The sequence below is a fragment of the Schistocerca serialis genome, unplaced genomic scaffold, assembly GCF_023864345.2.
Source record: "Schistocerca serialis cubense isolate TAMUIC-IGC-003099 unplaced genomic scaffold, iqSchSeri2.2 HiC_scaffold_1417, whole genome shotgun sequence".
In the NCBI taxonomy this organism is placed as follows: domain Eukaryota; kingdom Metazoa; phylum Arthropoda; class Insecta; order Orthoptera; family Acrididae; genus Schistocerca; species Schistocerca serialis.
Genome location: NW_026047644.1, coordinates 35,545,352 through 35,617,440, shown reverse-complemented (window position 1 = coordinate 35,617,440; position 72,089 = coordinate 35,545,352).

Genomic DNA, 72,089 nt, shown 5'->3' with positions numbered 1-72,089 from the left:
GTCAGTCCTCTTGTAATTAAGTCGGCATTGTGCCTTATGTATTAAATTCGTATGCAAACTCTGTGTTTCATCGTCAATAAGAAGGTCCAAGGGAAACAGTAATCCTGAAGTGAAGCATCGGAATCTAAAACTGGACTCACTGGAGAAGTTCAAATCATAGAAAGTTAGAGTGTCAGTCCTCTTGTACTTAAGTCGGCATTGTGCCATTTGAATTTAATCCTGATGCAATTTCTGTGTATCATCGTCAATAAGAAGGTCCAAGGGATACAGTAAACCTGAAGTGAAGCATCAGAATCTTAACTGGACTCACACGAGAGGTTCAAAACAAAGAAAGTGAGAGTGTCAGTCCTCTTTTGCTTAAGTCGGCATTGTTCGTTTTGAATTTAATTCCGATGCAATTTCTGTGTTTCATCGTCAATAAGAAGGTCCAAGGGATACAGTAAACCTGAAGTGAAGCATCGGAATCTAAATCTGACCTCACAGGAGAGGTTCGAATCATAGAAAGTGAGAGTGTCAGTCCTCTTGTACTTAAGTCGGCATTGTGCCATTTGTATTAAATTCGAATGCAATTTGTGTGTTTCGTCGACGATAAGAAGGTCCAAGGGATACAGTAAACCTGAAGTGAAGCATCGGAATCTAAAACTGGACTCACAGGAGAGGTTCAAATCATAAAAAGTTAGAGTGTCAGTCCTCTTGTACGTAAGTCGGCATTGTGCCTTTTGAATTTAATTCCGATGCTATTTCTGTGTTTCATTGTCAATAAGAGGGTTCATGGGATACAGTAAACCTGAAGTGAAGCATCGGAATCTAAATCTGGACTCACAGGAGAGATTCAAATCATAGAAAGTGAGAGTGACAGTTCTCTTTTACTTAAGTCGGCATTGTGCGTTTTAAATTTAATTCCCATGCAATATCTTTGTTTCATCGTCAATAAGATGGTCCAAGGGATAAAGTAAACATGAAGTGAAGCATCGGAACCTAGAACGGGACTCACAGGAGATGTTCAAATCATAGAAAGTGAGAGTGTCAGTCCTCTTGTACTTAAGCCGCCATTGTGATTTTTGTATTAAATTCGGACGCAATTTCTGTGTTTCATCGTCAATAAGAAGGTCCAAGGGATACAGTAAACCTGAAGTGAAGCATCGGAATCTATAACTGGACTCACAGGAGAGGTTCAAATCATGGAAAGTGAGAGTGTCAGTCCTCTTGTACTTAAGTCGGCATTGTACATTTTGTATTAATTTCGGATGCAACTTCTGTGTTTCATCGTCAATAAGAAGGTCCAAGGAATACAGTAAACCTGAAGTGAAGCATCGGAATCTAAAACTGGACTCACAGGAGAGGTTCAAATCATAGAAAGTTAGAGTGTCAGTCCTCTTGTAATTAAGTCGGCATTGTGCCTTTTGTATTAAATTCGGATGCAATTTCTGTGTTTCATCGTCAATAAGAAGGTCCAACAGATACTGTAAACCTGAGGTGAAGCATCGGAATCTATAACAGGACTCACAGGAGACGTTCAAATCATAGAAAGTGAGAGTGTCAGTCCTCTGGTACTTAAGTCGGAATTGTGCCTTTTGAATTTCATACCGATCCAATTTCTGTGTTTCATCGTTAATAAGAAGGTGCAAGGTATACAGTAAACCTGAAGTGAAGCATCGGAATCTAAATCTGTCTTCACAGGAGAAGTTCGAATCATGGAAAGTGAGAGTGTCAGTGCCCTTGTACTTAAGTCGGCATTGTGCCATTTGTATTAAATTCAGATGCAATTTCTGTGTTTCATCGTCAATAAGAAGGACCAAGGGATACAGTAAACCTGAGGGGAAGCGTCGGAATCTAAAACTGGACTCACAGGATAGGTTCCAATCATAGAAAGTGAGAGTGTCAGTCCCCTTGTACTTAAGTCACCATTGTGCCTTTTGTATTAAATTCGGATGCAATTTCTGTGTTTCATCGTCAATAAGAAGGTCCAAGGGATACAGTAAACCTGTAGTGAAGCATCGCAATCTAAAACTGGACTCACAGGAGAGGTTCAAATCATAGAAAGTTAGAGTGTCAGTCCTCTTGTAATTAAGTCGGCATTGTGCGTCTTGTATTAAATTCGGATGCAAACTCTGTGTTTCATCGTCAATAAGAACGTCCAAGGGAAACAGTAAACCTGAAGTGAAGCTTCGGAATCTAAAACTGGACTCACTGCAGAAGTTCAAATCATAGAAAGTTAGAGTGTCAGTCCTCTTTTCTTAAGCCGGCATTGTGCCTTTTGAATTTAATTCTGATGCAATTTCTGTGTTTCATCGTCAATAAGAAGGTCCAAGGGATACAGTAAACCTGAAGTGAAGCATCGGAATCTAAACTGGACTCACAGGAGAGGTTCAAAACAAAGAAAGTGAGAGTGTCAGTCCTCTTTTGCTTAAGTCGGCATTGTGCGTTTTGAATTTAATTCCGATGCAATTTCTGTGTTTCATCGTCAATAAGAAGGTCCAAGGGATACAGTAAACCTGAAGTGAAGCATCGGAACCTAAATCTGACCTCACAGGAGAGGTTCGAATCATAGAAAGTGAGAGTGTCAGTCCTCTTGTACTTAAGTCGGCATTGTGCCATTTGTATTAAATTCGAATGCAATTTCTGTGTTTCGTCGACGATAGGAAGGTCCAAGGGATACAGTAAACCTGAAGTGAAGCATCGGAATCTAAAACTGGACTCACAGGAGAGGTTCAAATCATAAAAAGTTAGAGTGTCAGTCCTCTTGTACGTAAGTCGGCATTGTGCCTTTTGAATTTAATTCCGATGCTATTTCTGCGTTTCATTGTCAATAAGAAGGTCCATGGGATACAGTAAACCTGAAGTGAAGCATCGGAATCTAAATCTGGACTCACAGGAGAGATTCAAATCATAGAAAGTGAGAGTGTCAGTTCTCTTTTACTTAAGTCGGCATTGTGCGTTTAAAATTTAATTCCGATGCAATATCTGTGTTTCATCGTCAATAAGAAGGTCCTAGGGATGAAGTAAACCTGAAGTGAAGCATCGGATTCTATAACTGGACTCACAGGAGAAGTTGAAATCATAGAAAGTGAGAGTGTCAGTCCTCTTGTACTTAAGCCGCCTTTGTGATTTTTGTATTAAATTCGGACGCAATTTCTGTGTTTCATCGTCAATAAGATGATTTAAGGGATACAGTAAACCTGAAGTGAAGCATCGGAATCTAAAACTGGACTCACAGGATAGGTGCAAATCATAGAAAGTTAGTGTCTGTCCTCTTGTACTTAAGTCGGCATTGTACCTTTTGTATTAAATTCGGATGCAAACTCTGTGTTTCATCGTCAATTAGAAGGTCCAAGGGATACAGTAAACCTGAAGTGAAGCATCGGAATGTAAAACTGGACTCACAGGAGAGGTTCAAATCATAGAAAGTGAGAGTGTCAGTCCTCTTGTACTTAAGTCGGCATTGTGCCTTTTGACTTTAATTCCGGTTCAATTTCTGTATTTCATCGTCAATAAGAAGCTGCAAAGTATACAGTAAACCTGAAGTGAAGTATCGAAATCTAAAACTGGACTCACAGGAGAGGTTCATATCATAGAAAGTGAGAGTGTTAGTCCTCTTCTACTTAGGTCGGCACTGTGCCTTTTGAATTTAATTCCGATGCAATTTCTGTGTTTCACCGTCAATAAGAACGTCCAAGGGATACAGTAAACCTGAAGTGAAGCATCGGAATCTAAAACTGGACTCACAGGAGAGGTCCGAATCATAGAAAGTGAGAGTGTCAGTCCTCTTGTACTTAAGTCGGCATTTTGCCATTTGTATTAAATTCGGATGCAAATTCTGTGTTTCATCGTCAATAAGAAGGTCCAAGGGATTCAGTAAACCTGAGGTGAAGCATCGGAATCTAAAACTGGACTCACAGGAGAGGTTCAAATAATAGAAAGTGAGAGTGGCAGTCCTCTTGTACTTAAGTCACCATTGTGACTTTTGTATAAATTTCGGATGCAATTTCTGTGTTTCATCGTCAATAAGAAGGTCCAACGGATACAGTAAACCTGAAGGGAAGCATCGGAATCTAAAACTGGACTCACAGGAGAGGTACAAATCATAGAAAGTTAGAGTGTCAGTCATCTTGTACTTAAGTCGGCACTGTGCCTTTTGAATTTAATTCCGGTGCTATTTCTGTGGTTCATTGTCAATAAGAAGGTCCAAGGGATACAGTAAACCTGAAGTGAAGCATCGGAATCTAAAACTGGACTCACAGGATAGGTGCAAATCATAGAAAGTTAGGGTGTCTGTCCTCTTTTACTTAAGTCGGTATTGTACCTTTTGTATTAAATTCGGATGCAAACTCTGTGTTTCATCGTCAATTAGAAGGTCCAAGGGATACAGTAAACCTGAAGTGAAGCATCGGAATGTAAAACTGGACTCACAGGAGATGTTCAAATCATAGAAAGTGAGAGTGTCAGTCCTCTTGTACTTAAGTCGGCATTGTGCCTTTTGAATTTAATTCCGATTCAATTTCTGTGTTTCATCGTCAATAAGAAGCTGCAAGGTATACAGTAAACCTGAAGTGAAGTTTCGGAATCTAAAACTGGACTCACAGGAGAGGTTCAAATCATAGAAAGTGAGAGTGTTAGTCCTCTTCTACTTAGGTCGGCACTGTGCCTTTTGAATTTAATTCCGATGCAATTTCTGTGTTTCATCGTCAATAAGAACGTCCAAGGGATACAGTAAACCAGAAGTGAAGCATCGGAATCTAAAACTGGACTCACAGGAGAGGTTCGAATCATAGAAAGTGAGAGTGTCAGTCCTCTTGTACTTAAGTCGGCATTGTGCCATTTGTATTAAATTCGGATGCAATTTCTGTGTTTCAACGTCAATAAGAAGGTCCAAGGGATACAGTAAACCTGAAGTGAAGCATCGGAATGTAAAACTGGACTCACAGGAGAGGTTAAAATCATAGAAAGTGAGAGTGTCAGTCCTCTTGTACTTAAGTCGGCATTGTGCCTTTTGAATTTAATTCCGATTCAATTTCTGTGTTTCATCGTCAATAAGAAGCTGCAAGGTATACAGTAAAAATCAAGTGAAGCATCGGAATCTAAAACTGGACTCACAGGAGAGGTTCAAATCATAGAAAGTGAGAGTGTGAGTCCTCTTCTACTTAGGTCGGCACTGTGCATTTGAATTTAATTGAGATGTAATTTCTGTGTTTCATCGTCAATAAGAACGTCCAAGGGATACAGTAAACCTGAAGTGAAGCATCGGAATCTAAAACTGGACTCACAGGAGAGGTTCAAATCATAGAAAGTGAGAGTGTCAGTCCTCTTGTACTTAAGTCGGCATTGTGCCTTTTGAATTTAATTCCGATTCAATTTCTTTGTATAATCGTCAATAAGAAGCTGCAAGGTATACAGTAAACCTGAAGTGAAGTATCGGAATCTAAATCTGGACTCACAGGAGAGATTCAAATCATAGAAAGTGAGAGTGTCAGTTCTCTTTTACTTAAGTCGGCATTGTGCGTTTAAAATTTAATTCCGATGCAATATCTGTGTTTCATCGTCAATAAGAAGGTCCAAGGGATGAAGTAAACCTGAAGTGAAGCATCGGAATCTATAACTGGACTCACAGGAGATGTTGAAATCATAGAAAGTGAGAGTGTCAGTCCTCTTGTACTTAAGCCGCCATTGTGATTTTTGTATTAAATTCGGACGCAATTTCTGTGTTTCATCGTCAATAAGATGGTTTAAGGGATACAGTAAACCTGAAGTGAAGCATCGGAATCTAAAACTGGACTCACAGGATAGGTGCAAATCATAGAAAGTTAGAGTGTCTGTCCTCTTGTACTTAAGTCGGCATTGTACCTTTTGTATTAAATTCGGATGCAAACTCTGTGTTTCATCGTCAATTAGAAGGTCCAAGGGATACAGTAAACCTGAAGTGAAGCATCGGAATGTAAAACTGGACTCACAGGAGAGGTTCAAATCATAGAAAGTGAGAGTGTCAGTCCTCTTGTACTTAAGTCGGCATTGTGCCTTTTGAATTTAATTCCGATTCAATTTCTGTGTTTCATCGTCAATAAGAGGCTGCAAGGTATACAGTAAACCTGACGTGAAGTATCGTAATCTAAAACTGGACTCACAGGAGAGGTTCATATCATAGAAAGTGAGAGTGTTAGTCCTCTTCTACTTAGGTCGGCACTGTGCCTTTTGAATTTAATTCCGATGCAATTTCTGTGTTTCACCGTCAATAAGAACGTCCAAGGGATACAGTAAACCTGAAGTGAAGCATCGGAATCTAAAACTGGACTCACAGGAGAGGTTCGAATCATAGAAAGTGAGAGTGGCAGTCCTCTTGTACTTAAGTCGGCATTGTGCTATTTGTATTAAATTCGGATGCAATTTCTGTGTTTCATCGTCAATAAGAAGGTCCAAGGGATTCATTAAACCTGAGGTGAAGCATCGGAATCTAAAACTGGACTCACAGGAGAGGTTCAAATAATAGAAAGTGAGAGTGTCGGTCCTCTTGTACTTAAGTCACCATTGTGACATTTGTATAAATTTCGGATGCAATTTCTGTGTTTCATCGTCAATAAGAAGGTCCAACGGTTACAGTAAACCTGAAGGGAAGCATCGGAATCTAAAACTGGACTCACAGGAGAGGTACAAATCATAGAAAGTTAGAGTGTCAGTCATCTTGTACTTAAGTCGGCACTGTGCCTTTTGAATTTAATTCCGGTGCCATTTCTGTGGTTCATTGTCAATAAGAAGGTCCAAGGGATACAGTAAACCTGAAGTGAAGCATCGGAATCTAAAACTGGACTCACAGGATAGGTGCAAATCATAGAAAGTTAGAGTGTCTGTCCTCGTGTACTTAAGTCGGTATTGTACCTTTTGTATTAAATTCGGATGCAAACTCTGTGTTTCATCGTCAATTAGAAGGTCCAAGGGATACAGTAAACCTGAAGTGAAGCATCGGAATCTAAATCTGGACTCACAGGAGAGATTCAAATCATAGAGAGTGAGAGTGTCAGTTCTCTTTTACTTAAGTCGGCATTGTGCGTTTAAAATTTAATTCCGATGCAATATCTGTGTTTCATCGTCAATAAGAAGGTCCTAGGGATGAAGTAAACCTGAAGTGAAGCATCGGATTCTATAACTGGACTCACAGGAGAAGTTGAAATCATAGAAAGTGAGAGTGTCAGTCCTCTTGTACTTAAGCCGCCTTTGTGATTTTTGTATTAAATTCGGACGCAATTTCTGTGTTTCATCGTCAATAAGATGATTTAAGGGATACAGTAAACCTGAAGTGAAGCATCGGAATCTAAAACTGGACTCACAGGATAGGTGCAAATCATAGAAAGTTAGTGTCTGTCCTCTTGTACTTAAGTCGGCATTGTACCTTTTGTATTAAATTCGGATGCAAACTCTGTGTTTCATCGTCAATTAGAAGGTCCAAGGGATACAGTAAACCTGAAGTGAAGCATCGGAATGTAAAACTGGACTCACATTAGAGGTTCAAATCATAGAAAGTGAGAGTGTCAGTCCTCTTGTACTTAAGTCGGCATTGTGCCTTTTGACTTTAATTCCGGTTCAATTTCTGTATTTCATCGTCAATAAGAAGCTGCAAGGTATACAGTAAACCTGAAGTGAAGTATCGAAATCTAAAACTGGACTCACAGGAGAGGTTCATATCATAGAAAGTGAGAGTGTTAGTCATCTTCTACTTAGGTCGGCACTGTGCCTTTTGAATTTAATTCCGATGCAATTTCTGTGTTTCACCGTCAATAAGAACGTCCAAGGGATACAGTAAACCTGAAGTGAAGCATCGGAATCTAAAACTGGACTCACAGGAGAGGTCCGAATCATAGAAAGTGAGAGTGTCAGTCCTCTTGTACTTAAGTCGGCATTTTGCCATTTGTATTAAATTCGGATGCAAATTCTGTGTTTCATCGTCAATAAGAAGGTCCAAGGGATTCAGTAAACCTGAGGTGAAGCATCGGAATCTAAAACTGGACTCACAGGAGAGGTTCAAATAATAGAAAGTGAGAGTGTCAGTCCTCTTGTACTTAAGTCACCATTGTGACTTTTGTATAAATTTCGGATGCAATTTCTGTGTTTCATCGTCAATAAGAAGGTCCAACGGATACAGTAAACCTGAAGGGAAGCATCGGAATCTAAAACTGGACTCACAGGAGAGGTACAAATCATAGAAAGTTAGAGTGTCAGTCATCTTGTACTTAAGTCGGCACTGTGCCTTTTGAATTTAATTCCGGTGCTATTTCTGTGGTTCATTGTCAATAAGAAGGTCCAAGGGATACAGTAAACCTGAAGTGAAGCATCGGAATCTAAAGCTGGACTCACAGGATAGGTGCAAATCATAGAAAGTTAGAGTGTCTGTCCTCTTTTACTTAAGTCGGTATTGTACCTTTTGTATTAAATTCGGATGCAAACTCTGTGTTTCATCGTCAATTAGAAGGTCCAAGGGATACAGTAAACCTGAAGTGAAGCATCGGAATGTAAAACTGGACTCACAGGAGATGTTCAAATCATAGAAAGTGAGAGTGTCAGTCCTCTTGTACTTAAGTCGGCATTGTGCCTTTTGAATTTAATTCCGATTCAATTTCTGTGTTTCATCGTCAATAAGAAGCTGCAAGGTATACAGTAAACCTGAAGTGAAGTTTCGGAATCTAAAACTGGACTCACAGGAGAGGTTCAAATCATAGAAAGTGAGAGTGTTAGTCCTCTTCTACTTAGGTCGGCACTGTGCCTTTTGAATTTAATTCCGATGCAATTTCTGTGTTTCATCGTCAATAAGAACGTCCAAGGGATACAGTAAACCAGAAGTGAAGCATCGGAATCTAAAACTGGACTCACAGGAGAGGTTCGAATCATAGAAAGTGAGAGTGTCAGTCCTCTTGTACTTAAGTCGGCATTGTGCCATTTGTATTAAATTCGGATGCAATTTCTGTGTTTCAACGTCAATAAGAAGGTCCAAGGGATATAGTAAACCTGAAGTGAAGCATCGGAATGTAAAACTGGACTCACAGGAGAGGTTAAAATCATAGAAAGTGAGAGTGTCAGTCCTCTTGTACTTAAGTCGGCATTGTGCCTTTTGAATTTAATTCCGATTCAATTTCTGTGTTTCATCGTCAATAAGAAGCTGCAAGGTATACAGTAAAAATCAAGTGAAGCATCGGAATCTAAAACTGGACTCACAGGAGAGGTTCAAATCATAGAAAGTGAGAGTGTGAGTCCTCTTCTACTTAGGTCGGCACTGTGCATTTGAATTTAATTGAGATGTAATTTCTGTGTTTCATCGTCAATAAGAACGTCCAAGGGATACAGTAAACCTGAAGTGAAGCATCGGAATCTAAAACTGGACTCACAGGAGAGGTTCAAATCATAGAAAGTGAGAGTGTCAGTCCTCTTGTACTTAAGTCGGCATTGTGCCTTTTGAATTTAATTCCGATTCAATTTCTTTGTTTAATCGTCAATAAGAAGCTGCAAGGTATACAGTAAACCTGAAGTGAAGTATCGGAATCTAAATCTGGACTCACAGGAGAGATTCAAATCATAGAAAGTGAGAGTGTCAGTTCTCTTTTACTTAAGTCGGCATTGTGCGTTTAAAATTTAATTCCGATGCAATATCTGTGTTTCATCGTCAATAAGAAGGTCCAAGGGATGAAGTAAACCTGAAGTGAAGCATCGGAATCTATAACTGGACTCACAGGAGATGTTGAAATCATAGAAAGTGAGAGTGTCAGTCCTCTTGTACTTAAGCCGCCATTGTGATTTTTGTATTAAATTCGGACGCAATTTCTGTGTTTCATCGTCAATAAGATGGTTTAAGGGATACAGTAAACCTGAAGTGAAGCATCGGAATCTAAAACTGGACTCACTGGATAGGTGCAAATCATAGAAAGTTAGAGTGTCTGTCCTCTTGTACTTAAGTCGGCATTGTACCTTTTGTATTAAATTCGGATGCAAACTCTGTGTTTCATCGTCAATTAGAAGGTCCAAGGGATACAGTAAACCTGAAGTGAAGCATCGGAATGTAAAACTGGACTCACAGGAGAGGTTCAAATCATAGAAAGTGAGAGTGTCAGTCCTCTTGTACTTAAGTCGGCATTGTGCCTTTTGAATTTAATTCCGATTCAATTTCTGTGTTTCATCGTCAATAAGAGGCTGCAAGGTATACAGTAAACCTGACGTGAAGTATCGTAATCTAAAACTGGACTCACAGGAGAGGTTCATATCATAGAAAGTGAGAGTGTTAGTCCTCTTCTACTTAGGTCGGCACTGTGCCTTTTGAATTTAATTCCGATGCAATTTCTGTGTTTCACCGTCAATAAGAACGTCCAAGGGATACAGTAAACCTGAAGTGAAGCATCGGAATCTAAAACTGGACTCACAGGAGAGGTTCGAATCATAGAAAGTGAGAGTGGCAGTCCTCTTGTACTTAAGTCGGCATTGTGCTATTTGTATTAAATTCGGATGCAATTTCTGTGTTTCATCGTCAATAAGAAGGTCCAAGGGATTCATTAAACCTGAGGTGAAGCATCGGAATCTAAAACTGGACTCACAGGAGAGGTTCAAATAATAGAAAGTGAGAGTGTCGGTCCTCTTGTACTTAAGTCACCATTGTGACATTTGTATAAATTTCGGATGCAATTTCTGTGTTTCATCGTCAATAAGAAGGTCCAACGGTTACAGTAAACCTGAAGGGAAGCATCGGAATCTAAAACTGGACTCACAGGAGAGGTACAAATCATAGAAAGTTAGAGTGTCAGTCATCTTGTACTTAAGTCGGCACTGTGCCTTTTGAATTTAATTCCGGTGCCATTTCTGTGGTTCATTGTCAATAAGAAGGTCCAAGGGATACAGTAAACCTGAAGTGAAGCATCGGAATCTAAAACTGGACTCACAGGATAGGTGCAAATCATAGAAAGTTAGAGTGTCTGTCCTCGTGTACTTAAGTCGGTATTGTACCTTTTGTATTAAATTCGGATGCAAACTCTGTGTTTCATCGTCAATTAGAAGGTCCAAGGGATACAGTAAACCTGAAGTGAAGCATCGGAATGTAAAACTGGACTCACAGGAGAGGTTCAAATCATAGAAAGTGAGTCAGTCCTCTTGTACTTAAGTCGGCATTGTGCCTTTTGAATTTAATTCCGTTTCAATTTCTGTGTTTCATCGTCAATAAGAAGCTGCAAGGTATACAGTAAACCTGAAGTGAAGCATCGGAATCTAAAACTGGACTCACAGGAGATGTTCAAATCATAGAAAGTGAGATTGTCGGTCCTCTTGTACTAAAGTCGCTATTGTGATTTTTGTATTAAATTCGGATGCAATTTCTGTGTTTCATCGTCAATAAGAAGGTCCAAGGGATACAGTAAACCAGAAGTGAAGCATCGGAATCTAAAACTGGACTCACAGGAGAGGTGCAAATCATAGAAAGTTAGAGTGTCAGTCCTCTTGTACTTAAGTCGGCATTGTACCTTTTGTGTTAAATTCGGATGCAATTTCTGTGTTTCAACGTCAATAAGAAGGTCCAAGGGATACAGTAAACCTGAAGTGAAGCATCGGAATGTAAAACTGGACTCACAGGAGAGGTTTAAAACATAGAAAGCGAGAGTGTCAGTCCTCTTGTACTTAAGTCGGCATTGTGCCTTTTGAATTTAATTCCGATTCAATTTCTGTGTTTCATCGTCAATAAGAAGCTGCAAGGTATACAGTAAAAATCAAGTGAAGCATCGGAATCTAAAACTTGACTCACAGGAGAGGTTCAAATCATAGAAAGTTAGAGTGTGAGTCCTCTTCTACTTAGGTCGGCACTGTGCCTTTAAATTTAATTGAGATGCAATTTCTGTGTTTCATCGTCAATAAGAACGTCCAAGGGATACAGTAAACCTGAAGTGAAGCATCGGAATCTAAAACTGGACTCACAGGTGAGGTTCGAATCATAGAACGTGAGAGTGTCAGTCCTCATGTACTTAAGTCGGCATTGTGCCATTTGTATTAAATTCGGATGCAATGTCTGTGTTTCATCGTCAATAAGAAGGTCCAAGGGATACAATAAACCTGAGGTGAAGCATCGGAATCAAAAACTGGACTCACAGGAGAGGTTCAAATCATAGAAAGTTAGAGTGTCAGTCCTCTTGTACATAAGTCGGTATTATACCTTTTGTATTAAATCCGGATGCAAACTCTGTGTTTCATCGTCAATAAGAAGGTCCAAGGGATACAGTAAACCTGAAGTGAAGCATCGGAATCTAAAACTGGACTCACAGGAGAGGTTCAAATCATAAAAAGTTAGAGTGTCAGTCCTCTTTACTTAAGTCAGCATTGTGCGTTTTAAATTTAATTCCCATGCAATTTCTGTGTTTCATCGTCAATAAGATGGTCCAAGGGATAAAGTAAACATGAAGTGAAGCATCGGAATCTAGAACTGGACTCACAGGAGAGGTTCAAATCATAGAAAGTGAGAGTGTCAGTCCTCTTGTACTTAAGCCGCCATTGTGATTTTTGTATGAAATTCGGACGCAATTTCTGTGTTTCATCGTCAATAAGAAGGTCCAAGGGATACAGTAAACCTGAAGTGAAGCATCGGAATCTATAACTGGACTCACAGGAGAGGTTCAAATTATGGAAAGTGAGAGTGTCAGTCATCTTGTACTTAAGTCGGCATTGTACATTTTGTATTAATTTCGGATGAAACTTCTGTGTTTCATCGTCAATAAGAAGGTCCAAGGAATACAGTAAACCTGAAGTGAAGCATCGAAATCTAAAACTGGACTCACAGGAGAGGTTCAAATCATAGAAAGTTAGAGTGTCAGTCCTCTTGTAATTAAGTCGGCATTGTGCCTTTTGTATTAAATTCGGATGCAATTTCTGTGTTTCATCGTCAATAAGAAGGTCCAACAGATACAGTAAACCTGAGGTGAAGCATCGGAATCTAAAACTGGACTCACAGGAGAGGTTCAAATCATAGAAAGTGAGAGTGTCAGTCCTCTTGTACTTAAGTCGGAATTGTGCCTTTTGAATTTAATACCGATGCAATTTCTGTGTTTCATCGTCAATAAGAAGGTGCAAGGTATACAGTAACCCTGAAGTGAAGCATCGGAATCTAAATCTGTCTTCACAGGAGAAGTTCGAATCATGGAAAGTGAGAGTGTCAGTGCCCTTGTACTTAAGTCGGCATTGTGCCATTTGTATTAAATTCAGATGCAATTTCTGTGTTTCATCGTCAATAAGAAGGTCCAAGGGATACAGTAAACCTGAAGTGAAGCATCGGAATCTAAAACTGGACTCACAGGAGAGTTTCAAATCATAGAAAGTTAGAGTGTCAGTCCTCTTGTAATTAAGTCGGCATTGTGCCTCTTGTATTAAATTCGGATGCAAACTCTGTGTTTCATCGTCAATAAGAACGTCCAAGGGAAACAGTAAACCTGAAGTGAAGCTTCGGAACCTAAAACTGGACTCACTGCAGAAGTTCAAATCATAGAAAGTTAGAGTGTCAGTCCTCTTTTCTTAAGCCGGCATTGTGCCTTTTGAATTTAATTCTGATGCAATTTCTGTGTTTCATCGTCAATAAGAAGGTCCAATTGATACAGTAAACCTGAAGTGAAGCATCGGAATCTAATCTGGACTCACAGGAGAGGTTCAAAACAAAGAAAGTGAGAGTGTCAGTCCTCTTTTGCTTAAGTCGGCATTGTGCGTTTTGAATTTAATTCCGATGCAATTTCTGTGTTTCATCGTCAATAAGAAGGTCCAAGGGATACAGTAAACCTGAAGTGAAGCATCGGAATCTAAAACTGGGCTCACAGGATAGGTTCAAATCATAGAAAGTGAGAGTGTCAGTCCCCTTGTACTTAAGTCGCCATTGTGCCTTTTGTATTAAATTCGGATGCAATTTCTGTGTTTCATCGTCAATAAGAAGGTCCAAGGGATACAGTAAACCTGAAGTGAAGCATCGAAATCTAAAACTGGACTCACAGGAGAGGTTCAAATCATTGAAAGTTAGAGTGTCAGTCCTCTTGTAATTAAGTCGGCATTGTGCCTTATGTATTAAATTCGTATGCAAACTCTGTGTTTCATCGTCAATAAGAAGGTCCAAGGGAAACAGTAATCCTGAAGTGAAGCATCGGAATCTAAAACTGGACTCACTGGAGAAGTTCAAATCATAGAAAGTTAGAGTGTCAGTCCTCTTGTACTTAAGTCGGCATTGTGCCATTTGAATTTAATCCTGATGCAATTTCTGTGTATCATCGTCAATAAGAAGGTCCAAGGGATACAGTAAACCTGAAGTGAAGCATCAGAATCTTAACTGGACTCACACGAGAGGTTCAAAACAAAGAAAGTGAGAGTGTCAGTCCTCTTTTGCTTAAGTCGGCATTGTTCGTTTTGAATTTAATTCCGATGCAATTTCTGTGTTTCATCGTCAATAAGAAGGTCCAAGGGATACAGTAAACCTGAAGTGAAGCATCGGAATCTAAATCTGACCTCACAGGAGAGGTTCGAATCATAGAAAGTGAGAGTGTCAGTCCTCTTGTACTTAAGTCGGCATTGTGCCATTTGTATTAAATTCGAATGCAATTTCTGTGTTTCGTCGACGATAAGAAGGTCCAAGGGATACAGTAAACCTGAAGTGAAGCATCGGAATCTAAAACTGGACTCACAGGAGAGGTTCAAATCATAAAAAGTTAGAGTGTCAGTCCTCTTGTACGTAAGTCGGCATTGTGCCTTTTGAATTTAATTCCGATGCTATTTCTGTGTTTCATTGTCAATAAGAGGGTTCATGGGATACAGTAAACCTGAAGTGAAGCATCGGAATCTAAATCTGGACTCACAGGAGAGATTCAAATCATAGAAAGTGAGAGTGACAGTTCTCTTTTACTTAAGTCGGCATTGTGCGTTTTAAATTTAATTCCCATGCAATATCTTTGTTTCATCGTCAATAAGATGGTCCAAGGGATAAAGTAAACATGAAGTGAAGCATCGGAATCTAGAACGGGACTCACAGGAGATGTTCAAATCATAGAAAGTGAGAGTGTCAGTCCTCTTGTACTTAAGCCGCCATTGTGATTTTTGTATTAAATTCGGACGCAATTTCTGTGTTTCATCGTCAATAAGAAGGTCCAAGGGATACAGTAAACCTGAAGTGAAGCATCGGAATCTATAACTGGACTCACAGGAGAGGTTCAAATCATGGAAAGTGAGAGTGTCAGTCCTCTTGTACTTAAGTCGGCATTGTACATTTTGTATTAATTTCGGATGCAACTTCTGTGTTTCATCGTCACTAAGAAGGTCCAAGGAATACAGTAAACCTGAAGTGAAGCATCGGAATCTAAAACTGGACTCACAGGAGAGGTTCAAATCATAGAAAGTTAGAGTGTCAGTCCTCTTGTAATTAAGTCGGCATTGTGCCTTTTGTATTAAATTCGGATGCAATTTCTGTGTTTCATCGTCAATAAGAAGGTCCAACAGATACTGTAAACCTGAGGTGAAGCATCGGAATCTATAACAGGACTCACAGGAGAGGTTCAAATCATAGAAAGTGAGAGTGTCAGTCCTCTTGTACTTAAGTCGGAATTGTGCCTTTTGAATTTAATACCGATGCAATTTCTGTGTTTCATCGTCAATAAGAAGGTGCAAGGTATACAGTAACCCTGAAGTGAAGCATCGGAATCTAAATCTGTCTTCACAGGAGAAGTTCGAATCATGGAAAGTGAGAGTGTCAGTGCCCTTGTACTTAAGTCGGCATTGTGCCATTTGTATTAAATTCAGATGCAATTTCTGTGTTTCATCGTCAATAAGAAGGTCCAAGGGATACAGTAAACCTGAAGTGAAGCATCGGAATCTAAAACTGGACTCACAGGAGAGTTTCAAATCATAGAAAGTTAGAGTGTCAGTCCTCTTGTAATTAAGTCGGCATTGTGCCTCTTGTATTAAATTCGGATGCAAACTCTGTGTTTCATCGTCAATAAGAACGTCCAAGGGAAACAGTAAACCTGAAGTGAAGCTTCGGAACCTAAAACTGGACTCACTGCAGAAGTTCAAATCATAGAAAGTTAGAGTGTCAGTCCTCTTTTCTTAAGCCGGCATTGTGCCTTTTGAATTTAATTCTGATGCAATTTCTGTGTTTCATCGTCAATAAGAAGGTCCAATTGATACAGTAAACCTGAAGTGAAGCATCGGAATCTAAACTGGACTCACAGGAGAGGTTCAAAACAAAGAAAGTGAGAGTGTCAGTCCTCTTTTGCTTAAGTCGGCATTGTGCGTTTTGAATTTAATTCCGATGCAATTTCTGTGTTTCATCGTCAATAAGAAGGTCCAAGGGATACAGTAAACCTGAAGTGAAGCATCGGAATCTAAAACTGGGCTCACAGGATAGGTTCAAATCATAGAAAGTGAGAGTGTCAGTCCCCTTGTACTTAAGTCGCCATTGTGCCTTTTGTATTAAATTCGGATGCAATTTCTGTGTTTCATCGTCAATAAGAAGGTCCAAGGGATACAGTAAACCTGAAGTGAAGCATCGAAATCTAAAACTGGACTCACAGGAGAGGTTCAAATCATTGAAAGTTAGAGTGTCAGTCCTCTTGTAATTAAGTCGGCATTGTGCCTTATGTATTAAATTCGTATGCAAACTCTGTGTTTCATCGTCAATAAGAAGGTCCAAGGGAAACAGTAATCCTGAAGTGAAGCATCGGAATCTAAAACTGGACTCACTGGAGAAGTTCAAATCATAGAAAGTTAGAGTGTCAGTCCTCTTGTACTTAAGTCGGCATTGTGCCATTTGAATTTAATCCTGATGCAATTTCTGTGTATCATCGTCAATAAGAAGGTCCAAGGGATACAGTAAACCTGAAGTGAAGCATCAGAATCTTAACTGGACTCACACGAGAGGTTCAAAACAAAGAAAGTGAGAGTGTCAGTCCTCTTTTGCTTAAGTCGGCATTGTTCGTTTTGAATTTAATTCCGATGCAATTTCTGTGTTTCATCGTCAATAAGAAGGTCCAAGGGATACAGTAAACCTGAAGTGAAGCATCGGAATCTAAATCTGACCTCACAGGAGAGGTTCGAATCATAGAAAGTGAGAGTGTCAGTCCTCTTGTACTTAAGTCGGCATTGTGCCATTTGTATTAAATTCGAATGCAATTTCTGTGTTTCGTCGACGATAAGAAGGTCCAAGGGATACAGTAAACCTGAAGTGAAGCATCGGAATCTAAAACTGGACTCACAGGAGAGGTTCAAATCATAAAAAGTTAGAGTGTCAGTCCTCTTGTACGTAAGTCGGCATTGTGCCTTTTGAATTTAATTCCGATGCTATTTCTGTGTTTCATTGTCAATAAGAGGGTTCATGGGATACAGTAAACCTGAAGTGAAGCATCGGAATCTAAATCTGGACTCACAGGAGAGATTCAAATCATAGAAAGTGAGAGTGACAGTTCTCTTTTACTTAAGTCGGCATTGTGCGTTTTAAATTTAATTCCCATGCAATATCTTTGTTTCATCGTCAATAAGATGGTCCAAGGGATAAAGTAAACATGAAGTGAAGCATCGGAATCTAGAACGGGACTCACAGGAGATGTTCAAATCATAGAAAGTGAGAGTGTCAGTCCTCTTGTACTTAAGCCGCCATTGTGATTTTTGTATTAAATTCGGACGCAATTTCTGTGTTTCATCGTCAATAAGAAGGTCCAAGGGATACAGTAAACCTGAAGTGAAGCATCGGAATCTATAACTGGACTCACAGGAGAGGTTCAAATCATGGAAAGTGAGAGTGTCAGTCCTCTTGTACTTAAGTCGGCATTGTACATTTTGTATTAATTTCGGATGCAACTTCTGTGTTTCATCGTCACTAAGAAGGTCCAAGGAATACAGTAAACCTGAAGTGAAGCATCGGAATCTAAAACTGGACTCACAGGAGAGGTTCAAATCATAGAAAGTTAGAGTGTCAGTCCTCTTGTAATTAAGTCGGCATTGTGCCTTTTGTATTAAATTCGGATGCAATTTCTGTGATTCATCGTCAATAAGAAGGTCCAACAGATACTGTAAACCTGAGGTGAAGCATCGGAATCTATAACAGGACTCACAGGAGACGTTCAAATCATAGAAAGTGAGAGTGTCAGTCCTCTGGTACTTAAGTCGGAATTGTGCCTTTTGAATTTCATACCGATCCAATTTCTGTGTTTCATCGTTAATAAGAAGGTGCAAGGTATACAGTAAACCTGAAGTGAAGCATCGGAATCTAAATCTGTCTTCACAGGAGAAGTTCGAATCATGGAAAGTGAGAGTGTCAGTGCCCTTGTACTTAAGTCGGCATTGTGCCATTTGTATTAAATTCAGATGCAATTTCTGTGTTTCAACGTCAATAAGAAGGACCAAGGGATACAGTAAACCTGAGGGGAAGCGTCGGAATCTAAAACTGGACTCACAGGATAGGTTCCAATCATAGAAAGTGAGAGTGTCAGTCCCCTTGTACTTAAGTCACCATTGTGCCTTTTGTATTAAATTCGGATGCAATTTCTGTGTTTCATCGTCAATAAGAAGGTCCAAGGGATACAGTAAACCTGAAGTGAAGCATCGGAATCTAAACTGGACTCACAGGAGAGGTTCAAAACAAAGAAAGTGAGAGTGTCAGTCCTCTTTTGCTTAAGTCGGCATTGTGCGTTTTGAATTTAATTCCGATGCAATTTCTGTGTTTCATCGTCAATAAGAAGGTCCAAGGGATACAGTAAACCTGAAGTGAAGCATCGGAATCTAAATCTGACCTCACAGGAGAGGTTCGAATCATAGAAAGTGAGAGTGTCAGTCCTCTTGTACTTAAGTCGGCATTGTGCCATTTGTATTAAATTCGAATGCAATTTCTGTGTTTCGTCGACGATAGGAAGGTCCAAGGGATACAGTAAACCTGAAGTGAAGCATCGGAATCTAAAACTGGACTCACAGGAGACGTTCAAATCATAAAAAGTTAGAGTGTCAGTCCTCTTGTACGTAAGTCGGCATTGTGCCTTTTGAATTTAATTCCGATGCTATTTCTGCGTTTCATTGTCAATAAGAAGGTCCATGGGATACAGTAAACCTGAAGTGAAGCATCGGAATCTAAATCTGGACTCACAGGAGAGATTCAAATCATAGAAAGTGAGAGTGTCAGTTCTCTTTTACTTAAGTCGGCATTGTGCGTTTAAAATTTAATTCCGATGCAATATCTGTGTTTCATCGTCAATAAGAAGGTCCTAGGGATGAAGTAAACCTGAAGTGAAGCATCGGATTCTATAACTGGACTCACAGGAGAAGTTGAAATCATAGAAAGTGAGAGTGTCAGTCCTCTTATACTTAAGCCGCCTTTGTGATTTTTGTATTAAATTCGGACGCAATTTCTGTGTTTCATCGTCAATAAGATGATTTAAGGGATACAGTAAACCTGAAGTGAAGCATCGGAATCTAAAACTGGACTCACAGGATAGGTGCAAATCATAGAAAGTTAGTGTCTGTCCTCTTGTACTTAAGTCGGCATTGTACCTTTTGTATTAAATTCGGATGCAAACTCTGTGTTTCATCGTCAATTAGAAGGTCCAAGGGATACAGTAAACCTGAAGTGAAGCATCGGAATGTAAAACTGGACTCACAGGAGAGGTTCAAATCATAGAAAGTGAGAGTGTCAGTCCTCTTGTACTTAAGTCGGCATTGTGCCTTTTGACTTTAATTCCGGTTCAATTTCTGTATTTCATCGTCAATAAGAAGCTGCAAGGTATACAGTAAACCTGAAGTGAAGTATCGAAATCTAAAACTGGACTCACAGGAGAGGTTCATATCATGGAAAGTGAGAGTGTTAGTCCTCTTCTACTTAGGTCGGCACTGTGCCTTTTGAATTTAATTCCGATGCAATTTCTGTGTTTCACCGTCAATAAGAACGTCCAAGGGATACAGTAAACCTGAAGTGAAGCATCGGAATCTAAAACTGGACTCACAGGAGAGGTCCGAATCATAGAAAGTGAGAGTGTCAGTCCTCTTGTACTTAAGTCGGCATTTTGCCATTTGTATTAAATTCGGATGCAAATTCTGTGTTTCATCGTCAATAAGAAGGTCCAAGGGATTCAGTAAACCTGAGGTGAAGCATCGGAATCTAAAACTGGACTCACAGGAGAGGTTCAAATAATAGAAAGTGAGAGTGTCAGTCCTCTTGTACTTAAGTCACCATTGTGACTTTTGTATAAATTTCGGATGCAATTTCTGTGTTTCATCGTCAATAAGAAGGTCCAACGGATACAGTAAACCTGAAGGGAAGCATCGGAATCTAAAACTGGACTCACAGGAGAGGTACAAATCAAAGAAAGTTAGAGTGTCAGTCATCTTGTACTTAAGTCGGCACTGTGCCTTTTGAATTTAATTCCGGTGCTATTTCTGTGGTTCATTGTCAATAAGAAGGTCCAAGGGATACAGTAAACCTGAAGTGAAGCATCGGAATCTAAAACTGGACTCACAGGATAGGTGCAAATCATAGAAAGTTAGAGTGTCTGTCCTCTTTTACTTAAGTCGGTATTGTACCTTTTGTATTAAATTCGGATGCAAACTCTGTGTTTCATCGTCAATTAGAAGGTCCAAGGGATACAGTAAACCTGAAGTGAAGCATCGGAATGTAAAACTGGACTCACAGGAGATGTTCAAATCATAGAAAGTGAGAGTGTCAGTCCTCTTGTACTTAAGTCGGCATTGTGCCTTTTGAATTCAATTCCGATTCAATTTCTGTGTTTCATCGTCAATAAGAAGCTGGAAGGTATACAGTAAACCTGAAGTGAAGTTTCGGAATCTAAAACTGGACTCACAGGAGAGGTTCAAATCATAGAAAGTGAGAGTGTTAGTCCTCTTCTACTTAGGTCGGCACTGTGCCTTTTGAATTTAATTCCGATGCAATATCTGTGTTTCATCTTCAATAAGAACGTCCAAGGGATACAGTAAACCAGAAGTGAAGCATCGGAATCTAAAACTGGACTCACAGGAGAGGTTCGAATCATAGAAAGTGAGAGTGTCAGTCCTCTTGTACTTAAGTCGGCATTGTGCCATTTGTATTAAATTCGGATGCAATTTCTGTGTTTCAACGTCAATAAGAAGGTCCAAGGGATACAGTAAACCTGAAGTGAAGCATCGGAATGTAAAACTGGACTCACAGGAGAGGTTAAAATCATAGAAAGTGAGAGTGTCAGTCCTCTTGTACTTAAGTCGGCATTGTGCCTTTTGAATTTAATTCCGATTCAATTTCTGTGTTTCATCGTCAATAAGAAGCTGCAAGGTATACAGTAAAAATCAAGTGAAGCATCGGAATCTAAAACTGGACTCACAGGAGAGGTTCAAATCATAGAAAGTGAGAGTGTGAGTCCTCTTCTACTTAGGTCGGCACTGTGCATTTGAATTTAATTGAGATGTAATTTCTGTGTTTCATCGTCAATAAGAACGTCCAAGGGATACAGTAAACCTGAAGTGAAGCATCGGAATCTAAAACTGGACTCACAGGAGAGGTTCAAATCATAGAAAGTGAGAGTGTCAGTCCTCTTGTACTTAAGTCGGCATTGTGCCTTTTGAATTTAATTCCGATTCAATTTCTTTGTTTCATCGTCAATAAGAAGCTGCAAGGTATACAGTAAACCTGAAGTGAAGTATCGGAATCTAAATCTGGACTCACAGGAGAGATTCAAATCATAGAAAGTGAGAGTGTCAGTTCTCTTTTACTTAAGTCGGCATTGTGCGTTTAAAATTTAATTCCGATGCAATATCTGTGTTTCATCGTCAATAAGAAGGTCCAAGGGATGAAGTAAACCTGAAGTGAAGCATCGGAATCTATAACTGGACTCACAGGAGATGTTGAAATCATAGAAAGTGAGAGTGTCAGTCCTCTTGTACTTAAGCCGCCATTGTGATTTTTGTATTAAATTCGGACGCAATTTCTGTGTTTCATCGTCAATAAGATGGTTTAAGGAATACAGTAAACCTGAAGTGAAGCATCGGAATCTAAAACTGGACTCACAGGATAGGTGCAAATCATAGAAAGTTAGAGTGTCTGTCCTCTTGTACTTAAGTCGGCATTGTACCTTTTGTATTAAATTCGGATGCAGACTCTGTGTTTCATCGTCAATTAGAAGGTCCAAGGGATACAGTAAACCTGAAGTGAAGCATCGGAATGTAAAACTGGACTCACAGGAGAGGTTCAAATCATAGAAAGTGAGAGTGTCAGTCCTCTTGTACTTAAGTCGGCATTGTGCCTTTTGAATTTAATTCCGATTCAATTTCTGTGTTTCATCGTCAATAAGAGGCTGCAAGGTATACAGTAAACCTGACGTGAAGTATCGTAATCTAAAACTGGACTCACAGGAGAGGTTCATATCATAGAAAGTGAGAGTGTTAGTCCTCTTCTACTTAGGTCGGCACTGTGCCTTTTGAATTTAATTCCGATGCAATTTCTGTGTTTCACCGTCAATAAGAACGTCCAAGGGATACAGTAAACCTGAAGTGAAGCATCGGAATCTAAAACTGGACTCACAGGAGAGGTTCGAATCATAGAAAGTGAGAGTGGCAGTCCTCTTGTACTTAAGTCGGCATTGTGCTATTTGTATTAAATACGGATGCAATTTCTGTGTTTCATCGTCAATAAGAATGTCCAAGGGATTCATTAAACCTGAGGTGAAGCATCGGAATCTAAAACTGGACTCACAGGAGAGGTTCAAATAATAGAAAGTGAGAGTGTCGGTCCTCTTGTACTTAAGTCACCATTGTGACATTTGTATAAATTTCGGATGCAATTTCTGTGTTTCATCGTCAATAAGAAGGTCCAACGGTTACAGTAAACCTGAAGGGAAGCATCGGAATCTAAAACTGGACTCACAGGAGAGGTACAAATCATAGAAAGTTAGAGTGTCAGTCATCTTGTACTTAAGTCGGCACTGTGCCTTTTGAATTTAATTCCGGTGCCATTTCTGTGGTTCATTGTCAATAAGAAGGTCCAAGGGATACAGTAAACCTGAAGTGAAGCATCGGAATCTAAAACTGGACTCACAGGATAGGTGCAAATCATAGAAAGTTAGAGTGTCTGTCCTCGTGTACTTAAGTCGGTATTGTACCTTTTGTATTAAATTCGGATGCAAACTCTGTGTTTCATCGTCAATTAGAAGGTCCAAGGGATACAGTAAACCTGAAGTGAAGCATCGGAATGTAAAACTGGACTCACAGGAGAGGTTCAAATCATAGAAAGTGAGTCAGTCCTCTTGTACTTAAGTCGGCATTGTGCCTTTTGAATTTAATTCCGATTCAATTTCTGTGTTTCATCGTCAATAAGAAGCTGCAAGGTATACAGTAAACCTGAAGTGAAGCATCGGAATCTAAAACTGGACTCACAGGAGATGTTCAAATCATAGAAAGTGAGATTGTCGGTCCTCTTGTACTAAAGTCGCTATTGTGATTTTTGTATTAAATTCGGATGCAATTTCTGTGTTTCATCGTCAATAAGAAGGTCCAAGGGATACAGTAAACCAGAAGTGAAGCATCGGAATCTAAAACTGGACTCACAGGAGAGGTGCAAATCATAGAAAGTTAGAGTGTCAGTCCTCTTGTACTTAAGTCGGCATTGTACCTTTTGTATTAAATTCGGATGCAATTTCTGTGTTTCAACGTCAATAAGAAGGTCCAAGGGATACAGTAAACCTGAAGTGAAGCATCGGAATGTAAAACTGGACTCACAGGAGAGGTTCAAATCATAGAAAGCGAGAGTGTCAGTCCTCTTGTACTTAAGTCGGCATTGTGAGTTTTGAATTTAATTCCGATTCAATTTCTGTGTTTCATCGTCAATAAGAAGCAGCAAGGTATACAGTAAAAATCAAGTGAAGCATCGGAATCTAAAACTGGACTCACAGGAGAGGTTCAAATCATAGAAAGTGAGAGTGTGAGTCCTCTTCTACTTAGGTCGGCACTGTGCCTTTAAATTTAATTGAGATGCAATTTCTGTGTTTCATCGTCAATAAGAACGTCCAAGGGATACAGTAAACCTGAAGTGAAGCATCGGAATCTAAAACTGGACTCACAGGTGAGGTTCGAATCATAGAACGTGAGAGTGTCAGTCCTCATGTACTTAAGTCGGCATTGTGCCATTTGTATTAAATTCGGATGCAATGTCTGTGTTTCATCGTCAATAAGAAGGTCCAAGGGATACAATAAACCTGAGGTGAAGCATCGGAATCAAAAACTGGACTCACAGGAGAGGTTCGAATCATAGAAAGTGAGAGTGTCAGTCCTCTTGTACTTAAGTCGCCATTGTGCCTTTTGTATTACATTCGGATGCAGTTTCTGTGTTTAATCGTCAATAAGAAGGTCGAAGGGATACAGTGAACCTGAAGTAAAGCATCGGAATCTAAAACTGAACTTACAGGAGAGGTTCCAATCATAGAAAATTTGAGTGTCAGTCCTCTTGTTCTTAAGTCGGCATTGTGCCTTTTGTATTAAATTCGGATGCAAACTCTGTGTTTCATCGTCAACAAGAAGGTCCAAGGGATACAGTAAACCTGAAGTCAAGCATCGGAATCTAAAACTGGACTCACAGGAGAGGTACAAATGGTAGAAAGTTAGTGTGTCAGTCCTCTTGTACTTAAGTCGGCATTGTGCCTTTTGAATTTAATTCCGGTGCTATTTCTGTGGTTCATTGTCAATAAGAAGCTGCAAGGTATACAGTAAACCTGAAGTGAAGCATCGGAATCTAAAACTGGACTCACAGGAGATGTTCAAATCATAGAAAGTGAGATTGTCGGTCCTCTTGTACTGAAGACGCCATTGTGATTTTTGTATTAAATTCGGATGCAATTTCTGTGTTTCATCGTCAATAAGAAGGTCCAAGGGATACAGTAAACCTGAAGTGAAGCATCGGAATCTAAAACTGGACTCACAGGAGAGGTGCAAATCATAGAAGTTAGAGTGTGAGTCCTCTTGTACTTAAGTCGGCATTGTAACATTTGTATTAAATTCGGATGCAATTTCTGTGTTTCATCGTCAATAAGAAGGTCCAATTGATACAGTAAACCTGACGTGAAGCATCGGAATGTAAAACTGGACTCACAGGAGAGGTTCAAATCATAGTAAGTGAGAGTGTCAGTCCTCTTGTACTTAAGTCGGCATTGTGCCTTTTGAATTTAATTCCGATTCAATTTCTGTGTTTCATCGTCAATAAGAAGCTGCAAGGTATACAGTAAACCTGAAGTGAAGTTTCGGAATCTAAAACTGGACTCACAGGAGAGGTTCAAATCATAGAAAGTGAGAGTGTCAGTCCTCTTGTACTTAAGTCGGCATTGTGCCATTTTTATTAATTTCGGATGCAATTTCTGTGTTTCATCGTCAATAAGAAGGTCCAAGGGATACAGTAAACTTGAGGTGTAGCATCGGAATCTAAAACTGGACTCACAGGAGAGGTTCAAATCATAGAAGGTGAGAGTATCAGTCCTCTTGTACTTAAGTCACCATTGTGACTTTTGTATTAATTTCGGATGCAATTTCTGTGTTTCATCGTCAATAAGAAGGTCCAACGGTTACAGTAAACCTGAAGGGAAGCATCGGAATCTAAAACTGGACTCACAGGAGAGGTACAAATCATAGAAAGTAAGAGTGTCAGTCTTCTTGTACTTAAGTCGGCACTGTGCCTTTTGAATTTAATTCCGGTGCCATTTCTGTGGTTCATTGTCAATAAGAAGGTCCAAGGGATACAGTAAACCTGAAGTGAAGCATCGGAATCTAAAACTGGACTCACAGGATAGGTGCAAATCATAGAAAGTTAGAGTGTCTGTCCTCTTGTACTTAAGTCGGTATTGTACCTTTTGTTTTAAATTCGGATGCAAACTCTGTGTTTCATCGTCAATTAGAAGGTCCAAGGGATACAGTAAACCTGAAGTGAAGCATCGGAATGTAAAACTGGACTCACAGGAGAGGTTCAAATCATAGAAAGTGAGAGTGTCAGTCCTCTTGTACTTAAGTCGGCATTGTGCCTTTTGAATTTAATTCCGATTCAATTTCTGTGTTTCATCGTCAATAAGAAGCTGCAAGGTATACAGTAAACCTGAAGTGAAGCATCGGAATCTAAAACTGGACTCACAGGAGATGTTCAAATCATAGAAAGTGAGATTGTCGGTCCTCTTGTACTAAAGTCGCTATTGTGATTTTTGTATTAAATTCGGATGCAATTTCTGTGTTTCATCGTCAATAAGAAGGTCCAAGGGATACAGTAAACCAGAAGTGAAGCATCGGAATCTAAAACTGGACTCACAGGAGAGGTGCAAATCATAGAAAGTTAGAGTGTCAGTCCTCTTGTACTTAAGTCGGCATTGTACCTTTTGTATTAAATTCGGATGCAATTTCTGTGTTTCAACGTCAATAAGAAGGTCCAAGGGATACAGTAAACCTGAAGTGAAGCATCGGAATGTAAAACTGGACTCACAGGAGAGGTTCAAATCATAGAAAGTGAGAGTGTCAGTCCTCTTGTACTTAAGTCGGCATTGTGCCTTTTGAATTTAATTCCGATTCAATTTCTGTGTTTCATCGTCAATAAGAAGCTGCAAGGTATACAGTAAAAATCAAGTGAAGCATCGGAATCTAAAACTGGACTCACAGGAGAGGTTCAAATCATGGAAAGTGAGAGTGTGAGTCCTCTTCTACTTAGGTCGGCACTGTGCCTTTAAATTTAATTGAGATGCAATTTCTGTGTTTCATCGTCAATAAGAACGTCCAAGGGATACAGTAAACCTGAAGTGAAGCATCGGAATCTAAAACTGGACTCACAGGTGAGGTTCGAATCATAGAACGTGAGAGTGTCAGTCCTCTTGTACTTAAGTCGGCATTGTGCCATTTGTATTAAATTCGGATGCAATGTCTGTGTTTCATCGTCAATAAGAAGGTCCCAGGGATACAATAAACCTGAGGTGAAGCATCGGAATCAAAAACTGGACTCACAGGAGAGGTTCGAATCATAGAAAGTGAGAGTGTCAGTCCTCTTGAACTTAAGTCGCCATTGTGCCTTTTGTATTACATTCGGATGCAGTTTCTGTGTTTAATCGTCAATAAGAAGGTCCAAGGGATACAGTGAACCTGAAGTAAAGCATCGGAATCTAAAACTGGACTCACAGGAGATGTTCAAATCATAGAAAGTGAGATTGTCGGTCCTCTTGTACTAAAGTCGCTATTGTGATTTTTGTATTAAATTCGGATGCAATTTCTGTGTTTCATCGTCAATAAGAAGGTCCAAGGGATACAGTAAACCAGAAGTGAAGCATCGGAATCTAAAACTGGACTCACAGGAGAGGTGCAAATCATAGAAAGTTAGAGTGTCAGTCCTCTTGTACTTAAGTCGGCATTGTACCTTTTGTATTAAATTCGGATGCAATTTCTGTGTTTCAACGTCAATAAGAAGGTCCAAGGGATACAGTAAACCTGAAGTGAAGCATCGGAATGTAAAACTGGACTCACAGGAGAGGTTCAAATCATAGAAAGCGAGAGTGTCAGTCCTCTTGTACTTAAGTCGGCATTGTGCCTTTTGAATTTAATTCCGATTCAATTTCTGTGTTTCATCGTCAATAAGAAGCTGCAAGGTATACAGTAAAAATCAAGTGAAGCATCGGAATCTAAAACTGGACTCACAGGAGAGGTTCAAATCATAGAAAGTGAGAGTGTGAGTCCTCTTCTACTTAGGTCGGCACTGTGCCTTTAAATTTAATTGAGATGCAATTTCTGTGTTTCATCGTCAATAAGAACGTCCAAGGGATACAGTAAACCTGAAGTGAAGCATCGGAATCTAAAACTGGACTCACAGGTGAGGTTCGAATCATAGAACGTGAGAGTGTCAGTCCTCATGTACTTAAGTCGGCATTGTGCCATTTGTATTAAATTCGGATGCAATGTCTGTGTTTCATCGTCAATAAGAAGGTCCAAGGGATACAATAAACCTGAGGTGAAGCATCGGAATCAAAAACTGGACTCACAGGAGAGGTTCGAATCATAGAAAGTGAGAGTGTCAGTCCTCTTGTACTTAAGTCGCCATTGTGCCTTTTGTATTACATTCGGATGCAGTTTCTGTGTTTAATCGTCAATAAGAAGGTCCAAGGGATACAGTGAACCTGAAGTAAAGCATCGGAATCTAAAACTGAACTCACAGGAGAGGTTCAAATCATAGAAAATTTGAGTGTCAGTCCTCTTGTTCTTAAGTCGGCATTGTGCCTTTTGTATTAAATTCGGATGCAAACTCTGTGTTTCATCGTCAACAAGAAGGTCCAAGGGATACAGTAAACCTGAAGTCAAGCATCGGAATCTAAAACTGGACTCACAGGAGAGGTACAAATGGTAGAAAGTTAGTGTGTCAGTCCTCTTGTACTTAAGTCGGCATTGTGCCTTTTGAATTTAATTCCGGTGCTATTTCTGTGGTTCATTGTCAATAAGAAGCTGCAAGGTATACAGTAAACCTGAAGTGAAGCATCGGAATCTAAAACTGGACTCACAGGAGATGTTCAAATCATAGAAAGTGAGATTGTCGGTCCTCTTGTACTGAAGACGCCATTGTGATTTTTGTATTAAATTCGGATGCAATTTCTGTGTTTCATCGTCAATAAGAAGGTCCAAGGGATACAGTAAACCTGAAGTGAAGCATCGGAATCTAAAACTGGACTCACAGGAGAGGTGCAAATCATAGAAGTTAGAGTGTGAGTCCTCTTGTACTTAAGTCGGCATTGTAACATTTGTATTAAATTCGGATGCAATTTCTGTGTTTCATCGTCAATACGAAGGTCCAATTGATACAGTAAACCTGACGTGAAGCATCGGAATGTAAAACTGGACTCACAGGAGAGGTTCAAATCATAGTAAGTGAGAGTGTCAGTCCTCTTGTACTTAAGTCGGCATTGTGCCTTTTGAATTTAATTCCGATTCAATTTCTGTGTTTCATCGTCAATAAGAAGCTGCAAGGTATACAGTAAACCTGAAGTGAAGTTTCGGAATCTAAAACTGGACTCACAGGAGAGGTTCAAATCATAGAAAGTGAGAGTGTCAGTCCTCTTGTACTTAAGTCGGCATTGTGCCATTTTTATTAATTTTGGATGCAATTTCTGTGTTTCATCGTCAATAAGAAGGTCCAAGGGATACAGTAAACCTGAGGTGTAGCATCGGAATCTAAAACTGGACTCACAGGAGAGGTTCAAATCATAGAAGGTGAGAGTATCAGTCCTCTTGTACTTAAGTCACCATTGTGACTTTTGTATTAATTTCGGATGCAATTTCTGTGTTTCATCGTCAATAAGAAGGTCCAACGGTTACAGTAAACCTGAAGGGAAGCATCGGAATCTAAAACTGGACTCACAGGAGAGGTACAAATCATAGAAAGTAAGAGTGTCAGTCTTCTTGTACTTAAGTCGGCACTGTGCCTTTTGAATTTAATTCCGGTGCCATTTCTGTGGTTCATTGTCAATAAGAAGGTCCAAGGGATACAGTAAACCTGAAGTGAAGCATCGGAATCTAAAACTGGACTCACAGGATAGGTGCAAATCATAGAAAGTTAGAGTGTCTGTCCTCTTGTACTTAAGTCGGTATTGTACCTTTTGTATTAAATTCGGATGCAAACTCTGTGTTTCATCGTCAATTAGAAGGTCCAAGGGATACAGTAAACCTGAAGTGAAGCATCGGAATGTAAAACTGGACTCACAGGAGAGGTTCAAATCATAGAAAGTGAGAGTGTCAGTCCTCTTGTACTTAAGTCGGCATTGTGCCTTTTGAATTTAATTCCGATTCAATTTCTGTGTTTCATCGTCAATAAGAAGCTGCAAGGTATACAGTAAACCTGAAGTGAAGCATCGGAATCTAAAACTGGACTCACAGGAGATGTTCAAATCATAGAAAGTGAGATTGTCGGTCCTCTTGTACTAAAGTCGCTATTGTGATTTTTGTATTAAATTCGGATGCAATTTCTGTGTTTCATCGTCAATAAGAAGGTCCAAGGGATACAGTAAACCAGAAGTGAAGCATCGGAATCTAAAACTGGACTCACAGGAGAGGTGCAAATCATAGAAAGTTAGAGTGTCAGTCCTCTTGTACTTAAGTCGGCATTGTACCTTTTGTATTAAATTCGGATGCAATTTCTGTGTTTCAACGTCAATAAGAAGGTCCAAGGGATACAGTAAACCTGAAGTGAAGCATCGGAATGTAAAACTGGACTCACAGGAGAGGTGCAAATCATAGAAAGTGAGAGTGTCAGTCCTCTTGTACTTAAGTCGGCATTGTGCCTTTTGAATTTAATTCCGATTCAATTTCTGTGTTTCATCGTCAATAAGAAGCTGCAAGGTATACAGTAAAAATCAAGTGAAGCATCGGAATCTAAAACTGGACTCACAGGAGAGGTTCAAATCATAGAAAGTGAGAGTGTGAGTCCTCTTCTACTTAGGTCGGCACTGTGCTTTTAAATTTAATTGAGATGCAATTTCTGTGTTTCATCGTCAATAAGAACGTCCAAGGGATACAGTAAACCTGAAGTGAAGCATCGGAATCTAAAACTGGACTCACAGGTGAGGTTCGAATCATAGAACGTGAGAGTGTCAGTCCTCTTGTACTTAAGTCGGCATTGTGCCATTTGTATTAAATTCGGATGCAATGTCTGTGTTTCATCGTCAATAAGAAGGTCCCAGGGATACAATAAACCTGAGGTGAAGCATCGGAATCAAAAACTGGACTCACAGGAGAGGTTCGAATCATAGAAAGTGAGAGTGTCAGTATTCTTGAACTTAAGTCGCCATTGTGCCTTTTGTATTACATTCGGATGCAGTTTCTGTGTTTAATCGTCAATAAGAAGGTCCAAGGGATACAGTGAACCTGAAGTAAAGCATCGGAATCTAAAACTGGACTCACAGGAGAGGTTCAAATCATAGAAAATTTGAGTGTCAGTCCTCTTGTTCTTAAGTCGGCATTGTGCCTTTTGTATTAAATTCGGATGCAAACTCTGTGTTTCATCGTCAACAAGAAGGTCCAAGGGATACAGTAAACCTGAAGTCAAGCATCGGAATCTAAAACTGGACTCACAGGAGAGGTACAAATGGTAGAAAGTTAGAGTGTCAGTCCTCTTGTACTTAAGTCGGCATTGTGCCTTTTGAATTTAATTCCGGTGCTATTTCTGTGGTTCATTGTCAATAAGAAGCTGCAAGGTATACAGTAAACCTGAAGTGAAGCATCGGAATCTAAAACTGGACTCACAGGAGATGTTCAAATCATAGAAAGTGAGATTGTCGGTCCTCTTGTACTGAAGACGCCATTGTGATTTTTGTATTAAATTCGGATGCAATTTCTGTGTTTCATCGTCAATAAGAAGGTCCAAGGGATACAGTAAACCTGAAGTGAAGCATCGGAATCTAAAACTGGACTCACAGGAGAGGTGCAAATCATAGAAGTTAGAGTGTGAGTCCTCTTGTACTTAAGTCGGCATTGTAACATTTGTATTAAATTCGGATGCAATTTCTGTGTTTCATCGTCAATAAGAAGGTCCAATTGATACAGTAAACCTGACGTGAAGCATCGGAATGTAAAACTGGACTCACAGGAGAGGTTCAAATCATAGTAAGTGAGAGTGTCGTTCCTCTTGTACTTAAGTCGGCATTGTGCCTTTTGAATTTAATTCCGATTCAATTTCTGTGTTTCATCGTCAATAAGAAGCTGCAAGGTATACAGTAAACCTGAAGTGAAGTTTCGGAATCTAAAACTGGACTCACAGGAGAGGTTCAAATCATAGAAAGTGAGAGTGTCAGTCCTCTTGTACTTAAGTCGGCATTGTGCCATTTTTATTAAATTCGGATGCAATTTCTGTGTTTCATCGTCAATAAGAAGGTCCTAGGGATACAGTAAACCTGAGGTGTAGCATCGGAATCTAAAACTGGACTCACAGGAGAGGTTCAAATCATAGAAGGTGAGAGTATCAGTCCTCTTGTACTTAAGTCACCATTGTGACATTTGTATTAATTTCGGATGCAATTTCTGTGTTTCATCGTCAATAAGATGGTTTAAGGGATACAGTAAACCTGAAGTGAAGCATCGGAATCTAAAACTTGACTCACAGGATAGGTGCAAATCATAGAAAGTTAGAGTGTCTGTCCTCTTGTACTTAAGTCGGCATTGTATCTTTTGTATTAAATTCGGATGCAAACTCTGTGTTTCATCGTCAATTAGAAGGTCCAAGGGATACAGTAAACCTGAAGTGAAGCATCGGAATGTAAAACTGGACTCACAGGAGAGGTTCAAATCATAGAAAGTGAGAGTGTCAGTCCTCTTGTACTTAAGTCGGCATTGTGCCTTTTGAATTTAATTCCGATTCAATTTCTGTGTTTCATCGTCAATAAGAAGCTGCAAGGTATACAGTAAAAAACAAGTGAAGCATCGGAATCTAAAACTGGACTCACAGGAGAGGTTCAAATCAGAGAAAGTGAGAGTGTCAGTCCTCTTGTACTTAAGTCGGCATTGTGCCTTTTGAATTTAATTCCGATTCAATTTCTGTGTTTCATCGTCAATAAGAAGCTGCAAGGTATACAGTAAAAATCAAGTGAAGCATCGGAATCTAAAACTGGACTCACAGGAGAGGTTCAAATCATAGAAAGTGAGAGTGTGAGTCCTCTTCTACTTAGGTCGGCACTGTGCCTTTGAATTTAATTGAGATGCAATTTCTGTGTTTCATCGTCAATAAGAACGTCCAAGGGATACAGTAAACCTGAAGTGAAGCATCGGAATCTAAAACTGGACTCACAGGTGAGGTTCGAATCATAGAAAGTGAGAGTGTCAGTCCTCTTGTACTTAAGTCGGCATTGTGCCATTTGTATTAAATTCGGATGCAATTTCTGTGTTTCATCGTCAATAAGAAGGTCCAAGGGACACAGTAAACCTGAGGTGAAGCATCGGAATCAAAAACTGGACTCACAGGAGAGGTTCGAATCATAGAAAGTGAGAGTGTCAGTCCTCTTGTACTTAAGTCGCCATTGTGCCTTTAGTATTACATTCGGATGAAGTTTCTGTGTTTAATCGTCAATAAGAAGGTCCAAGGGATACAGTGAACCTGAAGTAAAGCATCGGAATCTAAAACTGGACTCACAGGAGAGGTTCAAATCATAGAAAATTAGAGTGTCAGTCCTCTTGTTCTTAAGTCGGCATTGTGCCTTTTGTATTAAATTCGGATGCAAACTCTGTCTTTCATCGTCAACAAGAAGGTCCAAGGGATACAGTAAACCTGAAGTGAAGCATCGGAATCTAAAACTGGACTCACAGGAGAGGTACAAATGGTAGAAAGTTAGAGTGTCAGTCCTCTTGTACTTAAGTCAGCATTGTACCTTTTGTATTAAATTCGGATGCAATTTCTGTGTTTCATCGTCAATAAGAAGGTCCGAGGGATACAGTAAACCTGAAGTGAAGCATCGGAATGTAAAACTGGACTCACAGGAGAGGTTCAAATCATAGAAAGTGAGAGCGTCAGTCCTCTTGTACTTAAGTCGGCATTGTGCCTTTTGAATTTAATTCCGATTCAATTTCTGTGTTTCATCGTCAATAAGAAGCTGCAAGGTATACAGTAAACCTGAAGTGAAGCATCGGAATCTAAAACTGGACTCACAGGAGATGTTCAAATCATAGAAAGAGAGATTGTCGGTCCTCTTGTTCTAAAGTCGCCATTGTGATTTTTGTATTAAATTCGGATGCAATTTCTGTGTTTCATCGTCAATAAGAAGGTCCAAGGGATACAGTAAACCTGAAGTGAAGCATCGGAATCTAAAACTGGACTCACAGGAGAGGTGCAAATCATAGAAGTTAGAGTGTCAGTCCTCTTGTACTTAGGTCGGCATTGTACCTTTTGTATTAAATTCGGATGCAATTTCTGTGTTTCATCGTCAATAAGAAGGTCCAAGGGATACAGTAAACCTGACGTGAAGCATCGGAATGTAAAACTGGACTCACAGGAGAGGTACAAATCATAGAAAGTGAGAGTGTCAGTCCTCTTGTACTTAAGTCGGCATTGTGCTTTTTGAATTTAATTCCGATTCAATTTCTGTGTTTAATCGTGAATAAGAAGGTCCAAGGGATACACTAAACCTGAAGTAAAGCATCGGAATCTAAAACTGGACTCACAGGAGAGGTTCAAATCATAGAAAATTAGAGCGTCAGTCCTCTTGATCTTAAGTCGGCATTGTGCCTTTTCTATTCAATTCGGATGCAAACTCTGTGTTTCATCGTCAATAAGAAGGTCCAAGGGATACAGTAAACCTGAAGTGAGGCATCGGAATCTAAAACTCGACTCACAGGAGAGGTACAAATCATAGAAAGTTAGAGTGTGAGTCCTCTTGTACTTAAGTCGGCATTGTGCCTTTTGAATTTAATTCCGATGCTATTTCTGTGGTTCATTGTTAATAAGAACGTCCAAGGGATACAGTAAACCTGAAGTGAAGCATCGGAATCTAAAACTGGACTCACAGGAGAGATTCGAATCATAGAAAGTTAGAGTGTCACTCCGCTTGTACTTAAGTCGGTAATGTGCCTTTTGTATTAAATTCGGATGCAATTTCTGTGTTTCATCGTCAATTAGAAGGTTCAAGGGACACAGTAAACCTTAAGTGAAGCATCGGAATCTAAACTGGACTCGCACTAGAGGTTCAAATCACAGAATGTTAGAGCGTCAGACCTCTTGTACTTAAGTCGGCATTGTACCTTTTGTATTAAATTCGGATGCAAATTTCTGTGTTTCATCGTCAATAAGAAGGTCCAAAGGATACAGTAAACCTGAAGTGAAGCATCGGAATCTAAAACTGGACTCACAGGAGAGGTTCAAATCATAGAAAGTGAGAGTGTCAGTCCCCTTGTACTTAAGTTGGCATTGTGCCTTTTGAATTTAATTCCGATTCAATTTCTGTGTTTCATCGTCAATAAGAAGCTGCAAGGTATACAGTAAACCTGAAGTGAAGCATCGGAATCTAAAACTGGTCTCACAGGAGATGTTGAAATCATAGAAAGTGAGATAGTCGGTCCTCTTGTACTAAAGTCGCCACTGTGATTTTTGTATTAAATTCGGATGCAATTTCTGTGTTTCATCGTCAATAAGAAGGTCCAAGAGATACAGTAAACCTGAGGTGAAGCATCGGAATCTAAAACTGGACTCACAGGAGAGATTCAAATCATAGAAAGTGAGAGTGTCAGTCCTCTTGTACTTAAGTCGCCATTGTGCATTTTGTATTAAATTCGGATGCAGTTTCTGTGTTTAATCGTCAATAAGAAGGTCCAAGGGATACAGTAAACCTGAAGTAAAGCATCGGAATCTAAAACTGGACTCACAGGAGAGGTTCAAATCATAGAAAATTAGAGTGTCAGTCCTCTTGATCTTAAGTCGGCATTGTGCCTTTTGTATTCAATTCGGATGCAAACTCTGTGTTTCATCGTCAATAAGAAGGTCCAAGGGATACAGTAAACCTGAAGTGAAGCATCGGAATCTAACACTGGACTCACAGGAGAGGTACAAATCATAGAAAGTTAGAGTGTCAGTCCTCTTGTACTTAAGACGGCATTATGCCTTTTGAATTTAATTCCGGTGTTATTTCTGTGGTTCATTGCTAATAAGAAGGTCCAAGGGATACAGTAAACCTGAAGTGAAGCATCGGAATCTAAAACTGGACTCACAGGAGAGGTTCAAATCATAGAAAGTGAGAGCGTCAGTCCTCTCTTACTTAAGTCGGCATTGTGCGTTTTAAATTTTATTACGATGCAATATCTGTGTTTCATCGTCCATAAGGAGGTCCAAGGGATACAGTAAACCTGAAGTGAAGCATCGGAATCTAAAACTGGACTCACAGGAGATGTTCAAATCATAGAAAGTGAGATTGTCCGTCCTCTTGTACTTAAGTCACCATTGTGACTTTTGTATTAATTTCGGATGCAATTTCTGTGTTCCATCGTCAATAACAGGGTCCAAGGGATACAGTAAACCTGAAGAGAAGCATCGGAATCTAAAACTGGACTCACGGGAGAGGTTCAAATCATAGAAAGTTAGAGTGTCAGTCCTCTAGTACTTAAGTCGGCATTGTGCCTTTTGTATTAAGTTCGGGTGCAAACTCTGTGTTTCATCGTCAATACAAAGGTCCAAGGGATACAGTAAACCTGAAGTGAAGCATCGGAATCTATAACTGGACTCACATGAGTGGTTCAAATCATAGAAAGTTAGAGTGTCAGTCCTCTTGTACTTAAGTCGGCATTGTGCCTTTTGATTTTAATTCCGATGCAATTTCTGTGTTTCATCGTCAATAAGTAGGTCCAAGGGATACAGTAAACCTGAAGTGAAGCATCGGAATCTAATACTGGACTCACAGCAGAGTTTCAAATCATAGAAAGTGAGAGTGTCAGTCCTCTTTTACTTAAGTCGGCATTGTGCGGTTTAAATTTAATTCCGATGCAATTTCTATGTTTCATCGTCAATAAGAAGGTCCAAGGGATACAGTAAACTTGAAGTGAAGCATCGGAATCTAAAACTGGACTCACAGGAGAGGTTCAAATCATAGAAAGTTAGAGTGTCAGTCCACTTGTACTTAAGTCGGCGTTGTACCTTTTGTATTAAATTCGGATGCAAACTCTGTGTATCATCGTCAATTAGAAGGTCCAAGGGATACAGTAAACCTGAAGTGAAGCATCGGAATCTAAAACTGGACTCACAGGAGAGGTTCAAATCATAGAAAGAGAGAGTGTCAGTCCTCTTGTAATTAAGTCGGAATTGTGCCTTTTGAATTTAAATCCGATGCAATTTCGGTTTTTCATCGTCAATAAGAAGGTTCATGGTATACAGTAAACCTGAAGTGAAGCATCGGAATCTAAACCTGACCTCACAGGAGAAGTTCGATTCATGGAAAGTGAGAGTGTCAGTGCTCTCTTACTTAAGTCGGCATTGTGCCATTTGTATTAAATTCGGATGCAATTTCTGTGTTTCATCGTCAATAAGAAGGTCCAAGGGATACAATAAACCTGAAGTGAAGCATCGGAATCTAAAACTGGACTCACAGGTTAGGTTCAAATCATAGAAAGTGAGAGTGTCAGTCCCCTTGTACTTAAGTCGCCATTGTGCCTTTTGTATTAAATTCAGATGCAATTTCTGTGTTTCATCGTCAATAAGAAGGTCCAAGGGATACAGTAAACCTGAAGTGAAGCATCGGAATCTAAAACTGGACTCACTGGAGAGGTTCAAATCATAGACAGTTAGAGTGTCAGTCCTCTTGTACTTAAGTAAGCATTGTGCCTTTGTATTAAATTCGGATGGAAACTCTGTGTTTCATCGTCAATATGAATGTCCAAGGGAAACAGTAAACCTGAAGTCAAGCATCGGATTTTAAAACTGGACTCACTGGAGAGGTTCAAATCATAGAAAGTTAGAGTGTCAGTCCTCTTGTACTTAGGTCGGCCTTGTGCCTTTTGAATTTAATTACGAAGCAACTTCTGTGTTTCATCGTCAATAAGAAGGTCCAAGGGATACAGTAAACCTGAAGTGAAGCATCGGAATCTAATACTGGACTCACAGGAGATGTTCAAATCATAGAAAGTGAGAGTGACAGTCCTCTTGTACTTAAGTCGCCATTGTGATTTTTGTATAAAATTCGGATGTAATATCTGTGTTTCATCGTCAATAAGAAGGTCCAAGGTATACAGTAACCTGAACTGAAGCAAAGGAATCTAAAACTGGACTCACAGGAGAGGTTCAAATCATAGAAACTTAGAGTGTTAGTCCTCTTGATCTTAAGTCGGCATTGTGCCTTTTGTATTCAATTCGGATGCAAACTCTGTGTTTCATCGTCAATAAGAAGGTCCAAGGGATACAGTAAACCTGAAGTGAAGCATCGGAATCTAACACTGGACTCACAGGAGAGGTACAAATCATAGAAAGTGAGAGTGTCAGTCCTCTTGTACTTAAGTCGCCATTGTGCATTTTGTATTAAATTCGGATGCAGTTTCTGTGTTTAATCGTCAATAAGAAGGTCCAAGGGATACAGTAAACCTGAAGTAAAGCATCGGAATCTAAAACTGGACTCACAGGAGAGGTTCAAATCATAGAAAATTAGAGTGTCAGTCCTCTTGATCTTAAGTCGGCATTGTGCCTTTTGTATTCAATTCGGATGCAAACTCTGTGTTTCATCGTCAATAAGAAGGTCCAAGGGATACAGTAAACCTGAAGTGAAGCATCGGAATCTAACACTGGACTCACAGGAGAGGTACAAATCATAGAAAGTTAGAGTGTCAGTCCTCTTGTACTTAAGACGGCATTATGCCTTTTGAATTTAATTCCGGTGTTATTTCTGTGGTTCATTGCTAATAAGAAGGTCCAAGGGATACAGTAAACCTGAAGTGAAGCATCGGAATCTAAAACTGGACTCACAGGAGAGGTTCAAATCATAGAAAGTGAGAGCGTCAGTCCTCTCTTACTTAAGTCGGCATTGTGCGTTTTAAATTTTATTACGATGCAATATCTGTGTTTCATCGTCCATAAGGAGGTCCAAGGGATACAGTAAACCTGAAGTGAAGCATCGGAATCTAAAACTGGACTCACAGGAGATGTTCAAATCATAGAAAGTGAGATTGTCCGTCCTCTTGTACTTAAGTCACCATTGTGACTTTTGTATTAATTTCGGATGCAATTTCTGTGTTTCATCGTTAATAACAGGGTCCAAGGGATACAGTAAACCTGAAGAGAAGCATCGGAATCTAAAACTGGACTCACGGGAGAGGTTCAAATCATAGAAAGTTAGAGTGTCAGTCCTCTAGTACTTAAGTCGGCATTGTGCCTTTTGTATTAAGTTCGGGTGCAAACTCTGTGTTTCATCGTCAATACAAAGGTCCAAGGGATACAGTAATCCTGAAGTGAAGCATCGGAATCTATAACTGGACTCACATGAGTGGTTCAAATCATAGAAAGTTAGAGTGTCAGTCCTCTTGTACTTAAGTCGGCATTGTGCCTTTTGATTTTAATTCCGATGCAATTTCTGTGTTTCATCGTTAATACGTAGGTCCAAGGGATACAGTAAACCTGAAGTGAAGCATCGGAATCTAATACTGGACTCACAGCAGAGTTTCAAATCATAGAAAGTGAGATTGTCCGTCCTCTTGTACTTAAGTCACCATTGTGACTTTTGTATTAATTTCGGATGCAATTTCTGTGTTTCATCGTTAATAACAGGGTCCAAGGGATACAATAAACCTGAAGTGAAGCATCGGAATCTAAAACTGGACTCACAGGTTAGGTTCAAATCATAGAAAGTTAGAGTGGCAGTCCACTTGTACTTAAGTCGGCGTTGTACCTTTTGTATTAAATTCGGATGCAAACTCTGTGTATCATCGTCAATTAGAAGGTCCAAGGGATACAGTAAACCTGAAGTGAAGCATCGGAATCTAAAACTGGACTCACAGGAGAGGTTCAAATCATAGAAAGTGAGAGTGTCAGTCCTCTTGTAATTAAGTCGGAATTGTGCCTTTTGAATTTAAATCCGATGCAATTTCTGTTTTTCATCGTCAATAAGAAGGTTCATGGTATACAGTAAACCTGAAGTGAAGCATCGGAATCTAAATCTGACCTCACAGGAGAAGTTCGATTCATGGAAAGTGAGAGTGTCAGTGCTCTCTTACTTAAGTCGGCATTGTGCCATTTGTATTAAATTCGGATGCAATTTCTGTGTTTCATCGTCAATAAGAAGGTCCAAGGGATACAATAAACCTGAAGTGAAGCATCGGAATCTAAAACTGGACTCACAGGTTAGGTTCAAATCATAGAAAGTGAGAGTGTCAGTCCCCTTGTACTTAAGTCGCCATTGTGCCTTTTGTATTAAATTCAGATGCAATTTCTGTGTTTCATCGTCAATAAGAAGGTCCAAGGGATACAGTAAACCTGAAGTGAAGCATCGGAATCTAAAACTGGACTCACTGGAGAGGTTCAAATCATAGACAGTTAGAGTGTCAGTCCTCTTGTACTTAAGTAAGCATTGTGCCTTTGTATTAAATTCGGATGCAAACTCTGTGTTTCATCGTCAATATGAATGTCCAAGGGAAACAGTAAACCTGAAGTCAAGCATCGGATTTTAAAACTGGACTCACTGGAGAGGTTCAAATCATAGAAAGTTAGAGTGTCAGTCCTCTTGTACTTAAGTCGGCCTTGTGCCTTTTGAATTTAATTACGAAGCAACTTCTGTGTTTCATCGTCAATAAGAAGGTCCAAGGGATACAGTAAACCTGAAGTGAAGCATCGGAATCTAATACTGGACTCACAGGAGATTTTCAAATCATAGAAAGTGAGAGTGACAGTCCTCTTGTACTTAAGTCGCCATTGTGATTTTTGTATAAAATTCGGATGTAATATCTGTGTTTCATCGTCAATAAGAAGGTCCAAGGTATACAGTAACCTGAACTGAAGCAAAGGAATCTAAAACTGGACTCACAGGAGAGGTTCAAATCATAGAAACTTAGAGTGTTAGTCCTCTTGCACTTAAGGCGGCATTGTACCTTTTGTATTAAATTCGGATTCAAACTCTGTGTTTCATCGTCAATTAGAAGATCCAAGGGATACAGTAAACCTGAAGTGAAGCATCGGAATCTAAAACTGGACTCACAGGAGATGTTCAAATCATAGAAAGTGAGAGTGTCAGTCCTCTTGTACTTAAGTCGCCATTGTGATTTTTGTATAAAATTCGGATGAAATTTCTGTGTTTCATCGTCAATAAGAAGGTCGAAGGTATACAGTAACGTGAAGTGAAGCAACGGAATCTAAAACTGGACTAACAGGAGAGGTTCAAATCATATTAAGTTAGAGTGTCATTCCTCTTGCACTTAAGTCGGCATTGTACCTTTTGTATTAAATTCGGATGCAAATTCTGTGCTTCATCGTCAATTAGAAGGTCCAAGGGATACAGTAAACCTGAAGTGAAGCATCGGAATCTAAAACTGGACTCACAGGAGAGGTTCAAATCATAGAAAGTGAGAGTGTCAGTCCTCTAGTACTTAAGTCGGCGTTGAGCCTTTTGAATTTAATTCCGATGCAATTTCTGTGTTTCATCGTCAATAAGAAGGTCCAAGATATACAGTAAACCTGAAGTGAAGCACCGGAATCTAAAACTGGACCCACAGGAGATGTTCAAATCATAGAAAGTTAGAGTGTCAGTCCTCTTGTACTTAAGGCGCCATTGTGATTTATGTATTAAATTCGGATGCAATTTCTGTGTTTCATCGTCAATAAGAAGGTCCAAGGGATACAGTAAACCTGAAGTCAAGCATCGGAATCTAAAACTGGACTCGCAGGAGAGGTTCAAATCACAGAATGTTAGAGCGTCAGTCCTCTTTTACTTAAGACGGCATTGTGCTATTTGTATTAATTTCGGATGCGATTTCTGTGTTTTATCGTCAACAAGAAGGTCCAAGGGATACAGTAAACCTGAAGTGAAGCATCGGAATCTAAATCTGACCTCACAGGAGAGGTTCGAATCATAGAAAGTGAGAGTGTCAGTCCTCTTGTTCTTAAGTCGTCATTGTGACATTTGTATTAAATTCGGATGCAATTTCTGTGTTTCATCGTCAGTAAGAAGGTCCAAGAGATACAGTAAACCTGAGGTGAAGCATCGGAATCTAAAACTGGACTCACAGGAGAGGTTCAAACCATAGAAAGTGAGAGTGTCAGTTCTCTTGTACTTAAGTCACCATTGTGACTTTTGTATTAATTTCGGATGCAATTTCTGTGTTTCATCGTCAATAAGAAGGTCTAAGGGATACAGTAAACCTGAAGTGAAGCATCGGAATCTAAAACTGGACTCACATGAGTGGTTCAATTCATAGAAAGTTACAGTGTCAGTCCTCTTGTACTTAAGTCGGCATTGTACTTTTTGTATTAAATTCGGATAAAAACTCTGTGTTTCATCGTCAATTAGAAGGTCCAAGGGATACAGTAAACCTGAAGTGAAGCATCGGAATCTAAAACTGGACTCACAGGAGAGGTTCAAATCATAGAAAGTGAGAGTGTCAGTCCTCTTGTACTTAAGTCGGAATTGTGCCTTTTGAATTTAATTCCGATGCAATTTCTGTTTTCATCGTCAATAAGATGGTTCAAGGTATACAGTAAACCTGAAGTGAAGCATCGGGATCTAAATCTGACCTCACAGGTGAAGTTCGAATCATGGAAAGTGAGAGTGTCAGTCCCCTTGTACTTAAGTCGCCATTGTGCCTTTTGTATTAAATTCGGATGCAATTTCTGTATTTCATCGTCAATAAGAAGGTCCAAGGGATACAGTAAACCTGAAGTGAAGCATCGGAATCTAAAACTGGACTCACAGGAGAGGTTCAAATCATAGAAAGTGAGAGTGTCAGTCTTCTTGTACTTAAGTCGCCATTGTGATTTTTGTATAAAATTCGGATGTAATTTCCGTGTTTCATCGTCAATTAGAAGGCCCAAGGTACACAGTAACCTGAAGTGAAGCAAAGGAATCTAAAACTGGACTCACAGGAGAGGTTCAAATCATAGAATGTTCGAGTGTCAGTCCTCTTGCACTTAAGTCGGCATTGTACCTTTTGTATTAAATTCGGATGCAAACTCTGTGTTTCATCGTCAATTAGAAGGTCCAAGGGATACAGTAAACCTGAAGTGAAGCATCGGAATCTAAAACTGGACTCACAGGAGAGGTTCAAATCATAGAAAGTGAGAGTGTCAGTCCTCTAGTACTTAAGTTGGCATTGAGCATTTTGAATTTAATTCCGATGCAATTTCTGTGTTTCATCGTCAATAAGAAGGTGCAAGGTATACAAAAAGCTGAAGTGAAGCATCGGAATCTAAAACTGGACTTACACGAAAGGTTCAAATCATAGAAAGTGAGAGTGTTAGTCCTCTCCTACTTTGGTCGGCATTGTGCCTTTTGATTTTAATTCCGATGCAATTTCTGTGTTTCATCGTCAATAAGAAGGTCCAAGGGATACAGTAAACCTGAAGTGAAGCATCGGAATCCAAAGCTGGACTCACAGGATAGGTTCAAATCATAGAAAGTGAGAGTGTCAGTCCCCTTGTACGTAAGTCGCCATTGTGCCTTTTGTATTAAATTCGGATGCGATTTCTTTATTTCATCGTCAATAAGAAGGTACAAGGGATACAGTAAACCTGAAGTGAAGCATCGGAATCTAAAACTGGACTCACAGGAGATATTCAAATCATAGAATGTGAGAGTGTCAATCCTCTTGTACTTAAGTCGTCATTGTGATATTTGTATAAAATTCGGATGTAATTTCTGTGTTTCATCGTCAATTAGAAGGTCCAAGGTACACAGTAACCTGAAGTGAAGCAAAGGAATCTAAAACTGGACTCACAGGAGAGGTTCAAATCATAGAATGTTAGAGTGTCAGTCCTATTGCACTTAAGTCGGCATTGTACCTATTGTATTAAATTCGGATGCTAACTCTGTGTTTCATCGTCAATTAGAAGGTCCAAGGGATACAGTAAACCTGAAGTGAAGCATCGGAATCTAAAACTGGAATCACAGGAGAGGTTCAAACCATAGAAAGTGAGAGTGTCAGTCCTCTAGTAATTAAGTTGGCATTGAGCCTTTTGAATTTAATTCCGATGCAATTTCTGTGTTTCATCGTCTATAAGAACGTCCAAGGGATACAGTAAAGCTGAAGTGAAGCATCGGAATCTAAAACTGGACTCACAGGAGAGATTCAAATCATAGAAAGTTAGAGTGTCACTCCTCTTGTACTTAAGTCGGTATTGTGAGATTTGTATTAAATTCGGATGCAATTCCTGTGTTTCATAGTCAATAAGAAGGTCCAAGGGATACACTAAACCTGAAGTGAAACATCGGAATCTAAAACTGGACTCACAGGAGAGGTTCAAATCATAGAAAGTTAGAGTGTAACTCCTCTTGTACTTAAGTCGGTATTGTGCGTTTTGTATTAAATTCGGAGGCAGTTTCTGTGTTTTATCGTCATTAAGAAGGTCCAAGGGATACAGTAAACCTGAAGTGAAGCATCGGAATCTAAAACTGACTTCACAGGAGAGGTTCAAATCATAGAAAGTTAGAGTGTCAGTCTTCTTGTACTTAAGTCGGCATTGTGCCTTTTGTATTAAGTTCGGATGCAAACTCTGTGTTTAATCGTCAATAAGAAGGTCCAACGGAAACAGTAAACCTGAAGTGAAGCATCGGAATCTAAAACTGGATTCCCTGGAGAGGTTCAAATCATAGAAAGTTAGAGATTCAGTCCTCTTGTACTTAAGTTGGCATTGTGCCTTTTGAATTTAATTACGATGCAATTTCTGTGTTTCATCGTCAATAAGACGGTCCAAGGGATACAGTAAACCTGAAGTGAAGCATCGGAATCTAAAACTGGACTCACAGGAGAAGTTCAAAACAAAGAAAGTGAGAGTGTCAGTCCTCTATCACTTAAGTCGGCATTGTGTGTTTTGAATTTAATTCCGATGCAATTTCTGTGTTTCATCGTCAATAAGAAGGTCCAAGATATACAGTAAACCTGAAGTGAAGCACCGGAATCTAAAACTGGACCCACAGGAGATGTTCAAATCATAGAAAGTGAGAGTGTCAGTCCTCTTGTACTTAAGGCGCCATTTTGATTTATGTATTAAATTCGGATGCAATTTCTGTGTTTCATCGTCAATAAGAAGGTCCAAGGGATACAGTAAACCTGAAGTCAAGCATCGGAATCTAAAACTGGAGTTGCAGGAGAGGTTCAAGTCACAGAATGTAAGAGCGTCAGTCCTCTTTTACTTAAGACGGCATTGTGCTATTTGTATTAATTTCGGATGCGATATCTGTGTTTTATCGTCAACAAGAAGGTCCAAGGGATATAGGAAACCTGAAGTGAAGCATCGGAATCTAAATCTGACCTCACAGGAGAGGTTCGAATCATAGAAAGTGAGAGTGTCAGTCCTCTTGTTCTTAAGTCGTCATTGTGACATTTGTATTAAATTCGGATGCAATTTCTGTGTTTCATCGTCAGTAAGAAGGTCCAAGAGATACAGTAAACCTGAGGTGAAGCATCGGAATCTAAAACTGGACTCACAGGAGAGGTTCAAACCATAGAAAGTGAGAGTGTCAGTTCTCTTCTACTTAAGTCACCATTGTGACTTTTGTATTAATTTCGGATGCAATTTCTGTGTTTCATCGTCAATAAGAAGGTCTAAGGGATACAGTAAACCTGAAGTGAAGCATCGGAATCTAAAACTGGACTCACATGAGTGGTTCAATTCATAGAAAGTTACAGTGTCAGTCCTCTTGTACTTAAGTCGGCATTGTACTTTTTGTATTAAATTCGGATGAAAACTCTGTGTTTCATCGTCAATTAGAAGGTCCAAGGGATACAGTAAACCTGAAGTGAAGCATCGGAATCTAAAACTGGACTCACAGGAGAGGTTCAAATCATAGAAAGTGAGAGTGTCAGTCCTCTTGTACTTAAGTCGGAATTGTGCCTTTTGAATTTAATTCCAATGCAATTTCTGTGTTTCATCGTCAATAAGAAGGTCCAAGGGATACAGTAAACCTAAAGTGAAGCATCGGAATCTAAAACTGGGCTCACAGGATAGGTTCAAATCATAGAAAGTGAGAGTGTCAGTCCCCTTGTACTTAAGTCGCCATTGTGCCTTTTGTATTAAATTCGGATGCAATTTCTGTATTTCATCGTCAATAAGAAGGTCCAAGGGATACAGTAAACCTGAAGTGAAACATCGGAATCTAAAACTGGACTCACAGGAGAGGTTCAAATCATAGAAAGTGAGAGTGTCAGTCCTCTAGTACTTAAGTAAGCATTGAGCATTTTGAATTTAATTCCGATGCAATTTCTGTGTTTCATCGTCAATAAGAAGGTGCAAGGTATACAAAAAGCTGAAGTGAAGCATCGGAATCTAAAACTGGACTTACACGAAAGGTTCAAATCATAGAAAGTGAGAGTGTTAGTCCTCTCCTACTTAGGTCGGCATTGTGCCTTTTGATTTTAATTCCGATGCAATTTCTGTGTTTCATCGTCTATAAGAACGTCCAAGGGATACAGTAAAGCTGAAGTGAAGCATCGGAATCTAAAACTGGACTCACAGGAGAGGTTCAAATCATAGAAAGTTAGAGTGTCACTCCTCTTGTACTTAAGTCGGTATTGTGAGATTTGTATTAAATTCGGATGCAATTCCAGTGTTTCATAGTCAATAAGAAGGTCCAAGGCATACACTAAACCTGAAGTTAAACATCGGAATCTAAAACTGGACTCACAGGAGAGGTTCAAATCATAGAAAGTTAGAGAGTAACTCCTCTTGTACTTAAGTCGGTATTTTGCGTTTTGTATTAAATTCGGATGCAGTTTCTGTGTTTTATCGTCAATAAGAAGGTCCAAGGGATACAGTAAACCTGAAGTGAAGAATCGGAATCTAACACTGACTTCACAGGAGAGGTTCAAATCACAGAAAGATAGAGTGTCAGTCCTCTTGAACTTAAGTTGGCATTGTGCCTTTTGAATTTAATTACGATGCAATTTCTGAGTTTCATCGTCAATAAGAAGGTGCAAGGTATACAGTGAACCTGAAGTGAAGCATCGGAATTTAAAACTGACTTCACAGGAGAGGTTCAAATCATAGAAAGTGAGAGTGTCAGTCCTCTTGTACTTAAGTCGCCATTGTGATTTTTGTATTAAATTCGGATGCATTTTCTGTGTTTCATCGTCAGTAAGAAGGTCCAAGGGATGCAGTAAACCTGAAGTGAAGCATCGGAATCTAAAACTGGAATCACAGGAGAGGTTCAAATCATAGAAAGTGAGAGTGTCAGTCCTCTTCTACTTAGGTCGGCATTGTACATTTTGAATTTAATTCAGATGCGATTACTGTGTTTTATCGTCAATAAGAAGGTCCAAGGGATACGGTAAACCTGAAGTGAAGCATCGGAATCTAAAAGTGACCTCACAGGAGAGGTTCGAATCATAGAAAGTGAGAGTGTCAGCCCCCTTGTACTTAAGTCGGCATTGTGCCGTTTGTATTAAATTCGGATGCATTTTCTGTGTTTCATCGTCAATAAGAAGGTCCAAGGGATACAGTCAACCTGTAGTGAAGCATCGCGAATCTAAAACTGGACTCACAGGAGAGGTTCAAATCATAGAAAGTGAGAGTGTCAGTCCTCTTGAACTTAAGTCGGCATTGTGCCATTTGGATTAAATATGGATGCAATTTCTGTGTTTTATCGTCTATAAGAAGGTCGAAGGGATTCAGTAAACCTGAAGTGAAGCATCTGAATCTAAATCTGACCTCACAGGTGAGGTTCAAATCATAGAAAGTTAAAGTGTCAGTCCTCTTGTACTTAAGTCGGCATTGTGCCTTTTGAATTTAATTCCGATGCAATTTCGGGGGCTCATCGTCAACAAGAAAGTCCAAGGGATACAGTAAACCTGAAGTGAAGCATCGGAATCTAAAACTCGACTCACAGGAGAGGTTCAAATCATAGAAAGTGAGAGTGTCAGTCCTCTTTTACTTAAGTCGGCATTGTGCGTTTTGAATTTGATTCCGATGCAATTTCTGTGTTTCATCGTCAATAAGAAGGTCCAAGGGATACAGTAAACCTGAAGTGAAGCATCGGAATCTAAAACTGGACTCACTGGATAGGTTCAAATCATAGAAAGTTAGAGTGTCAGTCCTCTTGCACTTAAGTCGGCATTGTGCCTTTTGTATTAAGTTCGGATGCAAACTTTGTGTTTCATCGTCAATAAGAAGGTCCAACGGAAACAGTAAACCTGAAGTGAAGCATCGGAATCTAAAACTGGACTCACTGGAAAGGTTCAAATCATAGAAAGTTAGAGAGTCAGTCCTCTTGTACTTAAGTCGTCATTGTGCCTTTTGAATTTGATTACGATGCAATTTCTGTGTTACATCGTCAATAAGAAGGTCCAAGGGATACAGTAAACCTGAAGTGAAGCATCGGAATCTAAAACTGGACTCACAGGAGAGGTTCAAAATAAAGAAAGTGAGAGTGTCAGTCCTCTTTCACTTAAGTCGGCATTTCGTGTTTTGAATTTAATTCCGATGCAATTTCTGTGTTTCATCGTCAATGAGAAGGTCCAAGGGATACAGTAAACCTGAAGTGAAGCATCGGAATCTAAAACTGGACTCACAGGAGATGTTCAAATCATAGAAAGTGAGAGTGTCAGTCCTCTTGTACTTAATTCGCCATTGTGATTTTTGTATTAAATTCGGATGCCATTTCTGTGTTTCACCGTCAATAAGAAGGTCCAAGGGATACAGTAAACCTGAAGTGAAGCATCGGAATCCAAAGCTGGACTCACAGGAGAGGTTCAAATCATAGAAAGTGAGAGAGTTAGTCCTCTTCTACTTAGGTCGGCATTGTGCCTTTTTAATTTAATTCCGATTATATTTCTGTGTTTCCTCGTCAATAAGAACGTCCAAGGGATACAGTAAACCTGAAGTGAAGCATCAGAACCTAAAACTGGACTCACAGGAGAGGTTCAAATCATAGAAAGTTAGACTGTCTGTCCTCTTTTACTTAAGTCGGCATTGTATCATTTGTATTTAATTCCGATGCAATTTCTATGTTTCATCGTCAATAAGAAGGTGCAAGGTATACAGTAAAACTGAAGTGAAGCATCGGAATTTAAAACTGGACTCACAGGAGAGGTTCAAATCATAGAAAGTGAGAGAGTCAGTCCTCTTGTACTTAAGTCGGCATTGTGCCGTTTGTATTAAATTCGGATGCAATTACTGTGTCTCATAATCAATAAGAAGGTCCAAGGGATACACTAAACCTGAAGTGAGTCCGGAATCTAAAACTGAACTCACAGGAGAGGTTCAAATCATAGAAAGTTAGAGTGTCACTCCTCTTGTACTTAAGTCGTTATTGTGCCTTTTGTATTAAATTCGGATGCAATTTCTGTGTCTCATCGTAAATAAGATGGTCCAAGGGATACACTAAACCTGAAGTGAGTCCGGAATCTAAAACTGGACTCACAGGAGAGGTGCAAATCATAGAAGTTAGAGTGTCAGTCCTCTTGTACTTAAGTCGGCATTGTACCTTTTGTATTAAATTCGGATGCAATTTCTGTGTTTTATCGTCAATAAGAAGATCCAATGGATACAGTAAACCTGAAGTGAAGCATCGGAATCTAAAACTGACGTCACAGGAGTGGTTTGAATCATAGAAAGTGAGAGTGTCAGTCCTCTTGTACTTAAGTCGGTATTGTGCCATTTGTATTAAATTCGGATGCAATTTCTGTGTCTCATCGTAAATAAGATGGTCCAAGGTATACAGTAAACCTGAAGTGAAGCATCGGAATCTAAAACTGGACTCACAGGAGAGGTTCAAATCATAGAAAGAGAGAGTGTCAGTCCTCTTCTACTTAGGTCGGAATTGTGCCTTTTGAATTTCATTCCGATGCAATTTCTGTGTTTCATCTTCAATAAGAAGGCCCAAGGGATACAGTAAACTTCAAGTGAAGCATCGGAATTTAAAACTGGACTCACAGGAGAGATTCAAATCATAGAAAGTTATAGTGTCAGTCCTCTTGCACTTAAGTCGGTATTGTGATTTTTGTTTTAAATTCGGATGCAAACTCCGTGTTTCATCGTCAGTAAGAAGGTCCAAGGGATGCAGTAAACCTGAAGTGAAGCATCGGAATCTAAAACTGGACTCACAGGAGCGGTTCAAATCATAGAAAGTGAGAGTGTCAGTCCTCTTGTACTTAAGTCGGCATTGTGCCATTTGTATTAAATTCGGATGCAATTTCTGTGTTTTATCGTCTATAAGAAGGTCCAAGGGATACAGTATACCTGAAGTGAAGCATCGGAACCTAAATCTGACCTCGCAGGAGAGGTTCAAATCATAGAAAGTTAGAGTGTCAGTCCTCTTGTACTTAAGTCGGCATTGTGCCTTTTGAATTTAATTCCGATGCAATTTCGGTGGTTCATCGTCAACAAGAAAGTCCAAGGGATACAGTAAACCTGAAGTGAAGCATCGGAATCTAAAACTGGACTCAAAGGAGAGGTTTATATCATAGAAAGTGAGAGTGTCAGTCCTCTTGTACTTAAATCGCCATTGTGATTTTTGTATTAAATTCGGATGCAATATCTGCGTTTCTTCGTCAATAAGAAGGTCCAAGGGATACAGTAAACGTGAAGTGAAGCATCGGGATCTAAACCTGGACTCACAGGAGAGGTTCAAATCATAGAAAGTTAGAGTGTCAGTCCTCTTGTACTTAAGTCGGCATTGTACCTTTTGCATTTAATTCGGATGCAAACTCTGTGTTTCATCGTCAATTGGAAGGTCCAAGGGATACAGTAAACCTGAAGTGAAGCATCGGATTCTAAAACTGGACTCACAGGAGAGGTTCAAATCATAGAAAGTGAGAGTGTCAGTCCTCTTGTAATTAAGTCGAAGTTGTGACTTTTGAATTTAATTCCGATGCAATTTCTGTGTTTCATCGTCAATAAGAAGGTGCAAGGTATACAGTAAACCTGAAGTGAAGCATCGGAATCCAAAACAGGACTCACAGGAGAGGTTCAAATCATAGAAAGTGAGAGTGTCAGTCCTCTTGTACTTAAGTCGACATTGTGCCATATGTATTAAATTCGGATGCAATTTCTGTGTTTCATCGTCAATAAGAAGTTCCAAGGTATACAGTAAACCTGAAATGAAGCATCGGAATCCAAAACTGGACTCACAGGAGAGGTTCAAATCATAGTAAGTTAGAGTGTCAGTCCTCTTCTACTTAAGTCGGCATTGTGCCTTTAGTATTAAATTCGGATGCAATTTCTATGTTTCATCGTCAATAAGAAGGTGCAAGGTATACAGTAAACCAGAAGTGAAGCATCGGAATTTAAAACTGGACTCACAGGAGAGGTTGAAATCATAGAAAGTGAGAGTGTCAGTCCTCTTGTACTTAAGTCGGCCTTGTGCCATTTGTATTAAATTCGGATGCAATTCCTGTGTTTCATAGTCAATAAGAAGGTCCAAGGGATACACTAAACCTGAAGTGAATCATCGGAATCTAAAACTGGACTCACAGGAGAGGTTCAAATCATAGAAAGTGAGAGTGTTAGTTCTATTCTACTTAGGTCGGCATTGTGCCTTTTAAATTTAATTCCGATGCAATTTCTGTGTTTCATCGTCAATAAGAACGTCCAAGGGATACAGTAAACCTGAAGTGAAGCATCGGAATCTAAAACTGGACTCACAGGAGAGGTTCAAATCATAGAAAGTGAGAGTGTTAGTTCTATTCTACTTAGGTCGGCATTGTGCCTTTTAAATTTAATTCCGATGCAATTTCTGTGTTTCATCGTCAATAAGAACGTCCAAGGGATACAGTAAACCTGAAGTGAAGCATCGGAATCTAAAACCGGACCCACAGGAGAGATTCATATCATAGAAAGTTAGAGTGTCACTCCTGTTGTTCTTAAGTCGGTATTGTGAATTTTGGATTAAATTCGAATGCAATTTCTGTGTTTCATCGTCAATAAGAAGGTCCAAGGGATACAGTAAACCTTAAATGAAGCATCGGAATCTAAAACTAGACTCGCAGGAGAGGTTCAAATCATAGAATGTTAGAGTGGCAGTCCTCTTTTACTTAAGACGGCATTGTGCCATTTGTATTAGATGCGGATGCAAATTTCTGTGTTTCATCGTCAATAAGAAGGTCCAAGGGATACAGTAAACCTGAAGTGAAGCATCACAATCTAAAACTGCACTCACAGGGGAGGTTCAATTCATAGAAAGTTAGACTGTCTGTCCTCTTTTACTTAAGTCGGCATTGTGCCTTTTGTATTAAATTCCGATGCAATTTCTGTGTTTCATCATCAATCAGAAGGTGCAAGGTATACAGTAAACCCGAAGTGGAGCATCGGAATCTAAAACTGGACTCGCAAAAGAGGTTCAAATCATAGAATGTTAGAGTGGCCGTCCTCTTGTACTTAAGTCGGCATTGTGCCATTTGTATTAAATTCCGATGCAATTTCTATGTTTCATCATCAATAAGAAGGTGCAAGGTATACAGTAGACCTGAAGTGAAGCATTAGAATTTAAAACTGGACTCACAGGAGAGGTTCAAATCATAGAAAGTGAGAGTGTCAGTTCTCTTGTACTTAAGACGGCATTGTGCCATTTGTATTAAATTCAGATGCAATTCCTGTGTCTCATAATCAACAAGAACGTCCAAGGGATACACTAAACCTGAAGTGAAACATCGGAATCTAAAACTGGACTCACAGGAGAGGTTCAAATCATAGAAAGTTAGAGTGTCACTCCTCTTGTACTTAAGTCGGTATTGTGCCTTTTGTATTAAATTCGGATGCAATTTCTGTGTTTTATCGTCAATAAGAAGGTCCAAAATATACAGTAAACCTGAAGTGAAGCATCGGAATCTAAAACTGACGTCACAGGAGTGGTTCGAATCATAGTAAGTGAGAGTGTCAGTCCTCTTGTACTTAAGTCGGCATTGTGCCGTTTGTATTAAATTCGGATGCATTTTCTGTGTTTCATCGTCAATAAGAAGGTCCAAGGGGTACAGTCAACCTGAAGTGAAGCATCGGAATCTAAAACTTTACTCACAGGAGAGGTTCAAATCATAGAAAGTGAGAGTGTCAGTCCTCTTGTACTTAAGTCGGCATTGTGCTATTTGTATTAAAATCGAATGCAATTTCTGTGTTTTATCGTCTATAAGAAGGTCCAAGGGATACAGTAAACCTGAAGTGAAGCATCGGAATCTAAAACTGGACTCACAGAAGAGGTTCATATCATAGAAAGTGAGAGTGTCAGTCCTCTTATACTTAAATCGCCATTGTGATTTTTGTATGAAATTCGGATGCAATATCTGTGTTTCATCGTCAATAAGAAGGTCCAAAGGACACAGTAAACGTGAAGTGAAGCATCGGAATCTAAACGTGGACTCACAGGAGAGGTTCAATTCATAGAAAGTTAAAGTGTCAGTCCTCTTGTACTTAAGTCGGCATTGTACCTCGGATGCAAACTCTGTGTTTCATCGTCAATTGGATGGTCCAAGGGATACAGTAAACCTGAAGTGAAGCATCGGATTCTAAAACTGGACTCACAGGAGAGGTTCAAATCATAGAAAGTGAGAGAGTCAGTCGTCTTGTAATTATGTCGGAATTGTGCATTTTGAATTAATTCCGATGCAATTTATGTGTTTCATCGTCAATAAGAAGGTGCAAGGTATACAGTAAACCTGAAGTGAAGCATCGGAATCTAAAACTGGACTCACAGAAGAGGTTCAAATCACAGAAAGTGAGAGAGTTAGTCCTCTTCTCCTTAGGTCGGCATTGTGCCTTTCGAATTTAATTCCGATGCAATGTCTGTGTTTCATCGCCAATAAGAACGTCCAAGGGATACAGTAAACCTGAAGTGAAGCATCGGAATCTAAAACTGGACTCACAGGAGAGATTGAAATCATAGAAAGTTAGACTGTCACTCCTCTTGTATTTAAGTCGGTATTGTGACTTTTGCATTAAATTCGGATGCAATTTCGGTGTTTCATCGTCAATAAGAAGGTCCAAGGGATACAGTAAACCTGAAGTGAAGCTTCGGAATCTAAAACTGGACCCACAGGAGAGATTCATATCATTGAAAGTTAGAGTGTCACTCCTGTTGTTCTTAAGTCGGTATTGTGAATTTTGGATTAAATTCGAATGCAATTTCTGTGTTTCATCGTCAATAAGAAGGTCCAAGGGATACAGTAAACCTTAAATGAAGCATCGGAATCTAAAACTAGACTCGCAGGAGAAGTTCAAATCATAGAATGTTAGAGTGCCAATCCTCTTTTACTTAAGACGGCATTGTGCCATTTGTATTAGATGCGGATGCAAATTTCTGTGTTTCATCGTCAATAAGAAGGTCCAAGGGATACAGTAAACCTAAAGTGAAGCATCACAATCTAAAACTGCACTCACAGGAGAGGTTCAAATCATAGAAAGTTAGTCTGTCTGTCCTCTTTTACTTAAGTCGGCATTGTGCCTTTTGTATTAAATTCCGATGCAATTTCTGTGTTTCATCATCAATCAGAAGGTGCAAGGTATACAGTAAACCCGAAGTGGAGCATCGGAATCTAAAACTGGACTCGCAGGAGAGGTTAAAATCATAGAATGTTAGAGTGGCAGTCCTCTTGTACTTAAGTCGGCATTGTGCCATTTGTATTAAATTCCGATGCAATTTCTATGTTTCATCATCAATAAGAAGGTGCAAGGTATACAGTAAACCTGAAGTGAAGCATTGGAATTTAAAACTGGACTCACAGGAGAGGTTCAAATCATAGAAAGTGAGAGTGTCAGTCCTCTTGTACTTAAGACGGCATTGTGCCATTTGTATTAAATTCGGATGCAATTCCTGTGTCTCATAATCAATAAGAACGTCCAAGGGATACACTAATCCTGAAGTGAAACATCGGAATCTAAAACTGGACTCACAGGAGAGGTTCAAATCATAGAAAGTTAGAGTGTCACTCCTCTTGTACATAAGTCGGTATTGTGCCTTTTGTATTAAATTCGGATGCAATTTCTGTGTTTTATCGTCAATAAGAAGGTCCAAGGTATACAGTAAACCTGAAGTGAAGCATCGGAATCTAAAACTGACGTCACAGGAGTGGTTCGATTCACAGAAATTGAGAGTGTCAGTCCTCTTGTACTTAAGTCGGCATTGTGCCGTTTGTATTAAATTCGGATGCATTGTCTGTGTTTCATCGTCAATAAGAAGGTCCAAGGGGTAGAGTCAACCTGAAGTGAAGCATCGGAATCTAAAACTTTACTCACAGGAGAGGTTCAAATCATAGAAAGTGAGAGTGTCAGTCCTCTTGTACTTAAGTCGGCATTGTGCCATTTGTATTATATTCGGATGCAATTTCTGTGTTTTATCGTCTATAAGAAGGTCCAAGGGATACAGTAAACCTGAAGTGAAGCATCGGAATCTAAAACTGGACTCACAGAAGAGGTTCATATCATAGAAAGTGAGAGTGTCAGTCCTCTTATACTTAAATCGCCATTGTGATTTTTGTATTAAATTCGGATGCAATATCTGTGTTTCATCGTCAATAAGAAGGTCCAAAGGACACAGTAAACGTGAAGTGAAGAATCGGAATCTAAACCTGGACTCACAGGAGAGGTTCAATTCATAGAAAGTTAAAGTGTCAGTCCTCTTGTACTTAAGTCGGCATTGTACCTCGGATGCAAACTCTGTGTTTCATCGTCAATTGGATGGTCCAAGGGATACAGTAAACCTGAAGTGAAGCATCGGATTCTAAAACTGGACTCACAGGAGAGGTTCAAATCATAGAAAGTGAGAGTGTCAGTCGTCTTGTAATTAAGTCGGAATTGTGCATTTTGAATTTAATTCCGATGCAATTTATGTGTTTCATCGTCAATAAGAAGGTGCAAGGTATACAGTAAACCTGAAGTGAAGCATCGGAATCTAAAACTGGACTCACAGAAGAGGTTCAAATCATAGAAAGTGAGAGAGTTAGTCCTCTTCTCCTTAGGTCGGCATTGTGCCTTTCGAATTTAATTCCGATGCAATGTCTGTGTTTCATCGCCAATAAGAACGTCCAAAGGATACAGTAAACCTGAAGTGAAGCATCGGAATCTAAAACTGGACTCACAGGAGAGATTCAAATCATAGAAAGTTAGAGTGTCACTCCTCTTGTATTTAAGTCGGTATTGTGACTTTTGTATTAAATTCGGATGCAATTACGGTGTTTCATCGTCAATAAGAAGGTCCAAGGGATACAGTAAACCTGAAGTGAAGCATCGGAATCTAAATATGACTTCACAGGAGAGGTTCAAATCATAGACAGTTAGAGTGTCAGTCCTCTTGTACTTAACTCGGCACTGTGCCTTTTTAATTTAATTCCGATGCAATTTCGGTGGTTCATCGTCAATAAGAAGGTCCAAGGTATACAGTAAACCTGAAGTGAAGCATCGGAATCTAAAACTAGACTCACAGGAGAGGTTCAAATCATAGAAAGTGAGAGTGTCAGTCCTCTTGTACTTAAGTCGCCATTGTGATTTTTGTATTAAATTCGGATGCATTATCTGTGTTTCATCGTCAATAAGAAGGTCCAAGGGATAGAGTAAACCTGAAGTGAAGCATCGGAATCTAAACCTGGACTCACAGGAGAGGTTCAATTATAGAAAGTTAGAGTGTCAGTCCGCTTGTACTTAAGTCGGCATTGTACTTTTGTATTAAATTCGGATGCAAACTCAGTATTTCATCGTAAATTAGAATGTCCAAGGGATACAGTAAACCTGAAGTGAAGCATCGGAATCTAAAACTGGACTCACAGGAGCGGTTCAAATCATAGAAAGTGAGAGTGTCAGTCCTCTTGTACTTAGGTCGGCATTGTGCCTTTTGAATTTAATTCCGATGCAATATCTGTGTTTCATCGTCAATAAGAAGGTGCAAGGTGTACAGTAAACCTGAAGTGAAGCATCGGAATCTAAAACTGGACTCACAGAAGACGTTCAAATCATAGAAAGTGAGAGTGTTAGTCCTCTTCTACTTAGGTCGGCATTGTGCCTTTTGAATTTAATTCCGATGCAATGTCTGTGTTTCATCGCCAATAAGAACGTCCAAGGCATACAGTAAACCTGTAGTGAAGCATCGGAATCTAAAACTGGACTCACAGGAGAGATTCAAATCATAGAAAGTTAGAGTGTCACTCCTCTTGTACTTAAGTCGGTATTGTGCCATTTGTATCAAACTCGGATGCAATTTCTGTGTTTCATCGACAAAAAGAAAGTCCAAGGGATACAGAAAACCAGAAGTGAAGCATCGGAATCTAAAACTGGACTCTCAGGAGAGGTTCAAATCATAGAAAGATAGAATGTCAGTCCTCTTGTACTTAAGTCGGCATTGTGCCTTTTGTATTAAATTCGGATACAATTTCTGTGTTTCATCGTCAATTAGAAGGCGCAAGGTATACAGGAATCCTGAAGTGAAGCATCGGAATCTAAAACTGGTCTCACAGGAGAGGTACTAGTCATAGAAAGTGAGAGTGTCAGTCCTCTTGTACTTACGTCGACATTGTACCATTTGTATTAAATTCGGATGCAATTTCTGTGTTTCATCGTTAATAAGATGGTCCAAGGGATACAGTAAACATGAAGTGAAACATCGGAATCTAAAACTGGTCTCACAGGAGAGGTACAAATCATAGAAAGTGAGAGTGTCAGACCTCTTGTACTTAAGTCGGCATTGTGCCTTTTGTATTAAATTCGGATACAATTTCTGTGTTTCATCGTCAATAAGAAGGCGCAAGGTATACAGGAAACCTGAAGTGAAGCATCGGAATCTAAAACTGGACTCACAGGATACGTTCAAATCATAGAAAGTGAGAGTGTCAGTCCTCTTCTACTTAGGTCGGCATTGTACATTTTGAATTTAATTCTGATGCGATTTCTGTGTTTTATCGTCAATAAGAAGGTCCAAGGGATACGGTAAACCTGAAGTGAAGCATCGGAATCTAAAACTGATCTCACAGGAGAGGTTCCAATCATAGAAAGTGAGAGTGGCAGTCCTCTTGTACTTAAGTCGGCATTGTGCCATTTGTATTAAATTCGGATGCAATTTCTGTGATTTATCGTCTATAAGAAGGTCCAAGGGATACAGTAAACCTGAAGTGAAGCATCGGAATCTAAATCTGGCTTCACAGGATAGGTTCAAATCATAGCAAGTTAGAGTGTCAGTCCTCTTGTACTTAAGTCGGCATTGTGCCTTTTGAATTTAATTCCGATGCAATTTCGGTGGTTCATCGTCAACAAGAAAGTCCAAGGGATACAGTATACCTGAAGTGAAGCATCGGAATCTAAAACTGGACTCACAGGAGAGGTCCATATCATAGAAAGTGAGAGTGTCAGTCCTCTTGTACTTAGGTCGGCATTGTGCCTTTTGAATTTAATTCCGATGCAATGTCTGTGTTTCATCGCCAATAAGAACGTCCAAGGCATACAGTAAACCTGTAGTGAAGCATCGGAATCTAAAACTGGACTCACAGGAGAGATTCAAATCATAGAAAGTTAGAGTGTCACTCCTCTTGTACTTAAGTCGGTATTGTGCCTTTTGTATTAAATTCGGATGCAATTTCGGTGTTTCATCGTCTATAAGAAGGTCCAAGGGATACAGTAAAACTTAAGTGAAGCATCGGAATCTAAAACTGGACTCGCAATAGAGGTTCAAATCATAGAATGTTAGAGTGTCTGTCCTCTTTTACTTAAGTCGGCATTGTGCCTTTTGTAATAAATTCCGATGCAATTTCTGTGTTTCATCGTCAATCAGAAGTTGCAAGGTATACAGTAAACCCGAAGTGAAGCATTGGAATCTAAAACTGGACTCACAGGAGGGACTCAAATCATAGAACGTGAGAGTGTCAGTTCTCTTGTACTTAAGTCGGCATTGTGCCATTTGTATTAAATTCGGATGCAATTTCTGTGTTTCATCGTCAATAAGAAGGTCCAAGATATACAGTAAACCTGAAGTGAAGCATCAGAATCTAAAACTGGACTCACAGGAGAGGTTCAAATCATAGAAAGTTAGAGTGTCACTCCTCTTGTACTTAAGTCGGTATTGTGCCATTTCCATTAAACTCGGATGGAATTTCTGTGTTTCATCGTCAATAAGAAAGTCCAAGGGATACAGTTAACCAGAAGTGAAGCATCGGAATCTAAAACTGGTCTCTCAGGAGAGGTTCAAATCATAGAAAGTTAGAATGTCATTCCTCTTGTACTTAAGTCGGCATTGTGCCATTTGTATTAAATTCGGACGCAATTTCTGTGTTTTATCGTCTATACGAAGGTCCAAGGGATACAGTAAACCTGAAGTGAAGCATCGGAATCCAAATCTGACCTCATAGGAGAGGTTCAAATCAGAGAAAGTTAGGGTGTCAGTCCTCTTGTACTTAAGTCGGCACTGTGCCTTTTAAATTTAATTCCGATGCAATTTCGGTGGTTCATCGTCAACAAGAAAGACCAAGAGATACAGTAAACCTGAAATGAAGCATCGGAATCTAAAACTGGACTCTCAGGAGAGGTTCAAATCATAGAAAGTTAGAATGTCAGTCCTCTTGTACTTAAGTCGGCATTGTGCAATTTGTATTAAATTCGGATGCAATTTCTTTGTTTTATCGTCTATAAGAAGGTCCAAGGGATACAGTAAACCTGAAGTGAAGCATCGGAATCTAAATCTGACCTCACAGGAGAGGTTCATGTCATAGAAAGTTAGAGTGTCAGTCCTCTCGTACTTAAGTCGGCATTGTGTCGTTTCAATTTAATTTCGATGCAATTTCTGTGGTTCATCGTCAATAAGAAGGTCCAAGGTATACAGTAAACCTGAAGTGAAGCATCGGAATCTAAAACTAGACTCACAGGAGAGGTTCAAATCATAGAAAGTGAGAGTGTCAGTCCTCTTGTACTTAAGTCGCCATTGTGCCATTTGTATTAAATTCGGATGCAATTTCTGTGATTTATCGTCAATAAGAAGGTCCAAGGGATAGAGTAAACGTGAAGTGAAGCATCGGAATCTAAACCTGGACTCACAGGAGAGGTTCAATTATAGAAAGTTAGAGTGTCAGTCCGCTTGTACTTAAGTCGGCATTGTACTTTTGTATTAAACTCGGATGCAAACTCAGTATTTCATCGTAAATTAGAATGTCCAAGGGATACAATAAACCTGAAGTGAAGCATCGGAATCTAAAACTGGACTCACAGGAGCGGTTCAAATCATAGAAAGTGAGAGTGTCAGTCCTCTTGTACTTAGGTTCTTCATTGTGCCTTTTGAATTTAATTCCGATGCAATATCTGTGTTTCATCGTCAATAAGAAGGTGCAAGGTGTACAGTAAACCTGAAGTGAAGCATCGGAATCTAAAACTGGACTCACAGAAGAGGTTCAAATCATAGAAAGTGAGAGTGTTAGTCCTCTTCTACTTAGGTCGGCATTGTGCCTTTTGAATTTAATTCCGATGCAATGTCTGTGTTTCATCGCCAATAAGAACGTCCAAGGGATGCAGTAAACCTGAAGTGAAGCATCGGAATCTAAAACTGGACTCACAGGAGAGGTTCAAATCATTGAAAGTGAGAGTGTCAGTCCTCTTGTACTTAAGTCGCCATTGTGCCATTTGTATTAAATTCGGATGCTATTTCTGTGATTTATCGTCAACAAGAAGGTCCAAGGGATACAGTAAACCTGAAGTGAAGCATCGGAATCTAAAACTGGACTCTCAGGAGAGGTTCAAATCATAGAAAGATAGAATGTCAGTCCTCTTGTACTTAAGTCGGCATTGTGCCTTTTGTATTAAATTCGGATACAATTTCTGTGTTTCATCGTCAATTAGAAGGCGCAAGGTATACAGGAATCCTGAAGTGCAGCATCGGAATCTAAAACTGGTCGCACAGGAGAGGTACTAATCATAGAAAGTGAGAGTGTCAGTCCTCTTGTACTTAAGTCGACATTGTACCATTTGTATTAAATTCGGATGCAATTTCTGTGTTTCATCGTTAATAAGATGGTCCAAGGGATACAGTAAACATGAAGTGAAACATCGGAATCTAAAACTGGTCTCACAGGAGAGGTACAAATCATAGCAAGTGAGAGTGTCAGACCTCTTGTACTTAAGTCGGCATTGTGCCTTTTGTATTAAATTCGGATACAATTTCTGTGTTTCATCGTCAATAAGAAGGCGCAAGGTATACAGGAAACCTGAAGTGAAGCATCGGAATCTAAAACTGGACTCACAGGAGACGTTCAAATCATAGAAAGTGAGAGTGTCAGTCCTCTTCTACTTAGGTCGCCATTGTACATTTTGAATTTAATTCTGATGCGATTTCTGTGTTTTATCGTCAATAAGAAGGTCCAAGGGATACGGTTAACCTGAAGTGAAGCATCGGAATCTAAAACTGATCTCACAGGAGAGGTTCCAATCATAGAAAGTGAGAGTGGCAGTCCTCTTGTACTTAAGTCGGCATTGTGCCATTTGTATTAAATTCGGATGCAATTTCTGTGATTTATCGTCTATAAGAAGGTCCAAGGGATACAGTAAACCTGAAGGGAAGCATCGGAATCTAAATCTGGCTTCACAGGATAGGTTCAAATCATAGAAAGTTAGAGTGTCAGTCCTCTTGTACTTAAGTCGGCATTGTGCCTTTTGAATTTAATTCCGATGCAATTTCGGTGGTTCATCGTCAACAAGAAAGTCCAAGGGATACAGTAAACCTGAAGTGAAGCACCGGAATCTAAAACTGGACTCACAGGAGAGGTCCATATCATAGAAAGTGAGAGTGTCAGTCCTCTTGTACTTAGGTCGGCATTGTGCCTTTTGAATTTAATTCCGATGCAATGTCTGTGTTTCATCGCCAATAAGAACGTCCAAGGCATACAGTAAACCTGTAGTGAAGCATCGGAATCTAAAACTGGACTCACAGGAGAGATTCAAATCATAGAAAATTAGAGTGTCACTCCTCTTGTACTTAAGTCGGTATTGTGCCTTTTGTATTAAATTCGGATGCAATTTCGGTGTTTCATCGTCTATATGAAGGTCCAAGGGATACAGTAAAACTTAAGTGAAGCATCGGAATCTAAAACTGGACTCGCAATAGAGGTTCAAATCATAGAATGTTAGAGTGTCTGTCCTCTTTTACTTAAGTCGGCATTGTGCCTTTTGTAATAAATTCCGATGCAACTTCTGTGTTTCATCGTCAATCAGAAGTTGCAAGGTATACAGTAAACCCAAAGTGAAGCATTGGAATCTAAAACTGGACTCACAGGAGGGACTTAAATCATAGAACGTGAGAGTGTCAGTCCTCTTGTACTTAAGTCGGCATTGTGCCATTTGTATTAAATTCGGATGCAATTTCTGTGTTTCATCGTCAATAAGAAGGTCCAAGATATACAGTTAACCTGAAGTGAAGCATCAGAATCTAAAACTGGACTCACAGGAGAGGTTCAAATCATAGAAAGTTAGAGTGTCACTCCTCTTGTACTTAAGTCGGTATTGTGCCATTTCCATTAAACTCGGATGGAATTTCTGTGTTTCATCGTCAATAAGAAAGTCCAAGGGATACAGTTAACCAGAAGTGAAGCATCGGAATCTAAAACTGGTCTCTCAGGAGAGGTTCAAATCATAGAAAGTTAGAATGTCAGTCCTCTTGTACTTAAGTCGGCATTGTGCCTTTTGTAATAAATTCCGATGCAATTTCTGTGTTTCATCGTCAATCAGAAGTTGCAAGGTATACAGTAAACCCAAAGTGAAGCATTGGAATCTAAAACTGGACTCACAGGAGGGACTTAAATCATAGAAAGTTAGAATGTCATTCCTCTTGTACTTAAGTCGGCATTGTGCCATTTGTATTAAATTCGGACGCAATTTCTGTGTTTTATCGTCTATACGAAGGTCCAAGGGATACAGTAAACCTGATGTGAAGCATCGGAATCCAAATCTGACCTCATAGGAGAGGTTCAAATCAGAGAAAGTTAGGGTGTCAGTCCTCTTGTACTTAAGTCGGCACTGTGCCTTTTTAATTTAATTCCGATGCAATTTCGGTGGTTCATCGTCAACAAGAAAGACCAAGAGATACAGTAAACCTGAAGTGAAGCATCGGAATCTAAAACTGGACTCTCAGGAGAGGTTCAAATCATAGAAAGTTAGAATGTCAGTCCTCTTGTACTTAAGTCGGCATTGTGCAATTTGTATTAAATTCGGATGCAATTTCTTTGTTTTATCGTCTATAAGAAGGTCCAAGGGATACAGTAAGCCTGAAGTGAAGCATCGGAATCTAAATCTGACCTCACAGGAGAGGTTCATGTCATAGAAAGTTAGAGTGTCAGTCCTCTTGTACTTAAGTCGGCATTGTGTCGTTTCAATTTAATTTCGATGCAATTTCTGTGGTTCATCGTCAATAAGAAGGTCCAAGGTATACAGTAAACCTGAAGTGAAGTATCGGAATCTAAAACTAGACTCACAGGAGAGGTTCAAATCATAGAAAGTGAGAGTGTCAGTCCTCTTGTACTTAAGTCGCCATTGTGATTTTTGTATTAAATTCGGATGCATTATCTGTGTTTCATCGTCAATAAGAAGGTCCAAGGGATAGAGTAAACCTGAAGTGAAGCATCGGAATCTAAACCTGGACTCACAGGAGAGGTTCAATTATAGAAAGTTAGAGTGTCAGTCCGCTTGTACTTAAGTCGGCATTGTACTTTTGTATTAAATTCGGATGCAAACTCAGTATTTCATCGTAAATTAGAATGTCCAAGGGATACAGTAAACCTGAAGTGAAGCATCGGAATCTAAAACTGGACTCACAGGAGCGGTTCAAATCATAGAAAGTGAGAGTGTCAGTCCTCTTCTACTTAGGTCGCCATTGTACATTTTGAATTTAATTCTGATGCGATTTCTGTGTTTTATCGTCAATAAGAAGGTCCAAGGGATACGGTTAACCTGAAGTGAAGCATCGGAATCTAAAACTGATCTCACAGGAGAGGTTCCAATCATAGAAAGTGAGAGTGGCAGTCCTCTTGTACTTAAGTCGGCATTGTGCCATTTGTATTAAATTCGGATGCAATTTCTGTGATTTATCGTCTATAAGAAGGTCCAAGGGATACAGTAAACCTGAAGGGAAGCATCGGAATCTAAATCTGGCTTCACAGGATAGGTTCAAATCATAGAAAGTTAGAGTGTCAGTCCTCTTGTACTTAAGTCGGCATTGTGCCTTTTGAATTTAATTCCGATGCAATTTCGGTGGTTCATCGTCAACAAGAAAGTCCAAGGGATACAGTAAACCTGAAGTGAAGCACCGGAATCTAAAACTGGACTCACAGGAGAGGTCCATATCATAGAAAGTGAGAGTGTCAGTCCTCTTGTACTTAGGTCGGCATTGTGCCTTTTGAATTTAATTCCGATGCAATGTCTGTGTTTCATCGCCAATAAGAACGTCCAAGGCATACAGTAAACCTGTAGTGAAGCATCGGAATCTAAAACTGGACTCACAGGAGAGATTCAAATCATAGAAAGTTAGAGTGTCACTCCTCTTGTACTTAAGTCGGTATTGTGCCTTTTGTATTAAATTCGGATGCAATTTCGGTGTTTCATCGTCTATATGAAGGTCCAAGGGATACAGTAAAACTTAAGTGAAGCATCGGAATCTAAAACTGGACTCGCAATAGAGGTTCAAATCATAGAATGTTAGAGTGTCTGTCCTCTTTTACTTAAGTCGGCATTGTGCCTTTTGTAATAAATTCCGATGCAATTTCTGTGTTTCATCGTCAATCAGAAGTTGCAAGGTATACAGTAAACCCAAAGTGAAGCATTGGAATCTAAAACTGGACTCACAGGAGGGACTTAAATCATAGAACGTGAGAGTGTCAGTCCTCTTGTACTTAAGTCGGCATTGTGCCATTTGTATTAAATTCGGATGCAATTTCTGTGTTTCATCGTCAATAAGAAGGTCCAAGATATACAGTTAACCTGAAGTGAAGCATCAGAATCTAAAACTGGACTCACAGGAGAGGTTCAAATCATAGAAAGTTAGAGTGTCACTCCTCTTGTACTTAAGTCGGTATTGTGCCATTTCCATTAAACTCGGATGGAATTTCTGTGTTTCATCGTCAATAAGAAAGTCCAAGGGATACAGTTAACCAGAAGTGAAGCATCGGAATCTAAAACTGGTCTCTCAGGAGAGGTTCAAATCATAGAAAGTTAGAATGTCAGTCCTCTTGTACTTAAGTCGGCATTGTGCCTTTTGTAATAAATTCCGATGCAATTTCTGTGTTTCATCGTCAATCAGAAGTTGCAAGGTATACAGTAAACCCAAAGTGAAGCATTGGAATCTAAAACTGGACTCACAGGAGGGACTTAAATCATAGAAAGTTAGAATGTCATTCCTCTTGTACTTAAGTCGGCATTGTGCCATTTGTATTAAATTCGGACGCAATTTCTGTGTTTTATCGTCTATACGAAGGTCCAAGGGATACAGTAAACCTGATGTGAAGCATCGGAATCCAAATCTGACCTCATAGGAGAGGTTCAAATCAGAGAAAGTTAGGGTGTCAGTCCTCTTGTACTTAAGTCGGCACTGTGCCTTTTTAATTTAATTCCGATGCAATTTCGGTGGTTCATCGTCAACAAGAAAGACCAAGAGATACAGTAAACCTGAAGTGAAGCATCGGAATCTAAAACTGGACTCTCAGGAGAGGTTCAAATCATAGAAAGTTAGAATGTCAGTCCTCTTGTACTTAAGTCGGCATTGTGCAATTTGTATTAAATTCGGATGCAATTTCTTTGTTTTATCGTCTATAAGAAGGTCCAAGGGATACAGTAAACCTGAAGTGAAGCATCGGAATCTAAATCTGACCTCACAGGAGAGGTTCATGTCATAGAAAGTTAGAGTGTCAGTCCTCTTGTACTTAAGTCGGCATTGTGTCGTTTCAATTTAATTTCGATGCAATTTCTGTGGTTCATCGTCAATAAGAAGGTCCAAGGTATACAGTAAACCTGAAGTGAAGTATCGGAATCTAAAACTAGACTCACAGGAGAGGTTCAAATCATAGAAAGTGAGAGTGTCAGTCCTCTTGTACTTAAGTCGCCATTGTGATTTTTGTATTAAATTCGGATGCATTATCTGTGTTCCATCGTCAATAAGAAGGTCCAAGGGATAGAGTAAACCTGAAGTGAAGCATCGGAATCTAAACCTGGACTCACAGGAGAGGTTCAATTATAGAAAGTTAGAGTGTCAGTCCGCTTGTACTTAAGTCGGCATTGTACTTTTGTATTAAATTCGGATGCAAACTCAGTATTTCATCGTAAATTAGAATGTCCAAGGGATACAGTAAACCTGAAGTGAAGCATCGGAATCTAAAACTGGACTCACAGGAGCGGTTCAAATCATAGAAAGTGAGAGTGTCAGTCCTCTTGTACTTAGGTCGGCATTGTGCCTTTTGAATTTAATTCCGATGCAATATCTGTGTTTCATCGTCAATAAGAAGGTGCAAGGTGTACAGTAAACCTGAAGTGAAGCATCGGAATCTAAAACTGGACTCACAGAAGAGGTTCAAATCATAGAAAGTGAGAGTGTTAGTCCTCTTCTACTTAGGTCGGCATTGTGCCTTTTGAATTTAATTCCGATGCAATGTCTGTGTTTCATCGCCAATAAGAACGTCCAAGGGATGCAGTAAACCTGAAGTGAAGCATCGGAATCTAAAACTGGACTCACAGGAAAGGTTAAAATCATTGAAAGTGAGAGTGGCAGTCCTCTTGTACTTAAGTCGACATTGTACCATTTGTATTAAATTCGGATGCAATTTCTGTGTTTCATCGTTAATAAGATGGTCCAAGGGATACAGTAAACATGAAGTGAAGCATCGAAATCTAAAACTGATCTCACAGGAGACGTTCAAATCATAGAAAGTGAGAGTGTCAGTCCTCTTCTACTTAGGTCGGCATTGTACATTTTGAATTAAATTCTGATGCGATTTCTGTGTTTTATCGTCAATAAGAAGGTCCAAGGGATACGGTAAACCTGAAGTGAAGCATCGGAATCTAAAACTGATCTCACAGGAGAGGTTCCAATCATAGAAAGTGAGAGTGGCAGTCCTCTTGTACTTAAGTCGGCATTGTGCCATTTGTATTAAATTCGGATGCAATTTCTGTGATTTATCGTCAATAAGAAGGTCCAAGGGATAGAGTAAACGTGAAGTGAAGCATCGGAATCTAAACCTGGACTCACAGGAGAGGTTCAATTATAGAAAGTTAGAGTGTCAGTCCGCTTGTACTTAAGTCGGCATTGTACTTTTGTATTAAATTCGGATGCAAACTCAGTATTTCATCGTAAATTAGAATGTCCAAGGGATACAGTAAACCTGAAGTGAAGCATCGGAATCTAAAACTGGACTCACAGGAGAGGTCCATATCATAGAAAGTGAGAGTGTCAGTCCTCTTGTACTTAGGTCGGCATTGTGCCTTTTGAATTTAATTCCGATGCAATGTCTGTGTTTCATCGCCAATAAGAACGTCCAAGGCATACAGTAAACCTGTAGTGAAGCATCGGAATCTAAAACTGGACTCACAGGAGAGATTCAAATCATAGAAAGTTAGAGTGTCACTCCTCTTGTACTTAAGTCGGTATTGTGCCTTTTGTATTAAATTCGGATGCAATTTCGGTGTTTCATCGTCTATAAGAAGGTCCAAGGGATACAGTAAAACTTAAGTGAAGCATCGGAATCTAAAACTGGACTCGCAATAGAGGTTCAAATCATAGAATGTTAGAGTGTCTGTCCTCTTTTACTTAAGTCGGCATTGTGCCTTTTGTAATAAATTCCGATGCAATTTCTGTGTTTCGTCGTCAATCAGAAGTTGCAAGGTATACAGTAAACCCAAAGTGAAGCATTGGAATCTAAAACTGGACTCACAGGAGGGACTTAAATCATAGAACGTGAGAGTGTCAGTCCTCTTGTACTTAAGTCGGCATTGTGCCATTTGTATTAAATTCGGATGCAATTTCTGTGTTTCATCGTCAATAAGAAGGTCCAAGATATACAGTAAACCTGAAGTGAAGCATCAGAAACTAAAACTGGACTCACAGGAGAGGTTCAAATCATAGAAAGTTAGAGTGTCACTCCTCTTGTACTTAAGTCGGTATTGTGCCATTTCCATTAAACTCGGATGGAATTTCTGTGTTTCATCGTTAATAAGAAAGTCCAAGGGATACAGTTAACCAGAAGTGAAGCATCGGAATCTAAAACTGGTCTCTCAGGAGAGGTTCAAATCATAGAGAGTTAGAATGTCATTCCTCTTGTACTTAAGTCGGCATTGTGCCATTTGTATTAAATTCGGACGCAATTTCTGTGTTTTATCGTCTATACGAAGGTCCAAGGGATACAGTAAACCTGATGTGAAGCATCGGAATCCAAATCTGACCTCATAGGAGAGGTTCAAATCAGAGAAAGTTAGGGTGTCAGTCCTCTTGTACTTAAGTCGGCACTGTGCCTTTTTAATTTAATTCCGATGCAATTTCGGTGGTTCATCGTCAACAAGAAAGACCAAGAGATACAGTAAACCTGAAGTGAAGCATCGGAATCTAAAACTGGACTCTCAGGAGAGGTTCAAATTATAGAAAGTTAGAATGTCAGTCCTCTTGTACTTAAGTAGGCATTGTGCAATTTGTATTAAATTCGGATGCAATTTCTTTGTTTTATCGTCTATAAGAAGGTCCAAGGGATACAGTAAACCTGAAGTGAAGCATCGGAATCTAAATCTGACCTCACAGGAGAGGTTCATGTCATAGAAAGTTAGAGTGTCAGTCCTCTTGTACTTAAGTCGGCATTGTGTCGTTTCAATTTAATTTCGATGCAATTTCTGTGGTTCATCGTCAATAAGAAGGTCCAAGATATACAGTAAACCTGAAGTGAAGCATCGGAATCTAAAACTAGACTCACAGGAGAGGTTCAAATCATAGAAAGTGAGAGTGTCAGTCCTCTTGTACTTAAGTCGCCATTGTGATTTTTGTATTAAATTCGGATGCATTATCTGTGTTTCATCGTCAATAAGAAGGTCCAAGGGATAGAGTAAACCTGAAGTGAAGCATCGGAATCTAAACCTGGACTCACAGGAGAGGTTCAATTATAGAAAGTTAGAGTGTCAGTCCGCTTGTACTTAAGTCGGCATTGTACTTTTGTATTAAATTCGGATGCAAACTCAGTATTTCATCGTAAATTAGAATGTCCAAGGGATACAGTAAACCTGAAGTGAAGCATCGGAATCTAAAACTGGACTCACAGGAGCGGTTCAAATCATAGAAAGTGAGAGTGTCAGTCCTCTTGTACTTAGGTCGGCATTGTGCCTTTTGAATTTAATTCCGATGCAATATCTGTGTTTCATCGTCAATAAGAAGGTGCAAGGTGTACAGTAAACCTGAAGTGAAGCATCGGAATCTAAAACTGGACTCACAGAAGAGGTTCAAATCATAGAAAGTGAGAGTGTTAGTCCTCTTCTACTTAGGTCGGCATTGTGCCTTTTGAATTTAATTCCGATGCAATGTCTGTGTTTCATCGCCAATAAGAACGTCCAAGGGATGCAGTAAACCTGAAGTGAAGAATCGGAATCTAAAACTGGACTCACAGGAGAGGTTCAAATCATTGAAAGTGAGAGTGGCAGTCCTCTTGTACTTAAGTCGGCATTGTGCCATTTGTATTAAATTCGGATGCAAGTTCTGTGATTTATTGTCTATAAGAAGGTCCAAGGGATACAGTAAACCTGAAGTGAAGCATCGGAATCTAAATCTGGCTTCACAGGATAGGTTCAAATCATAGAAAGTTAGAGTGTCAGTCCTCTTGTAATTAAGTCGGCATTGTGTCTTTTGAATTTAATTCCGATGCAATTTCTGTGCTTCATTGTCAATAAAAGTGAGCAAGGTATACAGCAAATCTGAAATGAAGCATCGGAATCTAAAACTGGACTCACAGGAGATGTTCAAATAATAGAAAGTTAGAGTGTCACTCCTCTTGTACTTAAGTCGGTATTGTGCCATTTGTATCAAACTCGGATGCAATATCTGTGTTTCATCGACAATAAGAAAGTCCAAGGGATACAGAAAACCAGAAGTGAAGCATCGGAATCTAAAACTGGACTCTCAGGAGAGGTTCAAATCATAGAAAGATAGAATGTCAGTCCTCTTGTACTTAAGTCGGCATTGTGCCTTTTGTATTAAATTCGGATACAAATTCTGTGTTTCATCGTCAATAAGAAGGCGCAAGGTATACAGGAAACCTGAAGTGAAGCATCGGAATCTAAAACTGGTCTCACAGGAGAGGTACAAATCATAGAAAGTGAGAGTGTCAGTCCTCTTGTACTTAAGTCGACATTGTACCATTTGTATTAAATTCGGATGCAATTTCTGTGTTTCATCGTTAATAAGATGGTCCAAGGGATACAGTAAACATGAAGTGAAGCATCGGAATCTAAAACTGGACTCACAGGAGACGTTCAAATCATAGAAAGTGAGAGTGTCAGTCCTCTTCTACTTAGGTCGGCATTGTACATTTTGAATTTAATTCTGATGCGATTTCTGTGTTTTATCGTCAATAAGAAGGTCCAAGGGATACGGTAAACCTGAAGTGAAGCATCGGAATCTAAAACTGATCTCACAGGAGAGGTTCCAATCATAGAAAGTGAGAGTGGCAGTCCTCTTGTACTTAAGTCGGCATTGTGCCATTTGTATTAAATTCGGATGCAATTTCTGTGATTTATCGTCAATAAGAAGGTCCAAGGGATAGAGTAAACGTGAAGTGAAGCATAGGAATCTAAACCTGGACTCACAGGAGAGGTTCAATTATAGAAAGTTAGAGTGTCAGTCCGCTTGTACTTAAGTCGGCATTGTACTTTTGTATTAAATTCGGATGCAAACTCAGTATTTCATCGTAAATTAGAATGTCCAAGGGATACAGTAAACCTGAAGTGAAGCGTCGGAATCTAAAACTGGACTCACAGGAGAGGTCCATATCATAGAAAGTGAGAGTGTCAGTCCTCTTGTACTTAGGTCGGCATTGTGCCTTTTGAATTTAATTCCGATGCAATGTCTGTGTTTCATCGCCAATAAGAACGTCCAAGGCATACAGTAAACCTGTAGTGAAGCATCGGAATCTAAAACTGGACTCACAGGAGAGATTCAAATCATAGAAAGTTAGAGTGTCACTCCTCTTGTACTTAAGTCGGTATTGTGCCTTTTGTATTAAATTCGGATGCAATTTCGGTGTTTCATCGTCAATAAGAAGGTCCAAGGGATACAGTAAAACTTAAGAGAAGCATCGGAATCTAAAACTGGACTCGCAATAGAGGTTCAAATCATAGAATGTTAGAGTGTCAGTCCTCTTTTACTTAAGTCGGCATTGTGCCTTTTGTAATAAATTCCGATGCAATTTCTGTGTTTCATCGTCAATCAGAAGTTGCAAGGTATACAGTAAACCCAAAGTGAAGCATTGGAATCTAAAACTGGACTCACAGGAGGGACTCAAATCATAGAACGTGAGAGTGTCAGTCCTCTTGTACTTAAGTCGGCATTGTGCAATTTGTATTAAATTCGGATGCAATTTCTGTGTTTCATCGTCAATAAGAAGGTCCAAGATATACAGTAAACCTGAAGTGAAGCATCAGAATCTAAAACTGGACTCACAGGAGAGGTTCAAATCATAGAAAGTTAGAGTGTCACTCCTCTTGTACTTAAGTCGGTATTGTTCCATTTCCATTAAACTCGGATGGAATTTCTGTGTTTCATCGTCAATAAGAAAGTCCAAGGGATACAGTTAACCAGAAATGAAGCATCGGAATCTAAAACTGGTCTCTCAGGAGAGGTTCAAATCATAGAAAGTTAGAATGTCATTCCTCTTGTACTTAAGTCGGCATTGTGCCATTTGTATTAATTTCGGATGCAATTTCTGTGTTTTATCGTCTATACGAAGGTCCAAGGGATACAGTAAACATGAAGTGAAGCATCGGAAACCAAATCTGACCTCATAGGAGAGGTTCAAATCAGAGAAAGTTAGAATATCAGTCCTCTTGTACTTAAGTCGGCATTGTGCCTTTTGAATTTAATTTCGATGCAATCTCTGTGGTTCATCGTCAATAAGAAGTCCAAGGGATACAGTAAACCTGAAGTGAAGCATCGGAATCTAAAACTGGACTCACAGGAGAGGTTCAAATCATAGAAAGTGAGAGTGTCAGGCCTCTTGTACTTAAGTCGCCATTGTGATTTTTGTATTAAATTCGGATGCAATATCTGTGTTTCATCGTCAATAACAAGGTCCAAGGGATACAGTAAACCTGAAGTGAAGCATCGGAATCTAAACCTGGACTAACAGGAGAGGTTCAAATCATAGAAAGTTAGAGTGTCAGTCCTCTTGTACTTAAGTCGGCATTGTACCTTTTGAAATAAATTCGGATGCAAACTCTGTGTTTCGTCGTCAATTAGAATGTCCAAGGGATACAGTAAACCTGAAGTGAAGCATCGGAATTTAAAACTGAACTCACAGGAGACGTTCAAATCATAGAAAGTGAGAGTGTCAGTCCTCTTGTACTT